This window comes from Chenopodium quinoa, unplaced genomic scaffold, assembly GCF_001683475.1.
Source record: "Chenopodium quinoa cultivar QQ74 unplaced genomic scaffold, ASM168347v1, whole genome shotgun sequence".
NCBI lineage: Eukaryota > Viridiplantae > Streptophyta > Magnoliopsida > Caryophyllales > Amaranthaceae > Chenopodium > Chenopodium quinoa.
Window position 1 is genome coordinate 12630919 of NW_018742204.1, and position 72089 is coordinate 12703007.

General features: G+C 35.6%; 5 protein-coding genes and 1 long non-coding RNA gene across 11 annotated transcripts in view; 3 read left to right on the forward strand and 3 right to left on the reverse strand.

The window, feature by feature from the left end:
• Positions 1–16121: 16121 nt before the first annotated feature.
• Positions 16122–18189, forward strand: LOC110693082. Its single transcript, XR_002505556.1, has 2 exons — positions 16122–16242; positions 17174–18189. It is a non-coding gene; the product is annotated as an uncharacterized LOC110693082 (long non-coding RNA).
• Positions 18190–21458: 3269 nt separating this feature from the next.
• On the forward strand, positions 21459–25611 carry LOC110718818 (protein ALP1-like). 5 transcript variants are annotated; one of them, XM_021897747.1, is made up of 6 exons: positions 21461–22092; positions 22124–22662; positions 22747–22972; positions 23765–23823; positions 23856–24111; positions 24798–25611. In XM_021897747.1, exons 1-5 carry the CDS (start codon positions 22086–22088, stop codon positions 23877–23879), a joined length of 855 nt encoding a protein of 284 aa, XP_021753439.1. In that variant the 5' UTR covers positions 21461–22085; the 3' UTR covers positions 23880–24111; positions 24798–25611. The 5 variants fall into 5 exon arrangements, 4 of the variants coding, with proteins under 4 accessions (XP_021753433.1, XP_021753425.1, XP_021753439.1 ...); XM_021897752.1 differs by having other exon boundaries at positions 21462–22092; positions 23768–23823; XM_021897733.1 differs by having other exon boundaries at positions 21460–22092; positions 23050–24111.
• Positions 25612–25756: 145 nt separating this feature from the next.
• LOC110718846 lies at positions 25757–30604 on the reverse strand. Of its 2 annotated transcripts, XR_002510984.1 has the most exons (3): positions 30284–30604; positions 27873–29780; positions 25757–27293 (listed from the first exon to the last, which is right to left on the reverse strand). XR_002510984.1 is itself a non-coding variant. In XM_021897768.1 (2 exons), the coding sequence occupies exon 2, from the start codon at positions 29776–29778 to the stop codon at positions 29158–29160; it is 621 nt and encodes a 206-aa protein (XP_021753460.1). In that variant the 5' UTR covers positions 29779–29780; positions 30284–30604; the 3' UTR covers positions 27329–29157. The 2 variants fall into 2 exon arrangements, 1 of the variants encoding a protein (XP_021753460.1); XM_021897768.1 differs by lacking the exon at positions 25757–27293 and having other exon boundaries at positions 27329–29780.
• Positions 30605–37764: 7160 nt separating this feature from the next.
• LOC110728537 lies at positions 37765–39366 on the reverse strand. The gene has a single exon (XM_021908204.1). The coding sequence runs from the start codon at positions 39364–39366 to the stop codon at positions 37765–37767; it is 1602 nt and encodes a 533-aa protein (XP_021763896.1).
• Positions 39367–53992: 14626 nt separating this feature from the next.
• Positions 53993–54427, reverse strand: LOC110728694. Its single transcript, XM_021908368.1, has one exon. The coding sequence runs from the start codon at positions 54425–54427 to the stop codon at positions 53993–53995; it is 435 nt and encodes a 144-aa protein (XP_021764060.1).
• Positions 54428–70006: 15579 nt separating this feature from the next.
• Positions 70007–72089, forward strand: part of LOC110718857 (zinc finger protein BRUTUS-like) — a 14149-nt gene continuing 12066 nt past the window's right edge. Inside the window, exon 1 of the mRNA XM_021897783.1 lies at positions 70007–70614. Coding sequence (XP_021753475.1) covers positions 70300–70614 — 315 coding nt within the window. The 5' untranslated portion in view covers positions 70007–70299. The remainder of the gene's footprint in view (positions 70615–72089) is intronic.

Below are 72089 nucleotides of genomic sequence, written 5' to 3' on the forward strand. Positions count from 1 at the left end.
AACATTGCATGCGAAAGATCTGGGATGGACTTTCAATAGCATTGGATTATGAATCCATTGATATATGTAAATATCATTCTAATTTGAAAGTATTGACAAATTCACCATTTAGAGAAATGATGATGAGAACTCAAGGTGGAATACATATCGATGTAAGAAAACCAAAGGTTCAAAGGCTAGAGACGGACAATGAAACTTCATTTGTGATATGATCACATGTGCTTAGTTGAAGCATAAGAGTGAAAATTTTGAAAAGTTCAAAATGTTCAATATGAAGTTCAATATCAACTTGACAAGATAATAATTGCATTACAATATGATTGTATTGTGAAAATTTGAGTCAAGACATTTACTTGGAAACACATTCAAAATATTGCGATATGATCGTAATAATGAAAATTTAAGTCAAGACCTTGATGAACATCCAAGAGTTGTGAAATCGTTTTACGACAAACTCCGAAAGAAAACCTTGTGAAGTGTTTACGAAGGGAGCTATCAATCTATATGAGATATATTTTGATAATGGATAAAATTACCTATATTCCAACCATTATTTAGGGGATATACTTTTAAGATAAGCTACAAAACTAAACAAACTACATAGGTCAAATCAAATTGTAGCGAAGGCTTCATATGTGATATGGATAGGAAAATTTCTTATTAAGTCTTTCTACAAAGCAAGGAATAAATATTGTATTAAATCGTTTAATGCACGATCAATTCCTACACAGAGCACGGGGTACTACTACACAAATCATACTTAGCACAAAATGTTTGTTGCTCAAGTAGGAGCCCTTATGGAAATTGTTCCAAAAGGTCAAGTGGGAGTAGTGTAAATCTTGACAGAGTTCGAGAAAAACAACAAACAAACATGTTTCAAACCATGGTTGGTTCGCCCTATGCTAAAAAGTGCCTCCTCAAAAAGGCAAGTGGGAGTATAAGAATCTTGAAAAGTTCGAGAGCCTTAAAAAGTTCAAGAAAAGTGAATTCGAAAATCTTGAAGAAATTTGAGAAGTAATCGAATCAAAGCAACAATATGAGCATGATTCACCTCATGATTTGAGTGGGACCCTTGGTTGCCACAAGATTGGATTGAGTCTACCTATTTAATTAGGAATGTGTCTTGCCCCCTTGAAGAGGGAGAATTCAGAAAATGCATGGCCGTGCTCAAATGCATTACATAGTAATCATTTGTTCAATGAATCTAACTCAGTTTTTCAAGAAAAGATTTGTAGACTAATATGATCACGACATGAGATGCAATCATATTATCAAATCGACACACATTGACTTAAGGAATTTGAATATTGTGCACTTGTCTCAGACAAGTGGGAGATTGAAGGAGTTCTGTCTCCGATAAGTGCAATTACTAGATATATCAAGGATCACTATTATGGAGATAATAAGTTCGTTCTTTTGGGTCATCATTATCTGTTGCTAGACTATGATCATTGATCTTTGGGCTAGTCAAATAGTCCAAAGTCCACTAGAATGGATCATATGAGGTCACATAACAAAGGTATTGGGTTAAGCAATTTAGAGGCCCGTTTATGGGCCTCATGAACAAGTAACCAATCATGAATTGGATTGGGCTAGTATAGCTAGATTAGAGTTATGATTTGGGCTTTGTCATGGACTCTTATTTAGAGATGAGATCTATAAATAAAGTACATGTCAGGTATTGGGTTAAGCAAGTTAGAGGCCCATTTATGGGCCTCATGAACAAGTAACCAACCATGAATTGGATTGGGATAGTATAGCTAGATTAGAGTTATGATTTGGGCTTTGTCATGGACTCTTATTTAGAGATGAGATCTATAAATAAAGTCCATGTCTAGGGTTGTATGCGACAACACAATTAACAGTTAATTGAACACCAAGCAACCAGTCATCCAAAACCTCTCTCTCTCTCTGTACCACACGCCTATCCCCTCCCTTCGTGGTGGTTCGTGATTTGTTCGTTGCTCGTTCTACACCATAGAAGGTCAATTGAAGTGTTCGATTGAAACTAACTAGCATTAGTGGAGGACTTAATCTGTGCCTGTGGACCAAGTAGAGGAATCACGCTTGAGGTTCTTTATCTCCCATTGTTCTTGCTTGATCGCACATGGAATCACGCTTCAAAGGTATGATTATATGTTCTTTATGTGTTATGCATTCACTAGTAGAATAAATGTGATGGGAAGCGGTTATAGGCAAGCGGTTTACAAAATCCGCTTCCCATTAGATTAATAAAAAAAAAAAAGAGGGAAGTGAAATGTCAAGAGGTTTTGGCGTGAACCGCTTGCCTTTTAACTAATGGCCAGCGGTTTGGCCTTGAACCGCTTACCATTAGTGAGATTAGACGTTCAAGGATGGGTTAGGTTGGAGTGATAAGGACCTTTTGGGAGCATTCATTTTTACGATATATGGATGATATATATGCTATGTACTTTGATTACATAATATATGTTACATTTATCATTGTTTGAAATGTGTTGGTATGTTTAAAGGCAATTTAAAGCGTCAATTGATCGCGGTTGGATGTATGGTAGACGTGATACATTGGAATTTTTTAATGGGGTTCAAGAGTTTTGCAAGAGTGCTTCACAGTATCAGCTTAGAACGGGTGTCAATTACCTTTACTGTCCTTGTGTCAATTGTAATAATGTCATAAGGGTCAATAGTGTGGATACCATCATGGCTCATGTACAATGTCATGGATTTAGGCCTCAATATCATGTTTAGGTGTGGCATGGTGAGAAGGGATCGTATAGGGAGAATGTTGTTGGCAATGAGACGCATGTTGAAAGTGTCGAGATTCATGTTGAAGAAGAAAATGGGAGTGATGATGGTGGTGAAGGGGATGACACCGAGGATGGTGGTGGTGATGATCACTTGGATGAGATGATGCGTGATGTTGAAGGTGAATTTGGTGACCGACCTGACGTATTTGAGTCATTATCAGAGGCTGCCAAAAAGCCTTTGTATCCCGGGTCCAAAAAATACACAAAACTCTCAGCCATGCTTACACTATTTAACATTAAGTCTAAGCATAACTGGAGTGACACTAGTTTCACTTCTTTGTTGACTGCGTTATGTGATATGTTGCCAGATGGGAATGAACTTCCTAATTCCTATTATTATGCAAAGAAACTAATGTGTCCATTTGGTTTGAAGTATAAAAAGATACATGCATGTCCTAATGAATGTCTTCTGTATCGAAATGAATATGAAGAGTTGGAGGAGTGTCCACGTTGCGGTAAGTCGCGTTACAAGCGATCAAGCTGCGATGCTGGTAGTAAAGGACCTCCTGCCAAGGTGTTGTGGTATCTTCCTATTATTCCAAGGTTAATGCGTCTATTTTCAATACCAAAAGACGCCAAGAACCTGAGATGGCATGCTGAGGGAAGAAAGAAAAATGGTTTGTTGAAGAATCCATCTGACTCTCCACAATGGAAGAACATCGATATGAAGTTTAGGGCAGTTGGTGGTGAAGTCAGAAATTTAAGGCTTGGGTTGTGCACGGACGGTGTGAATCCATTTGGCACTCTTAGTACTAGACACAACACATGGCCGGTACTTTTAGTGATTTACAACTTGCCTCCGTGGTTGTGTATGAAACGGAAATATATAATGCTTTCACTTTTGATAACGGGGCCAAGGCAACCTGGAAACGACATTGATGTTTACCTTGAGCCCCTTATTGATGATTTGAGAAAGATGTGGGACGAAGGTGTTACCGTTTATGATGCCCATAAGAACGAGATGTTTCTTTTGCGTTCTGCCCTTATTTGGACCGTCAATGATTTTCCTGCATATGGCAATCTGTCCGGGTACAAGAACAAAGGGCATAAAGCATGTCCCATTTGTATTGATGACACACCGAACGTGTACCTTGACCACTATGGCAAAGATGTGTACGTGAGGAACCGAAGATTTCTTAGGCGCGATCACTCGTATCGTAAGCAGAAAAAGGCCTTCGATGGGAAAGTTGAGGAGGGGGTTGCGCCTAGACCATTGAGTGGAAAGGAGGTTTATGAGAGAATGAAGGGTATTCCATGTGTTTTTGGTAAAACAACGAAACCAATTGACCCACACGCTCTCTTTAAAAAGGAATCAATCTTTTGGAAGCTTGAGTACTGGAAAGAACATGATGTTAGACATTGTCTCAATGTGATGCATATAGAGAAGAATGTTTGTGATGCAATTCTGGGGGCAACTATGAACATTCCTGGAAAAACGAAGGATGGCAAGAGTGCGCGGTTAGATTTGCAAGAGTGGGGTGTTCGTCCGGAGTTGTGGGTTCAAGCTAAGGTAGGGATGGCGAAGGTTAAGGAAAAGGGAAACGAAGATGGTGGTCAAAACCGTAAGGGGAAGCGCAAGGAAAAGGCCACGGGTATCGCAAAGAAGAAAGGTGATGGAAAAGGAAAGAACCAAAAGGTGTATTTACCTCCAGCTTGCTACACATTATCAAAGGAAGAAAAACGAAGGTTTTGTGCTTGTTTGTATGACATTAAGCTTCCATCTAGGTTCTCGTCAAATATGAAAAGGTTTGTTTCCTTAAATGGAGAATTGAAGTTGACAAGTATGAAATTCCATGATTGTCACATGATGATGCAAGTTTTCCTACCGATTGCACTTCGTGGTATTTTACCAAAGCACGTGAGAGAAGTTATAACAAGCCTCTGTGGGTTTTTCAATACTATCTGCAACAAAGTTCTTGATCCCTTTACACTTGATGCTCTCCAGGCGACTGTTATGGTAACTTTGTGCAAATTTGAGATGTTTTTCCCACCTTCACTTTTTGACATAATGGTGCATTTGATTCTGCATTTGGTTCGTGAGATTAAGTTGTGCGGTCCAGTATTTATGAGGTGGTGCTACCCTTTTGAACGACACATGGGTACACTGCAAGATAAAGTAAGAAATCCAGCCCATCCGGAAGGCAGTATGATACAAGGAACTGTGTCCGAGGAGATTGGGAATTTCGTGGCAGAGTATGTTGCCGTTGCCGAACCTATTGGGCTTCCCATTTCCCGAAATGAAGGGAGACTTGATGGTCATGGCACAATCGGGTCAAAAAGGATCTGGGCTGCTCGAGATCAAATCATGCAAGCTCACCTATTTGTGTTTCATCATATTGCGGAGGTTCACCCATATTTAGAAGACACATGGATAGTTTGCGTGTTGAATATCCATCAAAAGGGGAAAGAGCACTAATGCAGTTGCATAATAAGATGTTTGTGAAGTGGTTCCATGATCGTGTGATGCGTCAATTGGCTGAGATTGTGTCTGATACAATAAAGTGGCTAGCTTATGGTCCAAAGGAAGATGTTCATTCATTTGAGGGATATGATATAAATGGGTACACATTTTGGACTGAAAGTCGGGATCAGAAATCCTCATCGACTCAAAATAGTGGTGTCACTCTTGTGGCTTCATCAAGAGAGTTTGCAAGTGCGAAGGATACATCACCAGTTTACGCACTATTATCATACTATGGACGAATTCAGGAAATATGGGAACTAGATTACCGTGACTTCAAGGTTGGTCTATTCAAGTGTAAATGGGTCGATAATAATAGGCGCAACGTGAGAAATGATGACTTCACTCTTGTAGATCTTGGCTACTTGAGGGATAGTCTTGAACCATTCATCCTTGCATCTCAAGCTAAGCAAGTGTTCTATGTAACTGACCCGTCCGATCCAAGATGGTCCATCTTCTTGGCTGGCAAAAGGAGAATTTTAGGGGTTGGAGAGGTTGAGGACGAGGAAGAATATGATGCATTTGATGATTATCCCCCTTTCACTGCTCCTACACTTGATGTAGCAACTGATGTAGATGATGATAGATCTTATATTCGATCTGACCACAATGAGGGAATACACGAATGAGGTACTTTTATTAATGCATGTTTTATTTACTAAATATCTTATGCTCCAACAACTTTGTTTATTTCGGGAACTGTTTTATTTTTTTGTATTTTCAACGTATAAGCATGTAATATGAACTAAATATATGAATTGTTTAGAGTATTATATGTGAATTTGCTATGAAACCAAAGAAGGTGGGTAAGTGTTTGTCTTTCTTCGTGCCTCAGATTTGATTGCCATTACTGATGACTAACAACATGCTTTGCTTGTTTACTGTAGGTGTGCACATATCATGGATCCTGATGAGAACCTTCATTCTGATGAGGATATGGATGATGATGATGGTGACGAGTTGAGGAGGTACTTGTTTTTACTTTTTTTCGGTTCGATTTCGGGTAAAAGCCATCCTAAAACTAAGTATAATGCTAATTTGCTATGATTCCAAACATTAGACACCTAAGACTAGTTTTAATTGACCTGTTATGATAGATAAATAGCTCATTAGATAAGAAATGTAAAAAAACGGGCAAAGTAGTAGTGAAATAGGCGATTTTTGGTAAAAGTCGTCCTAAAACTTAGTAGAATGTTAATTTTCTATGATTTCAAACATTAGACACCTAATACTAGTTGTAATTGACATGTTATGATAGATAAATAGCTCATTAGATAAGAAATGTAGAAAACGGGCAAAGCGATTTCGGGTAAAAGCCGTCCTAAAACTTAGTAGAATGCTAGGTTGCTATGATTTCCAACATTAGACACCTAAGATTATTTTTAATTGACATGTTATGATAGATAAATAGCTCATTAGATAAGAAATGTAGAAAACGGGCAAAGTAGTAGTGAAATAGGCGATTTTTGGTAAAAGTCGTCCTAAAACTTAGTAGAATGCTAATTTGCTATGATTTCAAACATTAGACACCTAAGACTAGTTGTAATTGACATGGTATGATAGATAAATAGCTCATTAGATAAGAAATGTAGAAAACGGGCAAAGTAGTAGTGAAATAGGCGATTTCGGGTAAAAGTCGTCCTAAAACTTAGTAGAATGCTAAGTTGCTATGATTTCAAACATAACACACCTAAGACTAGTTGTAATTGACATGTTATGATAGATAAATAGTTCATTAGATAAGAAATGTAGAAATTGGGCAAAGTAGTAGTGAAATATGCGATTTTTGGTAAAAGCCGTCCTAAAACTTAGTAGAATGCTAAATCGGGCAAGTTAGAATGATGTTTGAAATATTTAACATATGTACATTATTATTTTTTAATTATTAGTTTGAATTTTATGTAATATATGAATGATTATGTTTAATGTTTGGTATTTTTTTCTTTTCAAAGGTTTGTAAGATTCAAAGGGAAGGCCCTTTGACAAAGGAAGAAGTTGATGAAATTCGCGACATGTGGGCTTTTTTTGTGACATTTGATGGCATCTAGGTAGAATATATAATATATATGTGTTAGTTAGATAATCAATGAGATTGAGTTTTTTTTTTGTATGTATAAACAATTAATATTTAGTTACTATATCTTTTTATTTTTATTAAATCCATATGTACATTATATTACTTATTTGTAATTAGTACTATACATTATTTATGATTTTTATATATGTTATTATTATTATGCATTTTATTGTTATTGAATTATTATTATTCCAAAATTTGTAATATTTTTAATTAATTATTATTAATTATTAATATTAATTAATAATAATATTAATAATAATAATAATTTTTAAAATTACAGATTAATGTGCATATCAAAACAGGTCACTAGTAATATTATTACTATTAATTATTATATATAAAAAAATAAAAAATAAATAAAAAATTAGAAATGGGAAGCGATTTTGGCGCCAAACCGCTTGCCATTCCCCCCAAATAGGAAGCGGTTTTGAACCGCTTGCCATTAACATGGCAATTGGGAAGCCCCCTAAACCCATGCGGTTCAGAACCGCTTCCCATTAGGGGGTTTGAACCGCTTCCCATAATGTTTTTTCTACTAGTGATTAGATCTTGGGATTAGGTACTGTATGAATATGATTCATGTTTTTTCGCTGCGTAGTACCTATAATCTCCTACACTATGCCCCACTCAGTCACCACGATTAGCTGCTGATCTTGTTCCTGCCTTGACTTGTGCTTCAAATTGTTCTAATTTTTATTGGTGTGAACTTGTGTTGGATAGATTGATGAAAAGTGTCGTGAGTTTTGCTAGGGGGTTTATGCATCTGGCTTTGCAAGGGGTTGTGTGGTTGTACCATGTTCTTAGTGGTAATTCTTGTTATATAGTGTTGTTGGTTTGAGTTATACATTTAATTACTCCGTTTCTTACATCTACTATAGATTTTCTACTTGGACAAGTTAAATAGGGATTCGGTGTCATGGGGAACCTTTCCCCGTATTAAGGTATAATGGAGACTTTGGACACCTTGGGTGAGGATCTTCTTATACGTGATGAATGATTTGTGAGTTTAATAACATCATCATCTATTATATGGTAAATGATGAAGATGTTAGACGCTGCGTATGGTGAGCAGCACCCTGTTATGGCTAGGGATAGTAATGGCCCAGTTGACTCTGCCGAGGTATATCACAATACTATGTATTTATGCAGTGGCAATGTCTTCATATATATGATCTAATTTTTATTTAATTTGATTTACAGGTTGTAGAGGGATTTGGCAGTAGCCGTACGACAACTTTGAAAAAGAGGAGGATAGCAATAAAGGATAAAAAAAAACCATTTGCTCGTAATGATAGGAGTGTAAGGGTGAAGCTTTCTGCAAATCCTTTGAGGTGAAATTATGGTGGAAACTCTCAAATTTTTACCCCATATGTTTCCCCATTGTTACCAGTGTGTGAGATTACTATTTTTTTAAACCACTCAAAACGCAATGGTCTTTTCCTTTGCAATTCACGACCTTCACTCGGAAAATGCCAAGCAGTCATTGTTCTGCCCTGTTTATTTCACTGCAACGGTTTCAGATTATTGTCCTTCATTTGGGGATGCCATGTTTAACTTGGAAGGCAATAAACAATTTGGTATTTTTACTTCTTCTTCAAGAATTTCGTCTATTTTGTGTTAATATTTTCAACTTTACATTTCATTATTGTCATTAACATAATTCTTGTCACAGCTAGGTGGATTGTGTGGGATGCTAAATGTTGGAGTATTACAATCCATTTCTACCACGCTGGGATGGAGTGTGAAGATACTCAATAACAACCTTGTCCTTAAACCACAGTAGATCAAACGCCAATAAATCAAGGAATTTCAAAGAGAGTGTCAGTCGATATGTAAGAACCTTACGAATTGTCAGTGTTCTTGATCTGTTGTAATTTTAATGCATTTCTATCTTAAATTTGAAGAGTTTCGTTTTATTTTAATCCAGAATTGTATGAACAATTTATGACGATATGTTTTTACCGTTCAAATAAGATGGATTGAGACCTTTGCAAGGCCCATGTGTTGAATTGGGCCAATAAAATCATTTGGGCCCTGGTTTTAATTTGGGCATTTTTCTTCAAGTTTTTGGGCTAATGAACCTAATCCATACAAAATTTACAACATTATTGAAATGGGCCTACGAATTCATTTGGGCCTTTGGTATTAATTTCACATTCTTACCTGAAGTTGTTGATATTACATAAATGGGCGGGTGGACAACTGGACCGGGCCTTACAAAAGGTACAACAACATTGTACCATAGTCCATGATTATTTTAATAGCCTAAAAGTTTAAAACACCCTAAAAAAACGCTACTTTATTAAAAAATTAAAAACAAAAGTTTGAATACATTGGTCAAACTGCTCAACGTTTCCTACAATGTTTGTTTAAGCTAAACTCTTAAACTCATACATTTAGTAGTGTAGGGAATATTTCGAGCATTACCCCAAACTTAAACCCCACTGTGATCATACACTTAAGCATGGTGGCGTCCAAAGGGGAAGAAGCTAGAGCAAAAGAGCTCCTTAACGATCCAAGAGATCGTTAACTCCAATAGGATTGGAACCAAAACTGGAAGTTCGGGGATGAAGGTACAAATCCAATCTAAAAGAGACCGAACCTGACCTAATAATAGACCTCTAATTTATTCTTCTCGTATTCATGTGCGCTTTCTGACTAGCATGCAATCATTAAGTTAACCCTAAACCTGTTTATCTATGTTGGTTGAATATTAATGCACAAATAAATCTATTATTGGCGATCACTTGAATTATAATCAAATTAACCCTAAACAAGATTATTAATTATCTTATTAAGTGTGATTACAAGTACCAATTCTCTTTAAACATGCATAAAAGGCGTGATCAAGCAATAACAATAACAATTATCAAGCAACATAATAATAATAATAATAATAATAATAATAATAATAATAATAATAATAATAATAATGATGATTATTATAACAATAATAATCATAATAATTATAAAAATAATTATGTTAAAGCATAACAATAGCAAGATACTAGGCATGATACTAACAAGATTAATAACAAACCCTAGCATGTCACTAAACATTAAAAATCTAAGCTTTAGCCCTAACATGATACTAACATGCTATTAGGAAAGAAAATAGGAAGCATTCTTAATAATTATAATTGACATTATATTCTTTACCCTAAACATCATACTAAGGAAAGCATCCTAACATGATTTCTGAGGAAAACATCCTAAACATGATATTAGGAATCAAAACAACAATCCTAACATGATTTCTATATCATAATATCAAAAAATCAGCTAAAGCACTTACTTGGATGCCTCGTACCTCTTTCTAATAACAAAATACACACGTTAGTAACTTCAAGGAAAATATAAAATCAAAGAATTAAATTAAATAATTGAAATAGAGATTAAGAAAGTTTAGAAGAGATTTGGGACCAAACCCTCAGAAATATCAAACCTTTCACGTTTAGGGAGAAGGAAAATTTGAACTTGGCTAGATGTGTCTAGTGTTAATGTATGAGGAATTGTGTTTGTAAAAGGCTAATCTTAGAAAAAGGGAGAGAGAGAATAAGCTTTAGCTTAGAGAGAGAAGAGAATTAAAGAGTTCTGGTTGAGAGTTGATTAAAAAAACGGAGGTCTAATAACGCTATTTATAATGAAAATATTTCGGATTTGATAAAAAAAGAATCGGAGTTTGAAGAGGAATAAAACACGACGCTGTCGCCGCAACTGCCTCTTTCGCTGCGCGACAGGCCTGTTGTCCGGCGCTGCAAGACAGTTTTTGCGGATTTTGTTTTTATCATATCTTTTGATCCAGAAGTCCAAATAAGGCATATAATATTTATATGGAAAACTCTTGAAGTCTACTTTCCAATCCAATTAGAATCAAATTAAAACATTTTGTAGATAAAAAGATATGGCCAAAATAGTAGATGGGTATCAATTTTGGTTAGAGTTTCATATTCCATTCATATCTTTTTCGTTATAGCTCAGATTTAATATTATAATATATCATTGGAAAGATAATTTCAAGATATATCCAGCCATATAAAATTTGGACAAATATTATGTAGCACAAAAATAATATATGAATATATTCCATTTTGTACAAAACAAGGATTCTCAAAAGGAGTAGTTTTTTTCAATTCCAACTCTTTGAAACATAATTATCAATCCTAACTCCATTAGGATTTAAGAGAACCTTCTAGAGTATTCTAGAAGACTATAATCAATCCTAATAGCTTTAGGAATGATAATTAATAATAGGCACTCCTTTAGATCATTGGGCCATATGTAAGAACCAAACCGGGCCTAGTTTAGTATTTTGGTCATAACTTCCTCATTATTCATCGGAATTGGGCTTATAATATATTGTTGGAAAACTCTTTTCGATCCCTATCCAACTAAACTATTATTGGACCCTTATCATGGACCAAACTAAACTAGAATGCACGTTTTTCATAAATAGGGTAAGAAAAGAAATATTTTCAAAAACAAAAAGAAGATATATTTTAATAAAAACATCCTCATCACTAGACTTTTCACACTTTCACCTTGTTCGATAATCAAATGACATGAAAGGTATTCATCACTGGGTTTGGTTTTGGGGAGACACAAATGGGTGTCTACAAGTAGGCTTATAGATATATTTCATTGGGATAATTGTGCGACCTTGCTCTTTTCGGTTTACTGGCCATTGTCTTCATGGACTACAAGCCAAGATATACGGTTCAGTCCACCGTCTTCTGAAATTTGGAACTTCAAAGACTTTGTAAAAGTTATTATCACGACACCTTTAATCAACCCTATAATGGATTTTTCGTAAATCCAGAATGCATTCAAATCTTGGCTAATCATCCTAGCCATTTCAACCGAGACTCGTGTTTCTGTTAGAAATATAGTATCAGGCATATTCATCTCAATAAGCTTGCATAAGTTTTGAAGAAAAGATTGGCGAGCCATGTGCCTACAATTCTATAAAACATATATTTCCCCTCTATCAGACTTGTACTCATTCTTGACGTCTATGGCCCCAGCAAACACCTACCCTTCTAGACTGCAACACGCCTGCCAGACTACGCCCCATTTGGCTAACACCAAACACTTGATTAGATGCTCTTTGCTCTAGTTGCTAACACCAAACAATTGGTACTGCAATGACCCGAAGCTTTTTGTTGGTGCATTGGCTATTAGATGTTTCGAGAAAATTTGACTTGCGTTTGATAGGCTTGATGGAAGATGGATTTATTTGTATGTGGGAGGTATTATCCATATTGAGAATTGATGAGTAGATACTGAAATTTAAGGGAGAATTTTTACTTAATGAAAGGGTTGTGTTTGATGGAGTATGTGCTGGGTTGCATGTTGCCTTTTATAACAACATTTATTATTGTTGTCTGTACATGGGCGGGAATAGTGAATTGGTTTGGCGCCAACTCCACTAATTAGTAAATAAATATGTTTGGCGCCAATTTAAAGTAAATGTATTTTTTCTTACTTTTTTTAAAAAATCATATTGTTATTTTTTTTTAATTTAAAAGATAAAACAATTATGCCATGAAAATTCATGTGACATTGATCAGTGAATGTAGGGAATATTTCAAGCATTACCCCAAAGTTGAACCCCACTGTGATCATACATTTAAGCATGGTGACGTCCAAAGAGAAAAAAGCTAGAGCAAAAGAGTTGCCAACAAGTTTTAGAAACTTGGAAACCGTTCACAGGGTGAAGGTTACACCCCTTAACGATCCAGGAGATCGTTAACTCCAATAGGTCTAGAACCAAAATTGGAAGTTCGGGAATGAAGGTACAAATCCATCCTAAATGAGATTAAACCTGCCCTAATAATAGGCCTCTATATTATTCTTCTCGTATTCATGTGCGCTTTCTGACTACCATGCAATCAATAAGTTAACCCTAAACCTGTTTATCTATGTTGGTTGAATTTAATGTACAAATAAACCAATTATTGGCGATCACTTGAATTATAATCAAATTAGCCTAAACAAGATTATTAATTATCTTATTAAGCGTGATTACAAGTACAAATTCCCTTTAAACATGCATAAAAGGCGTGATCAAGCAATAACAACAAATATATATCAAGCAACATAATAATCATAATAATAATCATAATTAAATAACAATCATAATTAAAATAATCATGTTAAAGCATAATATTGGCAAGATCCTAGGCATGATACTAACAGGATTAATAACAAACCCTAGCATGTTACTAAACAATAAAAATCAAAGCTTTAGCCCTAACATGATACTGACATGAAATTAGGAAAGAAAATAGGAAGCATCACAGAAATCATAATTGATATAAGAAACTTAATTATTACCCTAAACATGATACTAGGAAGCAACAAATTAAAACATCCTAACATGATACTAGGAATCAAAATAATAATCTAAATATGATTTTCTATATCTAAAGATCAATAAATCAATTAAAGTACTTACTTCGATGTCTCGTACCTCTTTCTAATAACAAAATACACACGTTAGTAACTTCAAGGAAAATAATAAATCAAACAATTAAATTAAATAATTTAAATAGGGATTTGGGACCAGACCCTCAGAAATATCAAAACCTTTCACGTCTAGGGCGAATGAACTTCGAACTTGGCTAGGTGCGTTTAGTGCTAATGAGTGCGGTATTGTGTTTGTAAAAGGGTTGGTTAGAAAGAGGGAGAGAATAAGCTTTAGCTTAGAGAGAGAGAAAAATTAGAGAATTCTGGTTGAGAATTGATGATTCAAAATGGAGGTCCAAGGACCCTATTTATAAGAAAATAGTCCGAAATTGATAGAAAAGAGTAAGAGTTCGAAAAGGAATAAAATTACATCCTGTCGCCGACGACAGAGCTCATCGCTAGGCGACAAACTTGTCACCAGCGCCAGGTGACGAACCTGTTGTTAGGGGGTGCAAGAGGTTTCAACGCGTTTTCAATGCGAAATCCACTTCTCGATAAAATTGAGTCGTAAAATCCGTACGAAGGCTAAAATCGTATTTTCACATAAAACACTTAATTTATTCCAAGTAAAACTCATATACATAATTATCAATCCTAATCCTAATAGGATAAAAAAAAAAAACCTTCTACACAATTCTAGAAGACTATAATCAATCCTAATAGTTTTAGGAATGATAATTAATAATAGGCCTTCCTCTAAATCATTGGGCCGTATATAAAAACCAAACTGGGCCCAGTTTAGTAATTTGGCCATAATTTCCTCATTATTCATCGGAATTAGGCTTATAATATATCGTTGGAAAGCTCTTTTCGAGCCCCATCCAACTACACCATTATTCGACCCTCGTCATGGACCAAACTGAACTGGACTGGCTATTTTCATAAAATAGAGTAGGTTTTTCGAAAACAGAAAGAAAGATTTTCTATAAAAACTAATAACTGCAACATTAGACTTTTCACACTTTCACTTCATTTGATTATGATTCGACGCAAAAGGTATTCATCACTGGGTTTGGTTTTGGGGAGACACAAATGGGTGTCTATAGTGAACAAGTCACAGATCATTATTTAGTTAATTATTGTTTGTTTTTAAAGTAAATCATTATTATTTTGGTATAAAACACAGTTATTTGAGGTTTTTCTGCTGTTAGTGATTTAAGTTAGACAACAATTTTTTATCAAACAAAGTAAGGGAGTGTTTAATAGAGCACGAGGCTCCTCTCTTGGATCTTGGGTTCGAGACCACCTGACCACATTTTTCATGCCTTGTGTTTTGTTTTTTTAATTTTTTTTGGTTATGATTTATTTTACTACTTTTGATTTCTTATGTTGTTTTTCGTGAGTATGTCCATTAGAGGGTGTAAGTAATTCGGATTAAAACTGAATCCAACCGAAAACCAAACCGAATTAGTAATGAGGTGTGAATATTTTTAGAATTCGGGTTGGATCGGTTTGGATAAATTAAAAAGTATGGACCACGGATTGGATTTTATTTGGGGTTTAAAAAACCGAAATCCGAATTACATACCAAATTTGACCCATTACTTTAAGCCAATTTTTTTTTTTTCAAAGTATCCAACCATTTTATCCTTTCAAATATATAAACTTAAAAAAAATAAAAAATAAAAAAACCTAATTTTCAGTTCTCCTTTCTCAATATCTTACTCTGTCACAAAGAATGTAGTTAACAAGAAAAGATTGTAGGAATTTTGTGGGTGAAATTTGGGTTTCGGGTTTGAATGTTGCAAAAGAAGGGAACAAATTTCGGTTTGGATTGGATCCTAATTTGAAAAACCAAATTAATTTGGTTTGGTTTGGATTGGATTGAATCTTAAATTGGTTTGGAATCGAATTAAGATTTCCGAAATTAAATTAAGTCGGGTTGGATTCGGTTTAGGCTATAATCCAAACCGCAAACCGAACTTTCACCCCTAATGTCCATAGTTGGTCCAGTAATTTTAGGAGTATTATGTTACATTATGTTACGTTAAGTCAAATGAATTTAGCAATTAACAGGTTTGTTACTGGGTTTTATCACGACATTTATTTAAATTTTTTTAGGCTTATTATTTGTTGTTTGGTAGCCTCTATATATGGCTTGTGTATTTGGTGAGTTAAGCATGAAGAAATTTTATTGAGTTCCTTAAAGAGTTAAAATATGTTTTAACATTTTGAAGGATTAAATATGCACTATATTAATATTTAAAGGTAATAATTTTTATCCTCAATATTAGTATTGTATATATTAAACAATTTATCAGTTACACTAGTAAGTTCCAATTTTAGTCTTTATTTATAAATTTGCAATTTTCTTTATTAATTTATTAGATTCACTTTAAAATAACCCTAACTCCACCAAATTTACCCCAAATATCTACTAAAAGCACTTTCTCCACTTCCCCTTTTGCCGGCCCAGCTCAAATTCGATTACTATCAGCTCTGATCAGGTATGTTTCCCTTACATTTCCTTTCACTTCCGTTATGGTTGTTCCTAGAATGTATTATTCTGCTATTTGATAACATAATTCAGTTGAAATTTGATAGTATTTTGGTTTTTATGTTCATAGTGAAAGAGGGTTGCTCTCTTGTTCGAAAATGCTTTAACTATACATGCAACTTGTTAGCAATTATATTTGTCAATTGATTGTCGAATTATCCAAAGTTAGTGCAATAATCAGTTGTTTCAAGTGCCCATTAACTTATGATGGTTGAGAATTACTGTTAATTGCAAATTGGGGGGCAGTATTTACTCTATTTTTAGCGGGTTTTGGGTTGCGGGGTTTGTTTGTGTTACTCAATTTTGTATAATCATCTCCTAGTTACCCTTAACTCCATTTAAACAAGTAAGAAAGGGGTGTTATTGTTTTAGATCTACCACAAAAGTAAAAAATCTAAATTCTGACAACCCTAGCTCAATAGGAAGTGTGTTGGCTAGCTATTCAAGAACCTTGAGTACATACTAATCTGAATATGGAAATGAATTGTATAAATTAATCATATGTCAGGAAAAAGAACAAGTCAGTCTTTTTGTTCGTGAGTATAAAAGTCCAGGGTGATTTTTGTCCTGGTTTAGGATTACTTTGGCTATATGCACTCCATATTAAGTATCTCTTTCATGATGTAATGTACCTATTGTTTGGCTATTTACAATTCATTATCGATTACAGTATAAGTTCAATAATATTTGACCTTGTCTTAATGTTCCTACACAATGCAAGTGCTATAGGAAAGGAATGTCAGCTTGGGCATTTGAATTCACTCACAATCGATACTCATCGATTGTTTAACATTGAAGTGAATTTGCCATACAATTATAAGATTATCGCGATGGCTATTTGATTGCTAATACTAAACCGGGGCAATTTTATATGTTACCAGCCTATTCCAAACCGAATGAATAAGGAACTACAAGATATATGGGCTAAGAAAGATGGTGCAAAAGGTGTGTTACACCTTCACCGCGGTACTGAGAACAAAGTGTACCCTTGCGGTTGAGACATGTCTTTAAGGGTCCTGGGAAGTTCAAGGGTTTTTTAGGTGAAGGCTGGAGTGAGTTTGTCACCTCTAACAAGTTACGCGTTCTCGACCACATTGAGTTACTGTTAGAGGACAAGGATGAAATGTTGTATCGGGTTAGGATTTGGGGTTCCGAAAAAGAAATTACAGTTGTTGATCCTCGTGTAATCATAGAGAATGACGATGCAATAAGTGATGCCGACTCAACAGAGTATGTGCCCACGGAGCTTTTTTTTAAGCCACCCTCCTTCAAATTCACATTCACCAAAGGTTACATTGACAAACCAAAGATCGTAATACTCATATCATCACTGTTTATAGGAAATTATTATTATCTGTTACAGATTATCAATGTTATCATATCTTGGTTAATAATGTTTATGCTATCTTATTATTTTTGTTTATCATATCTTATTTGTTGGTGTATAACTATTCTATCTTATTTTGATGTTGAATGTGGTACAGAACATTTCGGTACCCTTTGCCCGAGAACATTTCCAAGGTCTTAAAGACCCCACTGCTGTTGTACTGTATGTCCATCGGAAATGGCATGCAACAATGCGCTTTAAGTTCGGACAACAACAAGAAGATTGTAGAGTGCTCTATCCGAAAAGGAGTTTCAGAAATGTATGCGGGTGAAGAGATTGAACTCAGTGAAAAGGTTCTTGTTGAATTAGAAGTTATAGAACCACCGCTATTAAACATTACATTCACTTGATCCTTTCAAGTTAGCAAAGTGACGTGGTTGTGGTTTTAATCAATTGCTCGTCTAGTTTCAAATTTATGACTATATGGATCACTGACTTTTGTTTGTGTATTTTGAATACATGATCCTTGGACTTGTTATTATTAATAATCAGTAACTCTACGGATCATTGACTTTTGTTTGTGTATTTTTGAATACATGATCCTTGGACTTGTTTTTATTAATAATTAGTAACTCTATGGATCATTGACTTTTGTTTGTGTATTTTGAATACATGATCCTTGGACTTGTTATTATTAATAATTAGTAACTTTATGGATCATTGACTTTTGTTTGTGTATTTTGAATACATGATCCTTGGACTTGTTTTTATTAATAATTAGTAACTCTATGGATCATTGACTTTTGTTTGTGTATTTTGAATACACGATCCTTGGACTTGTTATTATTATTAATTAGTAACTCTATGGATCATTGACTTATGTTTGTGTATTTTGAATACACGATCCTTGGACTTGTTATTATTATTAATTAGTAACTCTATGGATCATTGACTTATGTTTGTGTATTTTGAATACATGATCCTTGGACTTGTTATTTTTATTAATTTGTAACTCTACTTATTGTATTAAAATTCTTGTTTGGATTGTTCTATTTTTATTAAGTTGTTATCGTTGCTATATGGATTGTTATAATCACATAAATAAAGAATTCAACACACAATAACACTTACATTATCACAAGGTCCATACTCAACATACCTAAATTGGCAGGCACGCCTTCAGTGCTACTATTTACTACTTAATACATTATATTTAGACGGTCACATTGCTTAGTTCTAGCCACATAAAATTGTTGATTTATCATAAAAATAATTACCTATTGTTAGGTTAATTTCTACTATTTTATGGTCGAGACGGATTATAGTTTAACATTAAAGGAAACATGAGGTCTTTTTGTCCACGGTTTTGCAAGATCAATGCTTAATTAATTGTATGATTTAAATTGACTAACTTACAAGTTTGGGAGATTGAATTTATGAATTTATAATTGCATAAAATTTAAAGTGGAATCGAATGAATTTTTTTTTTACTTTTCCCAATATTAGGCTACATTAAGCAATTGAAATTAATTTTCTATTTGTTCAAATGCATTTATTCAATTGATGTTTTCGGTTTTTTTTTAAGATGCAACGAAAAAATAATTGTAAGCTAAATAAAAAAAAAGGGAAATTCTCATTGGTACACCCGTGGTTTTGACTTTTCCCATTGATACACTTCAAAATTTTTTTCTTCCCATCGGTACACCCAAGGTTTAGTTTTTTTCCCAACGGTGACTAACACCGTTAAAAAAGTATTTCATTAAGTTAAAATAATTAAGGAAAAGACTATAATACCCCTTTTAAATATCTAATGTCTTGATTTGCGTGACGAAAATTATTCGGTTAAAGTTCCTACCTGGGTTATCATGAGTCCATGAAGTTCTCTTTGAAACAGGGAGGCCGCAGTTGCATTTTTTACCTCTATGTGCCATTGAATGAGAAACAATGGAAAAATGCAAATATGTTGAAAATAGCAAATCAAATTGATGATAAGTTCAAGCAAGAACTAGTCACATGCATAAGCCTTATAACAAGCAAAGGATAGTACAATGTCTGAGTTATGCACCGGCCTTATTACGGAAAAATAAAGAAAGTGTTCATGGGTAATCTAAAAAGTAGATTTTGTACTGTTCATATATTTTTTTAGAAGTAGGAGTAGGCTCTAGGGGAGGTAGCTTGTATTGCACTAAACCAACCCCTATTGGTGTGCAGAGTTGCTTTTTCTTTATTTATTGTAAAATTTATCTATTTGTAAAATCTCTAAAATGAGTTTAATAAATTGATATTGAATCTTTAATTTTTTTTTTAAAATAATTCGATAAATAAAGTAAAAATAATAATTAATCTATTTTATTAAAATTATTTAGTAATTTAAATAAAATTAGCATGTTAATACTAATTATCAATATTTTATTAAATGTATTAATCATTTTAATAATAATATTCTTTAGTAATCATGTTAATACCAAATCAGTGTATGACAAAACAACATCATAAGTTAGTTATTTTCATTAATAATTTTTTAAAAATATATTTTTTATAAACTCAATAAATAAATCAGTATATAAAATAATTAAACTATATGACATGTCCTGTGTTTTTGGACCCCACAAACAACTTGTAGTGTCTCGTATTGCTTATGAAAGTTCATTAGTGAAGACACCTTACTTACCCCTAAGCAACCATGTTTGGGAATCGAAATTCCATCACCTCTCAAAATGCACAACTATAACTCGCAAGTAGGTTGAAGGTGGTGCAATATCACCCTAAACATCCAAAAATGTACTTAAAACCTGTAAACTCTACAACCAAGTCTGAATTAGAATTCAATAAGGTTGAATATTTCTATAGCGGGGAATGAGCTATGTGATTACATGAAGATTCCAAGTGCAGTTCTCCACAAAGAGTTGTGCAATTCCCCTAAGCACCTCCTATGGTTCAGCCAGCCGTGGAGAATAATGAGGTTGGGTCAAAATGATGTTCGAGCCCAGCCCATTTCATTTACAATGAATGCATGTTGATCCCTTAATCTAATCTGTACTGTTGTAAAATTGAGGCCACAACCCATGGGTTCTTTTACCGGCCTTTTTAAAGACCCCATAATTGGTATGGGCCATGGGTCAAAGTCCAGCAAGTAATTCTATATGTTCGAAATGGGCTATACATGATATCTAACCCAAACGAACAATTTCAAGATTAAAAATGATTCAAAAGCAAAGGCACAAGCCAACAGATGAATCAAAAATCACAGGAAACAAACCCAACATGAGTAAGATATGATTTTACTCATTCCTAATACAGTATCGATAAGACAAAAACTAAACCCCCGTCATTGGACGCGCACAACAATAAGTTCAACGTTGTGACATACAAAAGGCATACAAACAATCCTCAAAAGTACATTGGTCACTCAATAGCTACTGTGGTTCATCCTGCCATGTCTGTCCAGATACCAATTTATAATTTCAGAATTCAAAAGAATCCTCACCGCTGTCTGTGCCACCATCATCCATTTGAGGATTACATTCACTGTCATCGTCGTTAGGCTCATCATTCTCCTCCATGTTCTCTTCCACATGATGTTCTTCCAGCCAACGTTTCCTCTTTTCCTGGGAAGGAGGAATGTATTTATGAATTACTAACAAAAATCTATAAAAATAGCAACTTATAATGTAGAATAATTACAACCATAACAAGAATAAGGGTTTACCATTAAATTCCCGTTAAAAGACGATGGGTAGTAGGTGTCGAGAATAAATTGAGCAGCAGGCTGCAAAATAACAAACAATAAGGGGCCGTTTAGTTGGGGGGTATAATCAAAAGGAAAGGGAATGAATAGGCCCCATTCCCTTTGTTGTTATTTATTTGTCATCATCTATCATTTCCTTTACCCTTTTTAATTTTTGTGTTTACCCAAATATCTTTTACACCCATTCCCCTCCCTCCCCCCTCCAACTTTACCATTCCCATTCCCCTCTCATTACCCATCACTCTCTCTCCTCTCTTACCCTAAAAAATTCCCAGCAGCCGTCACCCCTCACCGGAGCTCCGGCCACCACGACAACCAACTGAGATTGTACACCGGCGACCATATCCGGCCGATCCCCACAAGCTACGATCTTTGGCGACCGTAATATTCATGTTTTCGTTCTAGATCTACCTTAATCATGTTGTTTTTTTGTTTTATTCTTAAATTGTTGGGTAATTTATACATTATTCCTAATTCTTGAGGAATTGTTCACGTTATCAGCCACCTCCATAGTGATTGATGTTAATTTGTTGTTCAGTGTTGCGATTTGAAGGGTTTACCATACTGATTTTTTTTTGGTTGTGAATTACGAAACAATGTATATTTGTTGATTTTTTTTCCTCCTTGAATGAATGATAATTTGATGTTTATATATACTAATGTTCATGTATATGTATATATTTGTTTAGCTTGAGATTTTTATATATCTTGAGTATAAATGATATGTAAATTAGTCAATGATATGTTGTTGTTGATGTTCTTTTCTACAGAAAATGGCTAGAATTGATACTTCTTTGAAAAGGAAGAGAAATTGGGACTTTATTCGGTTCATAATTACTATGATTAATTGTGTTGTGTTGCTAAATTTGATGTGTTACTCAATGAGAAAAACTATATACAATTCCCATTATCTTAAGCTAGATAAAAAAAATAGAAGGAAAATGAGATTGCACAACTTGAATAGAATGATTAGAGAAAGTGACACTTTGTGTAGGAACTATTTTCGTATAAATCGATACACATTTGGTGTACTTTTAGAAATGGTTAGAGATATTGGTGGATTCAATGAAACAAGAAACACATGTTTGGAAGAGATGGTTGCGGGCTTCTTATACACATTAGCTCACGATAAGAAAAATAGAATGATTGGTGCACATTTTTATAGAAGTGGTGAAACTATTAGTAGACAATTTCATTCTTTTTTGTTAGCAATGTTAAAGTTACATAGTATTCTTCTTAAGAAACCAACTCCAATACAAGAGGATTGCGACGATGAAAGGTGGAAATATTTCAAGGTAAATTAAAAAACCAACACTTTAATTTGAGATAAAATAGAGAGAATATTACATAATTTAAAGTGATATTGTTTGTTTTTGTAGAACTCATTAGGTGCCCTTGATGGTACAATGATTCTAGTTAATGTTCCTTGTGAAGATCGATCCAAATATCGCACTAGAAAAGGTACCCTTGCTATGAATGTACTAGGAGTATGCTCACCCGAAATGGAATTTATATATGTCTTACCTGGTTGGGAGGGATCGGCACATGATGGTCAGATTCTTCAAGATGCTATTTCTAGGCCTAATGGGTTGAAAGTTCCAAAAGGTAATTTGATTGACGTAGTAGACTTTATTTGAAATTGACTTAATAAGAGAGTAATTTTTAAAAAAAAAATTGTCAAGGTTGTTATTATCTATGTGACGGAGGATATACTAATGGAGAGGGATTCCTTGCACCATATATAGGGCATCTTTATCATCTTAGAGAATGGAATAATGGCCCCCGTCAACCTTAAACCGTCGAATAATATTTCAACTTAAGGCATGCAAAAGCTAGAAATGTGATTGAGAGATGCTTTGGGATACTCAAGGGAAGATGGGGAATTCTTAGAAGTCCTTCTTGGTTTAGGTTACAAACTCATGGTCGAATTGTGCTTGCTTGTGTCTTATTACATAACTTGGTAAAAAGATACATGCTTGAAGAATTTGATGATGATGACTTGTTTGAGGAAAGTGATAGTGATGATGATGATGGTAATGCTAGTGATGAAGATGATGTGGAGTACATAACCTCCATTGCTGTAACCGATCCATGGACTAATTTTCAAAATACAATGGCCCAAAATATGTTCAATGATTGGAGGACTAGACACCGCAGAGTTACTTTGTGATATTTTTATTGTTTATTAAACAACATTGTATTTGTTATTTGAACTTGAGACTTGTATCTTTATTTCAATTTCGTGTTTTTTTTTTATTGTTGTACTAAGTCATGGATGTTGTGTTGGACTTATAATAATTTCCTTTATGTACTTGTATTGAATATTTTGTTTGTTAATTTCATTTTTATATATATGCAATGTTATTTTGACATGTTAATATGGTTCAAATGTTTTAGTAGGATGGATGAAAGTAGTGGAGGTGGAAAGGGAAAAAATAAACGATTTTGGACCGCTCAAGAAGATAAAGTTCTTGTAGAAGTATTGTCAGAGCTAGCTATTGATCCTCATTGAAAGTGTGAAAATGGGTTCAGAAGTGGCTACATGGTTTGCTTAGAGGAGATCATAGGTAAGGCTCTTTCTGGTTGTGGGTTGAAGGCTATGCCACACATCGATTCTCGACTAAAGACACTTGGAGCAAAGTTTAGGGCTATTTCTACTACGTTAAATACAAGTGGATTTGTTTGGGATGATTCCAAAAAAAATGGTTTCTGTGGACCGGGCTGTTTATGATGAGTTTTGCAAGGTATGATAACTTTTTTAAGGTCATGAACTCTTATTTTGAATACTTGGTATTTTTGTTTATATTCCAATGGTTGTGGATGCTTAGCATTTTTGCTATTTTTATAAAGATTTGAAGGACTATTTATACAAGCAAGCATAGGAACTATAGTTAGCAGGAACTATTTATACAAGCGCATCAGTTTTTTTTAAAAAAAAATCTGATTTCATGATTTTGTTTGTAGTGCTAGCAGGAACTATGTTTTGAATAGGAACTATAGTTTAGAGCTTTAGACTAACCTGCCACTATGAGAAACATTATGAAACAGAAACTAAGGGTAAGGCTTCATGGTGTTCAGGCTGTGATGTTACTTATAATTGAGAAATTATTATAATAGTGTAGAGTAAGAATCTCCCTGTACACAAGGATTTGGCTATTAAGCGATGTCCCTGTAAACATTATGATCATTTATGTTATGGAAGGGAAATAAGGTATAATATGCAGGATTATGCTCATTTATCTATCCTCTGTTGTATTATATTTGATTATATTGTTATGTCCTTTATATATTGTGCTCCCATAAGCTTAGCCCCTGTCATTATCACATTTATTTGCATGAGAACTCCTATGTGGAATGTCATTTAAATTATGTTTGAGGTACCTCATGATGTTGTATATTTGAGCATTTTGGGAATTTTTGTGTTTTTCAGAAACATCCAAGCTGCAAAAACTTGTATGGAGTTTCATTTCCCCACTTCCATGAACTCATGAATGTTTATGGCAAGAATTATGCAACTGGAAAACCAGCCCCCCACAGGTTTTACTCTATTCAAGTGATGATAAGGGAGTTGCTGCTAGTGGTAATGTCACTCATACCGTTACCTTTCCTCCTTCAAAAAAGATGAAGACTGAAAAAACTTCCAAAAAAAAAAAAGAAAGAAAAAGGTGGAGCTGGAAGTAATGAGTTGGCTAGCTTACAAGCATTCATGAAAGACATGAATGTTCATCTTTCCACTATGGCAAATGTGATGGCACGCACTGATGATCGTGAACAACATGCGGATGAAAGAGAGCAAAAATTAGTTGAAAAGAGTGAGCAAGTGCTAGAGGAACTACTCTCTTTCAATTTAGAAGGTGTCACGGAATCCCAAGTTTTTGAAGTGGCTAACATTCTAACCGCACAACCAAACAAGCTCATGGTATTTTCAAAGTGTCCCGACGTTTTGAAAAGTGCTTATGTTAAGAGTCTTCTACGAGGAAGTGGAAATGGTGATGCTTAAATCTTATGTGGTGGTTTCATGTATGGTTTTTAATTAGGTTTTATTCACAAGCTACTACTTTTGGCATGAACTTTATCTAGAAAGGATTATTAGCAAATACTTAGGTTGAATGTTAATCTTATTAGAACACTTTTGGTATGAACATTTATTTAGGAACACGTACTTTGCATTGGTATTATTTTCGCCAAGAGGTGATTACTTGGATTTGTAATCAATAGAGCTAGAAAGATATTATTTGGAGATATATTATGTTTTTTTTACATATTACAGGAAAAGATGATACAGGTTGATGGCATATTTTTTACAAAAATAAAAATAAAAACAGGTTCTTCAAGTTTCATGAAGAAACAGGTTTTATCAAATAATAACAAGTTATTTTTGAACAAAAATTAAAAGAATTTAATAACTCAAAATTTGATTCCCTGGCTTGAACCAAACAGTCACAAAGGGAATCAATGAGTAGTTCATTCCGTTTCCTGGACACAACCAAAAAACTAGAAAAAATCAAGGGAATCCATTCCTTTCTCCTTCATTCCCTTTCTTCATTCCATTGTGATTCCCCTCTGCAAACCAAACGGCCCCTTAAGTTATTCAAGTGCACTTATCTGGTAAAAGAGATAGGATTCAAATTATTATAAAGCATACGTCAGGTTGTTTCTCCTTCGGCTTTGCCTTTTTTGTAGCTAGTTTCTACGTGAGTTTTGTTCCTGCTACCTTTTGGTTGCCGTCTACGCTTCTTCTTCAGAATTGGATCAAGAACAACCGAGTTCTTTGGGGCACTAGGTGGTGCATGTTGTTCAGACCACTGGATGTTATCAACATCAACAGACAGGTCAGTTACAGGTTCTTGGGCAGCTGTTGGAGTGTCGTTAGAGTTAGGGGGGTTATATGGTTTTTGAACTGAAGCAGCTGTTGACCCCACACCACATGACTGTTGCTCTACTTAAGAGCCATCAGCAGGGAAGTGAGAAACTTCTTCAGCTTTTTTGAGAAGATCTTTCTTCTACTTCAACGCGGCTACTTCACCCTGTAGCTTTTTTAGAGAATTCAGGACATGGTGAACAGTTTCATCATCAACGGATGCAGCAAGATCAAATATAGTTTCAAAAGTGATTAACATTTTATAGAATTTCTTCACTTGTGCCCAGTGAGACGGATCATGGTAAGGGACTTTAATCCTTGTATGCCTCCGATTTACATCCTTCCGCCACAACGTGAGTATATATTTCTCAGGTATATCAAAAACCAAGTTCTGATCAAATATCCGGAACATATGTTTGCACAAGATCCCAAACGTTTCAAATTTCCGGCAATCGCATGACACTTCTTTGGTCACACTGTCAAACGTGACACGATAGAACCTTCGGCGATCAGTTATTATCTCCTCCCTGTATCCTTGAGGAACAATCCATACTCTATCTTCAACTAGATTCTAAACAACTATCTTGGACAACATTTTCTCATCACGGCAATAAACATACAGAAGTCTTGAAAGCTCAGTCTGTATTTCTTGAAATTTTGTGTCAGTGTATACCTGTTGAAACAACTTCTCCAGCTTGAAACCACTCACTAGCCTACGAACATACTTGGAGCAGTTGTTATCAACATCAGTTTCATCTTGGACGCGTTTTGTCATTGCTCTGTTATATTGTCTAGGAAATTCATGCAACTTGGTTTTCCGATTCACATAGCCGTCAAAAAAAACTGTTGATGCTCTCTACTCTTTGAGTAGTTTTCATACCGGCCCAAAAGAACTCTTTCACGAAGGCCAGAACCCACATATGTCTCTCTTTGAACATATAAGTCAACCACTCATTGTTTTCCAGCTTGTACTACTTAATCAATGCACACTTGTTCTCTTCAAACTCATCCACAGTGAAGCTTTCATATATCACAGTTTTTAGCTTATTCTTAAACTCATTGTACCTAATAAATGTCAAAATTCATAACCTCAACCACAAAACAAAGAATATATATATATATATATATATAACATAAACCACAATTGTAATTAAACGTGCAATATTACAGGAGGGGTATGTTTAATTACACAGTAACCATAGTTCACTTACCTGCTTCTTATATATCTACTTTTTTTTCCTTTAAGTCATACAATGTTCACCACTTATGTATAAGTTGGTTATCATTGAAAACATTAACCTGATTTAGAGGCCACTATAGACAATATAGAGGCTTAAATATGGCAGTTGATGATTTATTTACTTTGAGTAAAGAAACTTAGCTAATGAAACTAATGAACAATTAGTGACCCCCTTTAGTACCACTAGCTTTAGTCGCATAACACCATAATTTACAAGTACTTACTTGACAGAATAAAACTAAATTTATACACTTTATACAAGGTAATACATTGATTTGATACCCTTACTAGTGTATATATATCCACCATAAACCACATACTCTACTATATATCAGCTAATCTCAAACAAGATTAAAAAGTCAACATGACATATAACAGTTAAAGACATGAATAAGATCACTTACATCGAGCATTTTCCAAGCTTGTAAGGGAATTTCGACATGATATGCCAGATGCACCACCTGTGTATAGTGTTTGGCATAATTTCTTCTAGCGGCTTACGCATCGTAGCAACTTGATCTGTAAGGATACCGGCCGGGATTTATTCCCCATGCAACACAGCCACTGCCGAAAAATCCATCTAAACGTATCTGTGCCTTCATGAGACACCAATGCACACCCCAATAGAATAGACTGTCCATGGTGATTGACCCCATCAATATTCACAAACGGCAATTCATGCTCATTGGTCAAATATGTAGCATCAAAACACACTACATCCCCGAAGTATTCATAAGCAGCTCGACTACGAGCATCAACCCACAACGCATCTTTTAACCGACCTTCTTCATCTAAACGATTAGCATGAAAAAAATTCTGACTATCGGCCATCATATACTCAAATTATGACATCATAGCAGTCGCATCCCCACCTTCCATCCTAAGGCGGCGCTTCTTGTAAACCTCATGTTGGAAATCCTTAACCGTCATCGACATGTTCTCAACCCCTCCCATTTCAATAGCAGTCCAGCCATGTATACGAGATACGGGTACCCCCTCATTATAATAATTCACCAACCTCTTCCTAACAGTGGATGTAGGAATGGCAACGGATCGGATTCGGGTCGGATGTGGCTAAATCCAAATCCGATCCGTTTAGTAAACGGACCCTGGACTTGGATCCGAATTCGAGTTCGAATCCGAAAAATCCAAGTCCGAATCTGATCCGACTCGTAATTGTCGGAGCCGAATACGGTCCGTTTATTCGGACCTCCGAAATGGTCTGAATATTTTTTTATTTTTATTTTTTGTAATGTCATATATATACCTATAATTGCTTGTATTGTCATACCAATTAAAGTATAAACATAACATATTTAAATTATAAACTAAGTTACACAACAAAATTTTGCTACAAAACAAGCAAATAATTGTCCCAAGTTATAGAGCATATGCTTATACTCTCGGATTCGGACTCGGATCGGACTCCATCGAAATTTGCGTAGGGTCCAAGTCCGATCCACCTCCTATTCGGATTCGGATCTATTTTATCGGATTCAGATTCGGACTAATTTTAAATGGATTTGAATCGGATTTTTTCCTTCGGATCGGATCGGATTCGAATCGAAATCGGATTTAATTGTCATCCCTAAGTGGATGTCATTTGCTTCATTCTATCTTTTTCACCAACTTCGCTCCGTTTGGGAGTAAATCATGGTTATTGTGCTTCAAAATAACATTTATCAACTCTCACTCACCATCGTCATTAACACTAGCATAAATCTTAGCACCACACTCACACTTTTTGGACTTTCTTTTGCAACAATTCAACTCAGGCTCCGCAATAACCCCTCCAACTAAATTACTACAGCCAGCAACTTCCATTGATTTAGCCCTCTTCTTTGCCGCTTTCACTGCTCTCATGTTCGGTCTCCCCCAACATTCACACTTCCATGTAGTCCCCCTCCTTTCCTTATCCTTCTTAGAGAATGAACCTTGAACGCTGATGACACCAAACCCAAGTTGTTCAGCATATTTCTTATAATAGGCTTCAACATCCTGCCAAGTTTTAAAAATCATGCCCTCCTTAGGTTCCTCGACTACACTAACAACACTGATTTTGTTACTAGATACAACCGTGTGCATAGTCTGTATTGTACGGGTAGGGATCCTATAACATGTTTCACCTTGAACACAACCATCAAGTCCATCTTCAATTGTTGGAGGTAGAGATGCATGTGCAATTAGGTCCATACATTGCATGTCAGGAGAGTTCCCATCTTCAAAGTCAACTACTTCTCTATGTGGCATTACTTCGACACCTAGACCACAAACATCCACTCCACTTCCCCTATCAAGGTTCTCCATCATATCTGAATATTAAAGGAGGTCTCATTAATAATCACCCTTCAATTGGGGAATTTAAAGGTTTCATTAATAATCACAAAATATGACACCACAAAATAGGACACCAGAACTTTGTATTGGGAATGCAATAGTACATTTATTCATCTCTAATAGAACACACCATTAGCGCTATTGTATATTTAATTATACACTAATTCAACACTCGGAAGTCAGAATGCAACACTAATATAGAATACTGACACATACAGAAGGACATAATTTGTTTAATTGCACACTAAAAAGAAAAAAAAACATTCAATTGGGAAATTTAAAGGTCGAACTCCATCACTAATATGAAAATCTGAACATATACATAAGCAGCTTCTAACTCCCCAACACAACCAAATACATTTAACAATACCCTTCAATTCCTAAAATGTGGAATACACGAAGTTCTATATCGCATAAGACCCAACAACAAGATCCGAATAATTCAAATACGATTACATTGTATATTCTAATTACATACCTTTTGTGATTAGGCGAACCAGTTCAAGCTTCAGTAAATTGACATCTTCGAGCTTCAATCGACTATCGAGCAGCTCCAATTTAGTATGAAGATAGCACAAATTTGGGGGAAAAAAATTTAGGGTTTCGACTTCCCTTGCTTCTACAGTTCAATCTCTGAATTTTGGGGAAAAAAGAACGAGGACTGCAGCTAACCATGGTTAGAATTTAGAAAACGTTCGTCAAAAGGGAACAAGCGGTCGTTTGTTATCAAGAATAGCATGTGTTTCTGAAAACTTTATTTACTTTTACACATGTAGATAATCTAGCAAATTTGAAATGATCTAGCCCATTTTGATTTCGAAATATTTACTGCCATCCGATTTACAACTTATGTCTATCGTTGAGATAAACTGGGCACTCCTCCTTATCTAGTGGGAGATATTGCACCTTTTAACCTTAAAGTTGGAGGTTTAATCTCCGTTAGAGGCACTTTTAGGGTGAGAATCTCTTACCCTTCCCCCCTCACACTCAAAGTGTCTAACCCGCAAATATCGTATAAAAAACTATGAGGGTCCTTATTCTTATATATATATAGCATAAATTTTAATCACATCAATGTTGTTATTATTATGAGTTTTGTAACACCTTCCATTTACAAACTAATACTACCTCCATTTCTTTTTAGTTGACACGTATTCCTTTTTAGGAATTTTTTTTAGTTGACATGTTTCCTTTTTGGGTAAAATTTTTACCTTACATTTACAAGCAACCCCACTTGCTTTTTCATTCTCTCTCACTCTCTCTCCTCTCCTTAATATATGTGCCTAAATCAAAAGCATCAACTAAATAGAAACGGAGGAAGTAATAAACAAGAATTAAAGAAAAACAAACAAACTTTAAATAAAAGTGCGGAAGCATACACCTATGTCGAAGGTATTTGCCACTCTCGACAACTTGTCAACTGGTAAAGCTTACAAAATCCCAATAATTATAACTCAATAAAACTAAGTGAGCTATTTATACAACTATAATTTACAAAGTCGTTATAGCATACTAATCGAAACACTTGAGCTCCTTTAGCTATGATCACTTTATCAACCTCTTTAGACAAACTTGATTGCTCACCACCGAGGGCAAATTCCAAAATAGATCATCGCGGGGCCACCACAAGAAAAAAAACATTGCCACAAACACAAGCAGCACAACAAAAACAACATACAACACGTCAGCAAAAAACATGAGTTAACCACATATCACAATACAAAGAATAATGAATTAATTAACATTACTAGCTCATCAATCAATCAATATAATTCGAAAGTACATTACACATTGTACGCTTAAAATAATATTTATCAACTAAACCTAGAATAACAATACAATCCTTTACACAATAAACTCGTCTAAACAATAAGTGTGTCGTGCTCTTTGTTCTATACCTAGCCTACTTGGACATGGGTAATTCGAAAATAAACCAGCAAGTATAAAAACTTAAATACTCTCAATATCCAGAAAACACCTCAAACCATGACCAAAATCGGTCGAATCCCACTATAGGGACCATAATAAAATAAAGGGTTTTTCTTAGCTATACCCCTAAGGTATTCGAGTTTCTAAGGTGTACCCATGCTTTTTCAAGTTTATAATCTGTGCCCTTCAACTCCTTATCAATACTAAAATGTACCCTTATTAGTTGTTTAAAAATTATTTGAGAGTGTGATTTCGTGGCTTCAGTTTTCATTATTAGGGTTACGGTGGCTAAGATTTCTTTCTCCTACCATTTCCTTACCTTTAATCATCTTTCTATTAAATTTATAGTTAACTTTAGGTGACGTGGAAGTCCCAAACAGGGTACCATTCATTAATGGTAGTGAGTTGAGGGGCACAACTTAGAAACTTGAAAAAGCATGGGTACACCTTAGAAACTCAAATACCTTAGGGGTATAGTTTAGAAAAACCCTAAAATAAATATAAAGAATGTACCTCATTCTTAACTCGTGATTATCGTCTCCTTACTAAGATGCCAAGGACTAAGGTTTATATATAACGTCGAACCTCAGACCAAGAGCAAAATAATAATTCTCAACTTTTAATTTTGATCTCATACTTGATCAAATAACCATTCACAAGCTATTAATAAATAATATCTCAATAAAGGCACATAATGTTCTCAAAAATATAACAATTCAAACTCCATTCAATCATATATATATAGTATATCTCAACTCTTATAGGGCAATAAAACTATTACCCAAATATAATTAGCTCACAACCCAAAAATAATGCTCTGCATTAATAACCCTAAAACCTCGATAAAACAAACTCCCTATAGCAACAATATTAAACCCTAGAAATTATTATACAATCAATTATATACAACAAAAATAATACGATATTCAAATCAAATCGAATCATATAACGGAGGTAGAAATATCATAATAATAAATCATATATACACATACACACACAAGATTACAATTAATAAATCGTACCACACATAATAATGCAAAATATTATACAAACATCTCCAAAGTTTCGTGTGAATACCGGATAAAATAGATCTAACAGAAGGGTGCAATGTCGTAATTACACATGATTACTCCAAACTTGTTACTGCTTGATCATAACTTATGTGCATGACTTGGAATAAGAAGTAAACATTGATAGCTCATATGGCTGCTATGAACCCACGAACATAATGGAGTAAAGAAAAAGCTAAGGATTTTATATTAAAATGATTGCACAATATTATGTATAAAAAAAACTTAATAGGGTTAAAATAGTTTATATACGCTTAAAATATTGTCATATTTAAATTAAAATAGGGTTTTAAACCTTCTATTACATAATAGAATATAATATAAAATATACGAAATAAAATATTATTTTTACTACGTATATATTATGTGATTTCAAAATATGCAAGTATTACAATCTATCTTCCTTAAAAGAAGTTTCATCTTAAAACTAGGAAAAATTTGGATATTATAATCTGCCCTCCTTAAAATAAGTTTCATCCCAAAACTTAAAGTTTATGAAAATTATTTGACATTAATAAATACTGGAAATTAGATTTGTACAAACCTTTCCTTCATAAAATATGTGTAAATTAAAATACTATAATATTAGAGAACTAGATTATCCACGTGCAATGCACGGTTAAAATTAACCTTTCTTATAATTTGTATTAAGTTGCTTTTCATTGTACATGAAGATTAGAATTAAATATAAAAATAATTTACTTACATTTAAGGAAAGTAAATAAAATTGAAACCACAACCAAACATCAAACAAATTAGGTATGTGAAACTATAATTTAGGAGAGAAACTTGGTTAATTGAGTTATATATAGACATTTATGAATTAAAGTCAAAAGTGTAGATTAAAAATATATATATTATTAATAATTGATGACATCATAAAATTGGAGGGAAAAAATTTAATGTGAGAATGACACGAAATATTGTTTCAAAACTGATGATGTTGTTAGCAATTTTTTGTTTTAGAATAGTTAATAGATTACACTAAACCAAATCAATAAAAATGACACGTTAGCGTAAGCAAGGTGACCAGTTGGGGTTGATATGGGAAGATGGGAGTAAAAGGTTGGATTAATTTGAAATAATCAAAATGTGGGATTATTTTGAGAGAACAGTGCAAAGGTTGGATTATTTAAAGTATTTTTTTCCTATTTTATACTTCGTATATATTATGGATAATAATGTTATCCTAATATACTACTTATTTATTTATGCTCATATTTTATAATATATTACTTTGTACTTAATATAAAATATATGTAAACATATTATTTTTGAGTATATGTGGAAAATTATAAATCCAATGTGAAAAGAGATTATATAGTATAAGCTTTAAATACTTTCATGAAGGTTTGACAAAAAAAATTAAAAAAATAATAATTAAAAAAACAAAATGGAGGGAAAATTTTTGACGATGACATCTCGGTTTCGCTTTTTGTATAAAGTTATTGGGTTATTAATATAGATAGATGGTATTAAAATGTCACCCTCAAGACATCACCAAAAGAAAAATATTGCCTTATGTATGGCACGGATAAGTTATTTATAATTTAAATAACAACAACAAGCACTGTTATCATTGGAGCAACGACAATTGCCTTTACAATAATCAGGACTACACGGGTCTTCTGGTTGGACGTTTTTTCAAAGTGAGCCAATTTTGGCAAATATTAACCAAAATGGTTGCGTGGCAAAAGTATTTACCAAACTAAGCTTCCAGGCTAAAACGCTGTCTCGGTTAGCGTTTTATGCCTGGGTTTTTTTTTTTTAAAAAAATCAACCTAAAAACGATGTCTGGGACAGCGTCTTTGTTGTTGACCTTTTTTTTTTAAAATTTTTGTAATTGCCTTTTATTTATAAAAATGTTTTTAAAAAACAAAAACAGTTGGTACCAAAGACGCTGTCCCAGACAGCGCTTTATGTACAAACTTCCTTGTACCTAAAACGTTGTCTCAGACAGCGTCTTATTTTCAACCTAAAACGCTGTCTGGGACAGCGTTTCTCTGCTGGTGTGCAAAACAGCAGCAGAATCAGCCTTTTGCCACTGATCTGCCACCCCCTGCCATGATTCTTGCCACCACAATCCACCAACAACCCCCACCATCGACCACCATCTGCCACCACTTTTGACCTCCAACAACACTTCAACCAGCTCCACCACCAACCCCAACCATTCAACAACCGTCGATAACCACCCACCACAACCAACAACACTAAAACCACCATGAACAACCACATTAACCACCACGGGCCATCCTTTCTTCCCCATTTTCGACTATGGATTCCAAATGTCAGTTGTTTAATGTACATTAGCCCTGAAGGATCTATTTTGACTAACATAAATCCGATTTGGATAAATAAGCAAACAAAACTTCAAAACACAAACAAATTCATTCAACCAGCATGTCTTATATTGATAATGCAATCGTTATATACAACATTCCAGGAAAAAGGACAAAACAATGATACAATACGTTCACTACTCATCAATTTGGTGTAACCCTTCCCTAGCCTCACTGTCGTCCCTTCGTCTTGGACGACGCCGAGTGTAATGGTGAATGGTGGTGAATGGGTTCCGGCGCGGGGGGGGGGGGGGGAGTGAGCTGGCTGGACGATGCGTCCTCCTGGGTTCTGAAGGGTGCAGAACTGTGGAAGATGTACTCCTCTGCCTCTGTGTGCGACGTAGGATCACCTCCACTGCTACTCTGGCCGGGGTCGAACCGCGAATGGATGGAGTGACCATCATCACCGTCCCGCTGTTGGATGAGATGATCGTGACCATGTCTGCGTAAGGAAGTCGCGGACATATCTCGCATCCGCTGGACCTGGGCTCTGGTGGGTCCGTTTGTAAGGGCGAGGGACAGTGCATCATACATCGCCACCATATCCGCCGCCTGTAGTAATCATCGATCAGTCAAGTACATGATATTTAAAAAAGTTAAAAAATGAGGATGATAAGTATAGTAAAAGAAACTCACATATCCGCTAATGACGTCATGTGCCGGGTGGTAATGGGTGGACGGTGGTGTGTAGCTGGGGTTGATGAAACGGCGTGTGATAAGCCTGTACCACACCATGTACGGATCGTCATGATCCATAACGCCTTGCATGGGATAACCCTGAACGACATGACCCAACCGCTGCTCCCATAGCTGAAGATACTGTCAATGCTCCAGTGCCCAGTTTGTCTCCGTCTTTCCCCGACGGTCAATGTCGTGAAGGCGCACGACAGTGTCACAATTCTGGGGAATAGGCTGCTGCAGTCCGAACTGTCGCATGACGCGGTCAGGTAGGTGACTCTCCACAACCTCGAAACAGATCAGGGGGACCCGGGCACGCCACTCTCCCTGATGCTCCAGTAGATGTGCAGGCATGACATCTACCAACTCCGGTATATACGGATCCCATGTGATCTGCAATAACACATCCTAAATAAGTTAGTCCACAATCAGTATACACAGTACCTAAATGATTACAAATGTCTTCAGAGTTTGTACCTGATCCTCAGTGAGTCGATCAAGGGCGTCTCGGTAGTATGGGAGACCCGTCGCCGCATGTGCCTGTGTGAGTCTGGGGACCATCCACCTGGGGCAACAAATTTGGTAAGTATGTTTACAAAATGAAATCGTATATGGGAAAAAAATGACAATTGTTACAAACCTGCAACCGTAAGCCTCATCAGCTGCAGGGCGAGGCGGAGCGATGTACGGCTCATACTGGTCATCCTGGTCCTGCTGCCCCGGACGATGTACAACAGGCCTACCTGGTCTTCCTACGTGGATGTGCTCCCAAGCCCATAGCTTCAATAGCAAAACACAAAACTATGTTAAATATGACATTACTCATTGCATAATTCGTTTGTGATAATATACGTAGTATACCTGAAGCACAAACAGAGGTCCTCCAATCTCGAGCGCACCACTCCGTGAGGCTCTGCAAAGTTGGTGATACAACACCGCCAAAGAGGCACTACCCCAGCTTTATCCACGGATATGCTCCCAGTCGTGGTCTAACAGCTGTAGGTAAATAAGCTGCAAGTGGCTCCCGCTCTTGTTGCCGAACAACACGTCGGATATGAGGAAGAACAAGTACGCTCAAGCGTATCTCTGTACTGTGGCGTCATCGGCGTCCGCAGGCAAGCCCTGGAAAGTATCTCGTAACCAGACCGTCCTCAAGGCAGAGCCCCTAACATCGTTGGGACCCGGCTGCACCCCGAGAACCCGCACAACCAATCCAACGGGATCGACTAGAAATGATCCCGTCACCGCAGTCCCCTGTACTGGAAGGCGCGTCAGTATTGCCACGTCCCACAATGTCACAGTCGCCTCCCCAACTGGTAGGTGGAAGGAGTGCGTCTCCTGCCTCCATCTCTCCACTAACGCCGTGACAAGGTGTCGGTCGATCTCCCTGAATCCCAAGCGATGTACACCGCCAAAGCCAGCGTACGTCACGTACTCAAGGCAGCGATCATGGACAACCCAGGGGGTCCTTTAGTGCCTGCATTGTAGTGGCTTCGCTACGTCACCCTGAAAACACAGGAGCATTTATAAGTAACAAAAGATAGTACATCAAAGAATCCAAAAACGTTAAAGATGAATCATTACCGTCAGGTTCCATACGTCGACGCTCCGATGGGTGTCCTGTAGTGTCAGGACAGAAGGGTCAACAGGTCCGGGTGTCCTATTCTGTACGTCCATGATATTTGTTCATTGAAAACGTTACACACCAAACACTAACACAATATATTGAATACTAATTTCGATTGAAAGGCATAAACAGGAAGTCTCGAACATCCAACGTACAAAATAAAATTCATCGAATTGAACACAATAACACATAATGTAGAAAATTATAACTGTTTCATCAAAATAACACCACTACATACTACTATATCAAATAACACATATACACTTAGGTCCTATGTTGGTCTAGATGGACAAGTAGTGCGGTTGTGACCTTGCTAGTGACAACGACTGCATTTGGTTGGGGGCCGGTTGCTGTCATCCATCTCATTGCGTATGCGCTTCGACTTTGGACGACCTTTTCCACGTATCATTGTGCCGTCCGGAATGAGTTTAGGGCCTACGTACTGTGCCCACTGTGCCCAGGTTGTCTCGCAGGGGATCGGCCAGAACTGTGGTGCATAGGTGTTCATGTAGGCGGCCGACTGCAACAGAGGGTCCACCCAAGGCCGTTCTGATAGTGAGTATGTAGCACAGACTGCTAGCACATGAGAACATGGGAGGTGGAATATCTTCGGTTTGTTGCACGTACACGTTCTCAACTGCCAGTTTACCGTATGCTTGTGGCCTCCTTTATTACCAACTCTCTCTCCCCTCTCTGTTGTCACTTGGTAAATATGCAATCGCCGGTTATAGGCATCCACTCTATGATATCTGGCTTTAGCGGTGTTCTTCTCGAGGATGGCAGTGACCTTTGGGGGGTATGGAAGTCCCTGATCAGACCTAGCCTCAGAAGACTCCCTTCTCAAAGTGAAATACTTGTTAACTCTGTGGAAGGTTAACTCGACAAGGGACATAATCGGTAGAAACCGAGCTCCTTTCAGCACATTGTTGAATGTCTCCGAGAAGTTAGTAGTACATATACCATACCCGCGACCACTGTCGTGAAACAGAGACCACATAGGGAACGGGACTTGATCAATGTACGCAATGGCCTTGGGACAGGCCTCACCAATGAAACACAGATCAGCTTGAAGTTTTCTTTCTTGCCTTTGGTACGCAGCGGCCTTGAACATGTCTCTCATGTCGTTACTTCGCACGTGAGTCTTCAAGTTAGAGGCTATGTGGCGGACACAAAACCTGTGATACGCTCGGGGCTGGGTGAATCCAACATTGGGATCATTCATTGCTGCAATGATCCCAGGATGCCGATCAGAAATAACACAAAGGCCATCCCGTTGCGTGACACGATCTCGAATACAACCTAGGAACCAAGACCAGCTGGAAGTGTTTTCCCCTTCAACCACCGCAAATGCAATAGGAAATACTTGGAAGCTTGCATCAACACTCGTAGCAACCAACAGTGTTCCTTTATACTTCCCGTACAAGTGCGTCCCATCGATACAGAGAACAGGCATACAATGTTTAAAGCCATTGATACAAGGACCGAAGGCCCAAAACACTCGTTCAAACACTTCCATGTTGCTATAGTATACACCATCCACTAAAGCTTTGTGTTTCCATACGACACATGTTCCCGGGTTCGACCGTAGGAGTGCTTGCATGAAGTGGGGAAGTCTGCCATATGAACTCTCCAAATCCCCAAATATCTCAGCTATAGCTTTCTCCTTGGCATACCACGCTCGTCGATACGGGACATCAAAATGAAATTGCTTCGAGATCAGTTCCTGTATGAATTCCACTTTCAACGAAGGATCTTTCTGCACAAAGGACTTCACATACTCGGCTATTACGGACGAATCCAAGTGTGGGTGATCATTAGATAGTACTTCACTGACACATGTCTCCCGATGCGGGCCTTTGTACGTGACTATGGTAAAACCACGTGAGTGCTCACTCGATTTGGTACCCCGTAGCATCCAACCACATTTCTTCTTGCATCGCAGATGTAGGACACCATCATTCGAGGTCACTGTGGTGTAGAATTGATTCCTCTAAATAGAATACATCTTCACCATTTCTTGAAGCAGTTTCTTGCTCTCAAAATACATTCCCTTCTCAAATTCTCCCCCGGGAACAAAAGAGGTGTGGCTACCCGATTCGGCCCAATACTGATCAACTTCATAGTTCTCGGGTACCTCACTGAACCAAGGTATGGGAGTTCTAACCAACAGCTGACCATCTTCCACCTGTGTAGGTTCATCATCCCCCTCTCCGTTCTCGTCCTCATCATCCATTTCCGCATACACATCATACACCGACAATTCATTATTCACAACATCATCAAAATGATTTGGCTCTTCTCGAAACGGTGAACCATCATCACCTTGCATAGGAGAGTAGCTATGCAATTGCATCGGCGAAGATGCCACGGTGTTCGATGACGACGGATCAGGCTGGCCGAACACTGTCACGCGTCCCCCCGCATGTACTGGTGAAGCTATATGAGAACTAAAAGGCAAGTGAAATTGGTCGTCCTGCATCATTCGAGTGAAAGAACCCATCCCATATGCATTCGATGGAATGTGGTTTGCGGGCTCTTGGAAGGACGCGGTGTTGTAATCAGAGACATATGTAGCTTGCTGTTCTGCCCGAGTACTTTGTTGGGTACATATAGGCACTGTTTCTACATATATCTCATTGGGAAAACCCTTCATTCCTACCATGCTCCTCAAACCTTTCAAATGTCTGTTCGTAGAGACAGGTAACACTTGCACCCCATGACCAGTATCACACCTCATTTTAAGGTTCAGTTCAACAGTCATAGGGTTTAAACTAATACAACTGTGAACCTCATTCATCAGATCAGTCACAGTCATGTTCGGTTCAAGTGTTATAAGGTCCATATTCCCTCCACTGTACTCCACATTTGATCCATTACACAAAATTTCACCTCCCCATCGACATAACAACGCTACATTTTGTCCAGCCATATTCTACATAACAACCAAAACACATTTTACGTAAAGCCGTTAAATTATCCCTAAATCACCACAATCAAACAAAATTTTTTTACATACTATACAAATTAACTACTAACAACCCCTAAATCACCATTATTACACAACAATGTAGGTAATTACAATTGTTCAAAACCTAATAATTATCAACCATTGTCAACAATTTTCAACAAAACCAACAACAACAATTCAACATTATCCAAACTATTATCAACACTAACAATATCAACACTACCATTATCAACACTAACAATTCAACAATTACCAACACTAAACAATACCAACACTAACAATTCAACATTTTTAACACTAACAACTCAACCTCATCAACATTTTAACCCAATTCCAAAAAAATTAGAAATCACCAACATAAACCCTAGAATTTAAAACACAAAGAAAGTTGAATGAATACCTATTTCAGGGTGAGGGGAGTGTATAGTGGGCTACACGGCGGGCGACGGTGGAGGTGACGGCGGGCGACGGTGAAGGTGGCGGCGCCGGCGGCGGTCTATACGGAGGAGCACAAGTATGAGAGAGAGGGGGATTAAGTTAGAGTTTGGGAAAGAAGGGGTTTGAGAATGAAGGAGGAGGAAATGAAAGGATGAAATACGCTGTTGGAGGGAAAAAAAAAACGACAGAAACGCTGTCTCAGACAGCGTCTCATTAATAACCTTAAACGCTGTCTGAGACAGCGTTTATAGTTCCAGAGTTAAACGCTATCTGGGACAGCGTCTTTGGTACCAACTGTTTTTGTTTTTTAAAATCATTTTTATAAATAAAAGGCAATTACAATTTTTTTTAAAAAAAAGGTCAACAACAAAGACGCTGCCCCAGACAGCGTTTTTAGGTTGATTTTTTTAAAAAAAAAAAAAACCCAGGCATAAAACGCTGACCGAGACAGCGTTTTAGCCTGGAAGCTTAGTTTGGTAAATACTTTTGCCACGCAACCATTTTGGTTAATATTTGCCAAAATTGGCTCACTTTGGAAAAAGTTCCCTTCTGGTTAGCAATTTAACCCCAATGGAGAAACTCTAAAATTATCAATACCTTTCTTTTCAAGTAGGGTAGCTCCAATTTAACTGCTATTAGCATTTTCTATAAACAATTAAACACAAAAAAATGCAAGGGGTTAAAGATTGTTAATTATAATGAAAAGTACAAACATTAATTTGTCAAAATCTTTTGAAAACTAGCTAGATTTGTCATTTTACTCTTACCAATTAAAATAAATAAATTTTTAATATTAAACTTTTTTGTTTAGACAAAATATATAATTAAAAAAATTAATAAATATGAGAATAATTTGTCTAATGTGCAAAAACATTTAGTACAGTTTTTGGTTGTCGTACCATTATTTTTCTTGAATTTGTAATTCCTAAAGCTAAAGATTAATTGTATTGTTTTATGAGCACATAACACACACTCTTATACACTATACACTCAAAAAAATTATATTAAGTATTAGTAAAAAAAAATTGTTGCACTCACCAGGAGACACCCAAAATAACACTAGTACGAGAAGCAAAGAGAAAATCATAGTCTTTCCCATGTTAAAAATTGTAAGCTTGTTTGTTTAAGAGAAAATAAACGAGACTTAAGAGTTTAAGATGTAGAAGAAATACATTAGTTCATTGGCTACTTATACTAAAACTTTGTTCTAGTTCATTGGCTACTTATACTAAAACCTTTGTTCTTTAATGGAAGATAATATCGAAAATCCTCCTTGATGTCTAAAATCCTCCTCGATATAAAAAATCTTCCTCAATATGAATAATTACCTTGATATCTTTAGTCAATTTTCATTAAATATTAGGAAAAATTGACACCATTAATCCCAACTTTGCACCATCTGCCAATAATAATCCCAACTTCAATTTATTCTCTATCACTCCCAACTGTGCACCCTATTAATTTTTATCACCCCCAAGACCCCCAACTGGTCATCCAACCTGATGTAGGAGGTTACCAAACACGTGTCAACATGTGGTAGGCCTAAAAAATTTTAAAAAAATTTAAAAAAATTTAAAAACAATCTAACCCCAACTCAGCAGGTGGCAACCCCTGCCACCTTCGGCCCCCTTCCCTTCCCCCTCCCCTATACATTTCTGACCACCTCCACTGCTGTCTTTAGCCCCCTTCCCTTCCCCAACTGCTATTGCCGCCTCTGGTATAACAGCGGTATTGCTGCAACAACTGCTATTGATGATGATGCCGACAGATCCACACACCTTCTTCCCTGTCAATTTCCTCCATCCACCACCATCGATCTCCCTTCCCCCTCCAACTCTATCAACAACGATCTCCCTTCCCCATCACTCCAATCTCCGATCCCTTCCACCCTCACTCACTTTTCCCCGTCGAATTCCGACCATAACCTTTCCTTTTTCCTTTTAATTCCGACATCCCCCACCATTCCCCCACTGTTTCCGCCCTTTCCATTCACTTCCCCACTCAATTTTGACCACCCTAATGCTTTCTCCGTCGAAGTCTAGCCTCCCCTCCTTTTCCCTCCCCGATTTCGACTGCCTTAATGGTGGCTGCCGTTAAGGTTGGATTTTTTTTTTATTTTTTTTTATTTGACCAATCATGTAGTGACGTGTGCAAAAAAAAAAATCTAACTCACAAATGTTAACCTGATAAACCGGTTGTAGGTCAGTTGGAGGTGATAAAAATTGATAGGGTGTAAAGTTGGGAGTGATAGGGATTAAACTGAAGTTGGGATTAATATTGGAAGATGGAGCAAAGTTAGGATTAATGGGGACAATTTTTCCATTTTATTGATTTGAGACATTTTAGACTATAAACTATCTCATAAATTATTATTATTATTATTATTATTATTATTATTATTATTATTATTATTATATACAACGAGAGAAGAAAATTATTCGACATAGCATCAAAATATATTACATATATTCTTTTTATCCTAACAATTTTTTTTAATGATTGATCAATTAATTCATTTTTAAAACTAATTTTGTAGCAACCAAAAAGGCGTAGGTGATGTGACTCATGTCCATATATAAGTATAAAACTTATTTTAAAAAAAATCATAATTTTTCAATATGTTTTAATGATGAAATGTTAGAGTGGTTTATTCATGTTTAATTAGGGTACTTTTAATAGTATTTGTTTTCTTTCTTTAGAAAAATAGTATTTGTTTTCTATTTTTTTTTACATATCATACTTTAATATGATATTATTGATAAATTTCTTAACGTTGCCTTACAAGTGTTACAAAAAAAAAATAGGCAAAATTGGCCGCAACACTCTGAAGTATGGCTTAGGTGTACTGAGCACCCTGAACTTTGCGTAGTAGCCAAACACTCCCAACTAGCCAAACACTGCCAACTATGGTGTTAGGCGCAACGCGTGCCATAAATGAAAATTTCCGACAACTTATTTCTGTGGGAGGAAGTGAATCTTCACTCTCTAGAACAATTATGTAGTCTTACATCCACTTAGCACGCGTGGATTCACCTCCTCTGATGTAATAAGTGGCCGAAAATTTTCATTTAAGGCACATGTCGCACCTAACACTATAGTTGGTAGTGTGTTGGCTACTACGCAAAGTTCAGGGTACTCGGTGCACCTAAGCTATACTCCAGGATGTTGCGGCCAATTTTTCCAAAAAAAATATGTATGTAATATAATCTCTTCATGTCGGAAAAATAAAAAAATCAAATCCTTTGATTAGAAACTTGGGAAATGCTAGCATACACACACACATATTTTGATTGTCTATCTATAGGTAAAGATATTTTTACACCTCTTCATAAAATATTAGTTATATCCTTTGTTAGGATATGATTTATCCAAATCTTAGCCAAGTCCTAAATCATGATTATTTACTAGGATATGATTTTTTTTTTTCATTCTTAATTAGTTGATTTTGCAATTAACTTTTGTAATAATGATTAACTAGTCATACATGCACTCAATGCGTGCTTTGATTTATGAAGCTCAAACAACTTTTATAAGGTCTAATTGCCTATAGTGTTTGATTCTTGCTAATTTTTGCTTCGTTTATCTAAATACTTAATTATTTGCATCTTTTGATTGAAACTATTAAAAAATGAACATATTACTGTATATATCGTTTGAAGTTGATTACTATGAAATATCAAAGGAAATCATGTCTGACAATTGTTGTACATCTAATTATATAACGACTATATCAAGCTAAATTTTTAGCCAAGTCACGAGGCAGTGATACTTGGCGTTCTAACTTTTCGCCAAGTGTCGCGCCACGTTGGATAGATTTAAATAGATTTCCTATGATAAAAAAAATTGGTTTAGAATTCTATTTGGATAGAATTTTAGGATAAAATAGTTAGTTTAGAGTTCTATTTTCGATAAAATACCAATATATCAGATGTACAAATTGAATTATAATTTCTTTCAAAAAAATTATTAGATTATAATTCTCAAAATTTATCATGTAAATTTATTTTTTTATATCATAATATTTTTTGGAGCGAAGGTTGTAATTCAAAGCGTAAAACATACATTTATAATATATACTACTCGGTTAAAATAATATACTTCACAATTTAATAGAATTTTATTACTATGTATACCTGTCAATTAGGGTCGGGTCATGACTTCACGAGTCATCTCGGATTGGGTCACTTCATATTACGAGTAAAAAATTGTTCAACCCTAACCCAGAGTTTTGAGTTCGGGTCAACCCAACGGGCTTTGAACATTTATTTTATTCAATTTATTTTTTGCTAATTTTTTTAATTTTTTTAATGTATTGAGTCGAACATTTCCACTAACATTATTATTAGTCATTACATGCCTACTAGATAACAAATCATCACAAAAGCAGATCAATTTCTGAATAATTTTGTATTAATGATATATTTTAAAATTTGATGTATAGATTAAAATTTTATCTTAAAATTCAATAAACAACCCGGGAATCGCAGGGGCCCGCACAAAACTAGTTATTATATATTTTAATAAAAGGTGAGAAAAACATAACAGATTATAATATAATTGAACAAAGTAACTTATCAATATAATGGTTATTTACAATTAAGATTGATTGTTATACTGAATATTCATGTTTGACATATTTTTGAGGGGGAATTATCCTTTTTATTAATATTGAATTGATTGTATTTGTCGATTATCTCTTGTTTTGTTTTTAACAAAATCATTTCGTTAATAATAAGTCATACGACATCTACAAATAAAATAAACTCTAAATTAAAAAAATACATAAAACATAATCAAATAAAGGTTTCTTCATCAAAGCTATGATCGTTGAATAGATCACTGTGCTACATCCTTCAAATATGCAACCTTTTCGGAGAGACGGTCTAAAGGTTTGTTGTAGCTGTAAGGATGATTATTATATGCTTCGCTTAAATGTATTTGAGAATTCGACAGTCGTTGTGACCCTGAACAAATCTTTACCAACGAACTGACAATTGGGAACAATGTGATTATTTTTTTTTAAGTCTTAGCACACATAAAAACCCTATCGAAAACCAAACAGCTAAGGGCTTGTTTGGCATCGTTTTTTATTTGCAGTTTTTTTTTTAAAACAAAAAACCAAAAAATGAAAAATAAGAAAAAGATGTTTTAACTGATCTGTTGTCAGTTTTTAAAATTATCATAATTTTAATAAGTTTGAAACTTTTTTTAATATATTATATGACATATATCATATATTTTTGAAAAACAAAAAAAAAAACCCAAAAAACTGAAAACCACAATGACGCCAAACAAACCCTAAACTAACAAAAACTAATGACTCCATCCACCTTAGGGAGACAGACGAACATCTACATTACTTGCGTAGATTTATTGAAACCTATAAAAAGTAAAGTTGTAGATAAAGAAGTGAAAGGGTCAGAATTAGTCTAATTTCTTCGGAAATTAGACTGCTTTAGCCTAAACATCCAAAATTTTATAAAATCCTAGAAGGAAAGAGAGTACGATGGAGAGAGAACAATATGTGGTTGCTTCTCTAAATGCTCTTTTATTTAAACCTTGATTAAACTGTTAATTGGAAATGATATTATTTCCTTGCATCTATACATTTTATTGTTATTTTATTTTATATATTAAAAGGTGTGCTAAAAATGTTGATATACCATGTAGATCTGAACTAGTATTGTGTCACGTCATAATTTAACAAGCACTACGTCATGTCACCACTAGCATTGCAACACTTACATCCTACAATATTCGAACATTGAACTCATGAATATATGATCACATTTCTTATTATCATCTATGTCATATAGTAATTTAATATTTTTATATATTTTAAAAAGTGTGCCTAAAAATGTTTATATATACCACGTAGATGTGCAATACCAATGTGCCACATCATCATTTAACAAGCATTGTTCCATGTCACTAGACTTACCACTAGCATTGCAACACTTAAATCCTACAATATTCGGACATTAAACCTCATGAATATATGATCACATTTCTTATCATCTAAGCCAATTCAATAGTAATTTATATGTCCTCTATACAAATAAATATATCTTTAAGTAAGCACAAAAATGAATTAAAAAAAATACGAGTAATTATGTAGCCTAGAAATAATGAATAAAGAAAATAGCTTGATCAACAATTCTAATACAAATGGAGAATTATTCTATCTAAATCCTCTTTTTATTACTAACATTATGTTTAAAAGTAGCAACCCGATGTAATACAAGCTCAGGCCACACACTAGTTAAATAATATACCAATTACCTTAAATATTTTTTTTTTCTTTTTATATTAAAGAGAATGATGAATAAGGGGCATTATGAGTATGTACTTTAAAATGTGGACACTAATGTTTTACTCTCCTCCCCCCTTAACTTATATTAACCTCCGTTTTTTATTAGTTGCAATTATTCCTTGTTAAGAAGTTTTTTTTTTAGTTGACACGTTTTCTTATTTGGTAAGTTTTATACCTTTCTTTTTAAGTGTACCCCACTTGATTTATCATTCTCTCTCACTCTCTCTCCTCTCCTTAATATGTGTGCCTAAATTGAACGTGTCAACTAAATAGAAACGGATGAAGTATAATATACTAGCTTTTATATGTTTATATGCACGCGTTGTGTTCGCTAAACAATATATATATTAACACGTGCACATACATACACAGAGAGATAGAGAGAGACATATGTGTATTATCTTTCCTCTTCTCGATCTCGTAGTGTGAATTTATTGGTCAAACATTAAAAATAAATTAATTGCATAAATTTATAAGGCAATTTGTACCAAATTACGAAAAATGAAATACGAAGTACTTTGTAATTATTTTTCAAAAGAGGAAAAGATGCAAAAATAATACTCCGTATTATAAGACAAAAAAAATTTAGAAAATTGAATTTATTGACGAGAAATAGAATTGTAATAGGATTTAGGATGGTAAATTCTTGACGAAGGCAACAAGTTTTGTAAGAGAATAAGATTGTGTAATTCTCCTTGAGGAGCTTTCTCATTCAATCGTATATAAATAGGTGTGGTACAAACCTAATATGAGAAATCCAATTAATGCTAATTACACATCATAAAGAATATTAACAAAATAAAAAGAGATTATTAACATAATCTCTAACACACCCCTGCAGTCGAAACGGGAGGAGGCCGAACGCTGAGACTGGACCGAAAGTCTTGAAACAATTGTCGCGGCAAACCCTTGGTGAAAATATCAGCAAACTGGTAAGGAGACGGAACATGGAGCACCTTAACGTGGCCTAGAGCCACCTTATCTCGAACAAAGTGAATGTCCATCTCGATGTGTTTGGTACGTTGATATTGTACAAGATTGCAAGACAAGTAGACTGCAAAAATATTATCACAATAAACCAAGGATGCCTTACGCAAAGGACAATATAGCTCGAGTAGAAGATTTCGGAGCCAACATACTTCGGCAACAACATTCGCGACACCTCTGTATTCTGCCTCGGCACTAGAACGGGACAATGTAGGCTGACGTTTCGCAGACCAAGAGACTAAATTATCACCCAAATAAATACAATACCCGGAAGTAGAACGCCGAGTATCGGGGCAGCCCCCCAATCGGCATCCGTGTATGAAACTAGTCTCGAAGGAGTAGATTGATACAAATGTATGCCATGATCCGTAGTGCCACGGAGATAACGGATAATACGCTTTAGAGCGTTAAAATGTGGTTCCCTCGGGTCATGCATGAATAAGCAGATTTGTTGGACCGCATAAGCGATGTCCGGTCTCGTAAAGGTGAGGTACTGAAGGGCACCTGCAAGACTCCTGTAAAGAGACGGGTCACTAATAGGCTGGCCATCAAGAGCACCAAGTTTTGACTTAGTGTCGACAGGAGTAGCAACGGCTTTGCAATTTACCATCTTAGCTCTGTGAATGATCTCCTCTGCGTACTTACTTTGACTCAAAAACATACTGTCCTTAGTACGTTGTACCGAAATCCCCAAAAAGAAGCTAAGCTTACCCAAATCAGTCATAGAGAATTCGGATTGAAGAAGAGCAATGATGTCGGACTTGAGTTTCTCAGAGGAGGCAGTGAGGACGATGTCATCAATATATAATAGTAAGTAAGCAATATTCGAGCCATGACGGAATATGAATAGGGAATTATCACTCTTGCTACACACAAAACCAATCTGAAGAAGATAATTAGCAAAACGTTGGTACCATGCCCTAGGCGCCTGTTTAAGACCATACAAAGATTTACGGAGCCGACACACAAAATGAGGAAACCGAGGGTCCACAAAACCTGGTGGCTGATGCATAAATACAGTTTCTTTCAGATCCCCATGAAGAAAAACATTTTTGACATCAAGATGATGAATGGGCCAATCCTGTAATACCCCGTATTTTCATACGTATTTTCTAATTAATTATTATTTTCTAAAAAGGGTATTTTAGTAATTCAATTTACTATTTAAATCTTGGAGCCAAAATGATATTTGAATTTTGGCGCCAAAAGTATTTTGAAAACTAATCATTATTTTGGATAAGATTTATCATCCATTTATCCTATTTTAAAAACCGGATTATTTATATATTTCGGATATTTTAATTAAGGCAAAAGCTATATTTTATTATTATTTTAATAAGTCCGAAAATCCCATTTATTTAGCTAATAATTTCAGATTTTCTTATGTATAAAATCTGATTTTATTAGTTAAATTATTTGGTGAATATTTAGTATTTTATTATTTAATGATTTATTACAATAAATATTATTTACATAATTATTTTTAATTCCTTTAAACTAGCAAAATATATTCCTAAATACTAAATAGGAAGGCCGAAAATATGAGCTTAGGAAAGTTCAATAATTTCGGCCATCCCATAAAGATTTTGGGAAAATATTTTGGTAATTTGTATTTTTAATTATCTCCCTTAAATATCCTATTTTCCATAATTCTAATTCTCCATCTTTTTGATATCCAATTATTATATTTTCTTGCCATTCATTCTTCTTAATTATTCCCCAAGCAATGCCAATTTCCTTAACATTTTTTATGACATACATACCTTCCATATTCAATTATACACAATCCCTTCAAATATCAAAACTTTCCTTAAATCTTTGCTCACTTCTCCAAGTAATCTCTTAAACCATAATTACCATAATTCTTCCTATATTTTCCTACCATAATTCATGCTCATACTAGCCTATAAATACCCCTTCACACCTCTCACATTCTTCACACCAATTCTCTTCTTTTTCTTCTCCTTAATTTTACACAAATCATCCCATTCATCTTTGAAGCCAATGTTCGGGCACTTATGGTCAGTTTTTGTGGTAGTGACGTTTCATAGAAAGTTGTTCCTATCGAAAAATACTTGAGGTTAGACTCAAGAATCACCCAATTTGAAGCTATATCAACGGAGTTATAGCCTCTGAAAGTTCTGCCTTTTATTTCCTACGCAAATCCAAATCTTTTCTTCTCCTTTTCTTTTATTCAATTATTATTATTATGGGAGATTAATATAAAATTATTATGATTAGTTTTAATTATATAAAATCAGATTTTAATAATGTTCATGTTGAATTAATTTAAGAGGTTCATGTACATTTAGTTGGGAGAGTTTAATTTAATTATTTGTGATTATTTGTTAACCTTATATTGATTAAGGTTATATTTATTTGTAGGGTGTTTTTGATCAAGCTACTTGAGAGTTCTTTTGAAGTGTTGTTGGCTAAGTGAAGATCAAGGTACGTTAGGTGGTTAGATACCTTGAAAGTGATCGATTTGAATAACATGATTTTATGATGAATTGAATTAAATTGAATTGAATTATGGTTTATGAATTAAAAGTATGTTTAAAGGATTGGTTTTAATAATTAAATTGGAGTATTGAATTTTATAACATGTTTTGATTAATTAATTTATTATTCATGTTTAAAAAGGATTGATTTTGAAAGCAAGTTGGATTTATGGAAAAGGAGTTTGGATTGTTTTCATTAAATGTTGAATTATTGGATTTAAAAGAGGATTTATTGAATCATGGATTTATTATTATTTATGCTTTATAAGCATGTTAGTAATCCCACTATGGGATTTGGTTTATTGATAAGGCCTTGGACTTTGCATGACCGGGTCTTTCCTCAAGAATAGCCTTGTAACATAAGGAGACTAGCTTGGGGGGTGTGCACACTTGGGAGAGGAATTGCTTTTAATATGAGGAATTGGTTTTTAAATAATTTGAATTGGTTTTATTGATTATTGATATTGGAATTATTGAGAATTTGTTTTAAACCATGAGTTTGGAATTATTTATTGGAAATTGGTTTTAAAGCATGTTTGCGAATAAATTGAGTTTAATTATCTTGCACTTATCGTACTTAGCATATTTTGCTAACTCGTACTTCTTATTTGTTTTGGTTCGCCCTGTTTACCATAATGGTAAGCAGTGTTGCTTATTTTCAGGTTGGAGTCAATAAATGATGCATTGGAGTCCCGGGATTGGTTTTCACTAAATTAGGAATTTGGTCTTGTATCTATTTGGAGTACTCATAACATTGGTTACTATTATGGTTATTATTAATAAGGAAGATTATTGAAGTTTCCGCTGCTAAGTATTGGTTTATTTTTAGTAAGTTGAGTAGCCTTGCGTATTCACGCTGCGGTAATACGCCTAAGTCTATCTCTACGGTATAATTATACGTATTATACTAGTATTTTCGTAGAGGGAGATTTGGGGGTGTTACAAATCCCTCCCCATAGCAATGCTTAAAACTGTACGAATAGTCGCCGACTTCACTACCGGACTAAACGTCTCATCACAGTCAACTCCAACCTGTTGAGACTTGCCATTCACAACAAGTCTCGCCTTGTGTCTCTCCAAGTCACCATTTTCCCTGTATGTGTGCTTAAATAACCACATGCACCGAATAATATTCACCCCTTCCGGTCTTGGAACAAGTTCCCAAGTATCCTGTTTCTCAAGAGCATTATATTCCTCATTCATGGCGGCATTCCAATTTGGATCAAGCATGGCTACTTTGGGATTTTTTGGAATAGAAGAAATTGCTTGAGCCGAGCAATTATACTTAGGATTCGGTTTGAAAATCCCACTTTGAGCACGAGTAGTCATGTTGTGTGAGGGAATAAAGGGAGGGCGTGTATGAGGATTGGTGATAGGAGTTGCGGGAAATGATCCAAATTGGATCAAGGGTGATGTGGGAGATGTGGGAGTAGTTGGCAGTGTGGGCCGCTGAAGAGGAGTGGCCTGCTGGCTGATGCGCGACCCACTTGCGAAAAGGGCTGGGAAGGAGTATGAGGGGAATTAGGCGGGTTGGGTGGAGGGGAAACTGGGCCGACAAGATTGGGTTGAGGTGCTGGGCCGGTCTGTGGTTGGACTAGAAATGGTGCCACAAGGGGGAGATGGGTTTGTCCAGAAACCCATAATCAGATTCACGAAAATTGGAGAGGTTGGAGAATGGGAAATTATCCTCAACAAAAGTGACATGTCGTGAAATTGTGATTTTATTTGTCGATAAGTCATAGCATAGATAACCGCGATGGTTGGAAGGGAACCCCAAAAGACACAAGGTTTAGAACAGGGAGCAAGTTTGTGAGGGGCGGTGGCACTCAAATTGGGGTGGCAAAGACATCTAAAAGTACGTAGGTGATCGTATGTGGGCAACCTACGATAAAACTTCTTGGAGTTTTGTTTTGGATTGTTTTGGATGGTAGAATATTGAGAAGATATGTTTCCATGTGAGTTGCATAAACCCAAAAAGAAGGTGGAAGAGAAGCATGGAAAAGAATTGTGCGAGACATATTGTTGATAGTACGGATCATTCTTTCGGCTTTGCCATTTTGGGAAGAAGTGTTTGGGAAAGAGAATCTAAAGACCATGCCATATTTTGCACAAAAATCATGAAATAGAGAATTATCGAATTCACGGTCGTTGTCAGTTTGGAAAGTTTTAATGTTCCTTTCAAACTGTGTTTTCACAAAAGCACGGAAATTCAAAAAAATATCATAGACTTGGGATTTGAATTTTAGAGGGAAAATCCATAGAAAATGGGAGAAATCATCAAGCAACACCTAATAATATTTATGTCCCAATTTGCTAGTAATAGGAGAAGTCCATAAATCCGCATGAATTATATCGAAAGGGGAAAAGGTTACAGAAGTAGACGACTTAAAAGGGAGTCGTACATGTTTCCCTAATGGACAAGAGTAGCAAAAGGAGACTAAGACTTTTATTACAATTGATATGATTTTTTTTCCTAAGAAAATCAAAAACTGGTGTGTCGGGATGTCCAAGTCTATGATGCCAAGTTGAAGGAGATATCGCAGCTAGAGAGGTGTGAGTTTTTGAAGAGGAATTGGTGGAGAAAGGATAGAGGTCCCCCACACTATTGCATCTCGCTAGAATTGTCCCCGAATGAAGGTCCTTCACACAAAAACCGAGAGGGTCAAATTCAACAAAAACAGAATTATCACAAGTGAATTTTCTAATAGAAATTAGGTTTTTAATAATGCTAGGAACATATAGGACATTCTTGAGTTGGAAAGAAGAGTTAGGTGGGAGAGTATTGGTGGATCCGTAGCCATGTATTGGAATGTGTTTGCCATCACCAACTAGAATATATTGAGGAATGCTCAAATCAAACAGTTTAGAGAGATTACCCGAATCACGAGTCATATGAGAAGTCGCCCCCGTGTACATGTACCAACCATTGTCGGGAGTGTGGAAACCCATGGAACTATAAGCATGGCCGAAATTCGTCGGGGTCATAAGAGGGCCATAACCAGACTGGGCCGGTGAAGCGTAGTATGCCTGGTTTTGAGTTGGGCGTGGGCCCAACAAGGATGGTTGGGGCTGCTGTCCTCTAAACTGAGGATATGGGCTAGTTGGAAATGGGCAGGGGGGAAGCCCAGGTGCCAGAATGTTGTTGCTTCCAAGTGGGTTGGGTACCCCACTGTGGGCCCTGCTGCTGATGGGCTTGAACAAGTGGGCCGTTTGACTGTTGATGGTAAGTGGGGTTTGAATTACGCCCCCTGCCTCGACCTTTTGCATTCGAGTTTCGCCCTCTTCCACGACCTCGTCCACCGCGGCCGGCACCACTACGCTGGTTGTCGGATTGCTATGGGGGCTGCTGTGTGGGCGGCGTAGAGGTGGCGGTGGCCGGAGATTGCTGTTGCGCCATGAGGGCATGATGTCCATGTTCATCTTGCTTGGATTTTCTTGTTTCCTCAAGAAAAAACATAGACCCGGCCTTGCTGAAACTCGGGGTGGGGTCGGTTTGGGAGATCAAAGTAGCAACCGTGTCGTATTCCCCCTTAGTAAGGCCAGAAATCATCTGAAGAACCATCTTCCTGTCAGAGACCGGATTATCAACGTTGCTCAATTGATCGGCAAGAAGCTTGATCTCCTTGCAATAGGCAGCCATATTAGCAAAATTTTCAAGTCTAGTATTGTTGAATTTCTCCTCTAAATACACAGCCCTAGTATGCTTATTGTCATGAAAAACTTCTTCAAGTCGGCTCCATAATTCAAGAGCGAATGCACCTTGTTTCATGATCGTGTGAACGAGGTCTTTGGAGATAGTACCTGTAGACACCTAAAAATTTCTCCCCAAACCCAAACCCGTTGATGAACACCTTTCACCGCCATTATTGGTCGAGTTGAGTATTTAAACTTTGGAGTGCTTAAATCCATTGTAACACCCCAATAATTCTCCCTTTTCCAAACCACTTACTTTAAATAAAAATGGAGGAGAACCATTGGCATGTTACCGCCACGTGTTAAAACGTTAAGGTTTTATCAAAGTATCGCAGCGGAAATCCAACTTAAATATTAAAATAATATAGTTTAGAAACCAATAAGTCAAAGCTTACAAATTGGAACCATAAAGGCCCTTATTAAAACCAAACCAATATTCAAAATCCCAAAACATAATTAAAATAGTAAAACATAAATAAGTTCAACACAAAGAACGAATACTCTCAATCACACCAATCCCTTGACAATGCGTATGTCAAATCCCCGAACTTCACATCATCAAACTAACTTGTGCAATACTGCTCCCCAATAATACAAGTGTAATAATTGGATCATCACAGGGTCATTGAAAGGCGAAGGCCATGACCAAAAGAAAACACACAAAAGCACGCAATCAGCAAAGCTGAGTACATACAAGCTACAACGCACAAAACCTAGCATGCTCAACTAATTTAAGTAAATAAACATACAACACGAATTCATTAATCAAGACTCCACACTTAAACAATTCAATCGACTCAACATATTTGCTAATCAAATCCAAACACTTGACTCTTTATATTTAATTTAATTAATTTAATTTGGAGTAAGCAATAGACGAGGTTGTCCAATCCACCAAATCATTTTGGTCCCAAATGACCATTTAAAATAAAAGTTTAGCGCGATGCAAGAATGGGCGAGACTCCATTCTCACAAAGTTAGTCTAGGATCCCATCTAACTTTCATTATAAAAATAAAATGTAAATACCAAAAGAAAATAGGACATGTTGATCAAACAAGCCTCGGAAAGCCACGGGATACCACCGTGTACCCCAACCCATAATTGTCAATACTCTAGAAGTGCATGCTTTCCAGAGTTTTAATGCTCATCCATGTTTCACTTTACGTGATTACAAATTTAATTAATAGCCGACTCAATCAAGTAGAACATACATAAAAATCATACATCAATTCACTTTTAATCTTATTTAGGACAATGGTGATCACATCACAAGTTGACCTTTAATTCCATTAAACTTCCAAATTATTCAAAATTATTGAACATAGTCAACCCACCTAGCCATTTCGGCTTAATCCACCTTTACTCAACATACTAACAAGTCATGATTGAGTAATAAATAAATAAATAATAACCTTGTGGAATAATTAATAAATTCATTCCACTTAAACCATGCATTCAAATCCAATCCTTTAATAATCCAAATGTGGTTAACAAACCAATCCAATAAAATATGTTTGTATCAACATTCAATACAAACAATTAATCCAATATAATTCAACATGTTTGCATCCATAATTCCATACAAACATAATCAAATCACCAAAACATATCTCATAAACATAAGCACATGAATTAATTAAATTTATAACCAAACAATTTTCATCCAAGTGTTCTCTAATCATGGAACTAAGTTCTTTTCTTTGGTACCTAAACATGATACTACTTACAACGAAGTAGACATGTACGTACCTCGTATAAACAATCTTTTGTGCCACTTTTAATCACTTAAAAGTCTCCTAAGGAATAATCAATTCCTAGAAAACAACCAACAACAATAAATTAATACTTAACCAAATTTCCAGCAATATAATTTAGATTAAAAGTTCTTAAAACTCCATTAAAAACATGTTTTTATGGTTAATAATGAATTATAAATACAATAGGAACAAAAGCCCCAATTTAATTAGTCATTAGAACCCTAAAATCCCAATTTGATTAAATTAAAACCCTAGGTTTATAAATTATAAAATCTGAAAATTAAATCAACATTATAATCTGAAAATTATAAGTTTAAGCTATCAAAAACATGAATTTGATACTAAAAATATGAACTTTATACCATAAAATCAAAACATAAACAAAATTAATACTTTCAAGCAAAATAGGAAAACAAAAGAGGGGAGAGAAAGGGGGAAAAAAAAGAAAGGAAAAAAAAGAAAAAGGAAAGAAAAAGAAATAAAAAATAAAAGAAAAGAAAAATAAAATAAAGGAGTAAGTAAATAATACTAACCTTTTGTGTGGGAAAATTTTTGGGGATGTATGGGGTATTTATAGGAGAGAGAGTGGTGTAGGGTAAATAGTAAGATTGGGCCTCATAAAATTAATGGGCCAATTAGGAAAGTAAAGTGGGTTAGGCTTTGATTGTTTGGACATGAATCATAGAATGAATGTATGTATAAGAAATTTGTACCAAAATAATTTTCGACCCAAAATTAAAAATTGAAACTTTTGAAATTAAATTCCGGAAAAATACAAATAAATATTATAAATAAAATATAATTTCATTTATAATATATTTAAAAATACGGGGGATTACATCCATTTTCTATCCAACATATTTCATGAACCAACCAATTTCTAGCTCATTTCCCTAAACCATAACCTATTTTCAACTTTTCGTGTCCACATCGCAAAACTGAGAGAAACTGATTTTATGGCTATACAATTTTGATCCAATTATTATTTTGTTGGATAGGCCTTTAAATAAGCTTTCCAACCATATATCACCAACCATATTATGGCACGGGAATCTTTGTCGTGTCACGGCAGTCCTAAAATCAATCTGGTGGCTTATTTTCTCTTCTCACAGTTAACTTCCTTTGATTTTTCTGAAAAAACATATGTGTTCTACATACGTCTTAGCCCCGGGGGATTTAAGCTCTATCAACCCAAAAACGCTCATGGCAATAAGGGTTCATCCGAGTTATTAAATCCAACCAAACCATGGAGTCGAGTTCGATTTCATCACGAACTCGCGGAGCCGCCCGTTGGCATACACCCTCAAGGGAGGCTGCCTTGCTAACGCGTCCAAACTCTTAACCATGGTACCCTATTGACACCAAATAAACTTGACCATAGTCGAACATAGAACTTGACCGTAGGTTGCGAACTATTCTTTGCATCATTGTGCCTACATGTTTTATGTTTGGTCGTTTTGATCCTATCCTTAACGATCTTTCTTTGTCTATGGTGGATTATTTTATGACTAACGATTGCCAACGGACCGTACTCACTTAGTAACTAGCAAAAAAAAAAAAAAAAAAATCTGCCGCGCCACGGGAAACTCTACCGTGTCACGGTGGAAATTTGCCGTGACACGGTGGATTTTCAAAAAAAAAAAGAAAAAAAAAGGGGGAAGGGTTGCCGCGACACGGGACTGTCCACCGTGGCGCGGTGGACCTGCAACAACAAAAAAAAAAAAAAGTCTGCCGCGCCACGGGAAACTCTACCGTGTCACGGCAAATTTCCACCGTGACACGGTGGATTTCCAAAAAAAAAAAAAAAAAATCCCGTGCCACGTCAGCATCCACCGTGGCACGGGAAACTCTATCGTGTCACGGAAAATTTCCACCGTGACACGGTGGATTTTCCAAAAAAAAAAAAAACGCGTCAGTCAAGTCTTCCGTGTTAATTCGGTCCTCGCGTCAGTCATTTTGGTTATTGTTCACATGTCTAGCCATACGATCATACCACGAGTCTTATAACATCACTTAGTCACTCACGAGTCAAGTATAGTCCACACACTTTCTTTATGTTCCGACTCGAGTCGTGCACCAGGTCGTTTATGATCGTATATTAGGTTCATGCACCCTTTTTTCGTCATAATAAAAAAAAAGTGAGTGGAGTTTTCTCACCTGTTTTCAAATGTCTATTTTTTTTTCCTTCCTTTCCTATCTTGAGCAATGAGTCAAACAATTAAGTGAATTATTTTATTTCACAGTACTTGGTCAAGGAACAGGGATAGATTGATACTGTTCGAGTCATTACCGCAACAATCTCTCAGATCTAATAGGCGTTCAAAGAGAACTTTGCCATCTGCATTACTCATCACCTTACAATGGCCACTAAAGAAGATATTGAGAACATCAACAAATCCATCGAGGCACTGTCTTCCATGATGCAAACCCTTACCACTAGGGTCACTACCATGGAACAAAACAAGGTCACTGTTTCCACCCTTGACAAACTAAAGGAACAAATGAGTAAGATTTCTGAGGATTTCACTTATGTGGAACGACCTCCCACTCCTTTGGATGTGAAGGACAGACTCCCTGAAAAGTTCTCCACTGCTGATATTCCAAAGTTCAAGCCTACTGACAATCCAATATTCCATTTGAAGGCGTTCTCTGCAACTATGGCTCTTAAGGGATTGGACGTAACACTTTTCCCTACGGTGTTCCCTCTCTCCTTAGAACATGCTTTCCAACAATGGTTTTATTCCTTATACGCGAAGCATATTGCGACTTGGCAAGATGTCACCGACAGTTTCATGAATCGTTACAAGTGTAACATTTAAAATAAAACTTCTGAACGTGAACTCTCCATTCTCAAACAGAAAGAGAATGAAGGCTTCACTGCTTACCTGAACAGGTGGAGGGAAACAGCTTCACTCTTGGTAGATCCTCCCAAAGAAAGAGAGATGGTTCGCCTCTTTATTCAAAATCTGACTCATAAATATAGGGAACATCTCAAATTTCTTCCACTGAACACTTTCGAAGCTGTATACAACATCGGCATCAATATCAAGGATGAGCTAATAAAGACTACTGGTAGTAACAATAATAACACTTGGAAAAACAAGAAGAACGACCATCCTTCTTCTTCTTCTTCTTCTAAGCACGAAAATACTACCAACAATATAAGCCAAGTTGATATCAATGAAGTGTTAGCTCTTGATGCTCCATTGCCCAAGAAGAAAAAATCTTACACTCATATAGGAATGACTTATGATGCGGCCTTTGATCGCCTTTACGGTCAAGGCGTGATCACACCTATTGGACCATTTCCAGATCCAAAACCTGAATAAAGGAGTGCCAAATGGAATCCCAATGCCTATTGCAAGTACCATGAAGGAAGGGGCCACACTACGGAGCAATGTTGGAATTTGAAGGACGTCATTCAAGACTTGATGGATGCAAACAAACTTTTTGTCCCTCCAGGCGGCAAGAAGTAATGAATACAAGGTACACAAATCCTTCGTGCAAGATTTCATGATTTCTTTCTTTATCATTCTTCTCCATTCCCCATTTCATGTCTCGCATAGGTTTTCCACTTTGAATTTTTTTCATGTGTTTTGTTCACCTTTTCCATTAATAAAATGAGCAATTTTCCTTTAGATCTCGATCATAGAATTTTTCATTCATTCATTCATTCTCAATAAAAAAAAATCAATTACCGAACTAAACCCAAGGTACACCAATGACTTGAGGCACCTTTGCAACCATGTCATTCCCTGTTAACCGTTCAATCACATTCCATTTCTTCATCAACCATTTTGAGCCTCGTCTAACGTTTGGCCTTCAAATTTCAACCCACAGTCACTTAACCCTGGGATTGGAAGATGTGTAATTCTATAACATTCAAAAAGCAAGTAAAAAAAAAGCAGCAAAGCAACAATAAAACAATGTCTAAAGGCAAGTGTTCCAATGTCTTTGATATGAACACGTCTCAAATTGCGTCTCTCATCGAGTGCTTGGTACCGTTCCTGAGAAACATGAATGCTAAGTGAGTGATGGACCGCATGATCTGAGATTGTCTACATTGATTCAAAAGAATAAAAAAAAAAAGAGAGAGAAAAGAAGAAATTAAAAAAAAATTGAAAATAAACTTGCAAAATTCAAAATTTTCAAATTCAAAATTACACATCTTGGGGATTCTCTCGGATCTTGAGCCTTTTACTCCTTTCTTCCTTAAACCATCAACTTAACCACATTAAAACCCTTGAAAGACCTCTTTAAGGTGTACATACACTTGTGCAAAGTTCGGTTAGAGCTATGTTCGGCCTGATAACCTCACATCGAGGTGCGACCACATTCATATTCATATCCATGCATGATCGAGTCAAAGAATATCCAATTCTTATCCCTACCCATTTAGAGCTAGACTTGGGGGCTCGAACCCAAATCACATTAGCTTACCCAGCCTGAAGAGTCATCATCTTTAACTCTTCTCACACCGCTTTCCATCGCCATAACCCTTGCAGCCAGCCTTAGTATCACATTCACACACTTCACTCACACATCCATATCCATATTAGTCATCCTTCCCTTTAAGAGCCCTTTATCATGAAATCTTGTTTCAACACTGTGCATGTTTCATCATATTTAAAGACAACATTCAGTAGATGAAACATTGTATACTTGCTTAGCTTCCTGACCTGAGCAATGTTCATTGTTTCGCATAATGTGCTAAGAAACATTTATATATCAATGATTTTTAATCATACAAAGCATATCGTGCTTAGCTCCTTGACCTAAGCAACGTTCATTATGCTATAATCACTATACGTGCTTAACTTCCAGGCCTAAGTGACGTTCAAAATCGCTTCTTTACACCATATATGATGCTTAGCTCCATGACTTAAGTTCATTCATCTATCATGTCACATGATGTAATTGTCCTTAGCCTCCTGGCCTAAGAACATGCATCATGCATACATTATTTTGAGGACAAGCAATTCAATCCATACGATTCATTTTGTCTTGCTCAAGGAGGAAGCTCAAAACTTCTTTCCTTTTTTCGCGTCTTTTCTTTTGGAAGGAAGTTCGAAAATAAAAGTTCAGTTTTCACATCTTTCTTTTTCGGGAGAAAGTCGGTACCCTCCACTCATGACAAAAATTGACGGAATTTTTTTGCTTTTGCATCTTCGTTTGCTTGTGTCTACACACACACATACACACACACACACACACACACTCACAAGTCATACACATGTCATGTCACATCAAGTCAAACTTGGTCAAGTTAGTGGTCAAGTCAATCACAGTATATACGAGTCCATTGGCAAATTTATTTTTGCAGGTTTTATCTACAGCCCATGTCCGGGGACAAACGGACCATTTACAGCCCACGTCCGGGGACAAGCGGACCATCTACAGCCCACGTCCGGGGACAAGCGGACCATCTACATCCCACGTCCGGGGACAAGCGGACCATCTACAACCCACGTCCGGGGACAAGCGGACCACCATCATTTCATGACGCAAGGTTCTCGATACACAGAGACTTGCAATCTCATCATCTTTTGACTTTCCTCAAGCATGGAAAGTATTATCCAGTGGATTTTTCTTCAAGTATAGAAAACCGCCAAATCGGCTTTCCTCAAGCATGGAAGGCATTATCGGTGGAATTCTTCAAGCATAGAATGACACCATATTCATCAGTCTGCTTTCCTCAGGCTTGGAAAGTATTATCGGTGGATTTTTCTTCAAGTATAGAAAACCGTAAAGTCGGCTTTCCTCAAGCTTGGAAAGCGTTATCGGTGGATTTTTCTTCAAGTATAGAAAACCGCCAAGTCGGCTTTCCTCAAGCATGGAAAGCATCATCGGTGGATTTCTTCAAGCATAGAATGACACCAAATTCATACGTCGATTTTCCTCAAGCATTGAAAGTATTATCCGGTAGGTTTCTTCAGGCTTAGAAAACTACCAAACTCCTCAGTCGGCTTTCCTCAGGCATGGAAAGCGTTTCAACAGACGTCATCCGGTGGATTCCTTCAAGCATAGGAAGCTACCAAGCTCATTTGCCACCAATACACTGGTGTTAGATAAGCATTCTATCCCTTTACTCTTTTATCTGTAGAACTAACATTTTTCTGCAGGTATCGGTGTATACAGAATGATTTAGTATCGCAGAATATCTTAAATCATTCTCCGTCCCTATCGGCTACTTTGACTATTGTTTTCGAAACTGACGTTTCTACAAACTCAGTCAAAGTGGGGGCTTCTGTAGATACCTAAAAATGTCTCCCCAAAACCAAACCCGTTGATGAACACCTTTCATCGCCATTATTGGTCAATTTGAGTATTTAAACTTTGGAGTGCTTAAATCCATGTTCTATCCAACATATTTCATGAACCAACCAATTTCTAGCTCATTTCCCTAAACCATAACCTATTTTCAACTTTTCGTGTCCACATCGCAAAACTGAGAGAAACTGATTTTATTGATATACAATTTTGATCCAATTATTATTTTGTTGGATAGGCCTTTAAATAAGCTTTCCAACCATATACCATAAGTCCAATTCCGAGCTATAACGAAAAAGATATGAGCAAAACACTAAACTCGGCCTAAAACCGACACCCTTCCACTAAAATGACCATATCTTAAAATCTACATATCATTTTGACTTTATTTTAATTGGGTTGGAAGTTAGACTTGATAATATTTCCAATGATATATTATATGCCTTATTCCGAGTTACGGATAAAAAGTTATGATTATTTTAAAAACGGGTAAAAAACTGAAATTACCGCGCAGCAGCAAAAATGCCGCGACGCGGCAAAAGCTGACGTGTCACGGGACTTATTCCCGTGACACGGTGCCCATTTTTGTAATTTTGCTCAATTTTCCCCCGTGTCACCGGATTTTGCACCGTGTCACGGTGCAATTTCCCGTGTCATGGTGCCCATTCCGTGACACGGGAATATTCCGTGTAATTTCCGCGTACTTTTTTACACCGTGACACGGCATACTGCACTGTGCCACGGTGGACAATGCCGTTTCACGACATTTATTCCCGTGTCACGGTGCACATTCCGTGCCACGGGATTGCTCCATGTTTTCTCTGCGTAATCCCTAAACGCGTTTTCACTTCCCGTAACCTAAATATTTCCCGTGTCACGCAAATTTGTACCGTGTCACGGGAAATTTTCCCGTCTGACGGTGGGATTTCCCGTGTCACAGTACACTTTTCCGTGTCGCGGGATACTTTTTTAGGGTTTTTATCATTTTAGGGTTCCGTGTGCTCCCTCAGCACATTTTCCTTATAAATAAGACCCCCCTTTCTGCATTTCGGGGCACCAATAATCATTCTCTTTCACCTGGCCTTACACCAAAAATCATTCTCTTCTCCCTCTTTAACCTAATTTCTAGCTTTCTTATTCTTCCATAACAATTCCCCTAAGCACACCAAGGAGTCTATATTCAACCCGAGGTTCTATACTTAAACCAAGGCGTGAAAGGTACAAATAACTGAGGATTTGGACCAAATCAACTCTACTTTTTATTTAATTTAATTTTCATTTATTTTATTTTTTTATTGAAGTTACTAACAATTTATTCATGATGTAGCAATTAAAAGGAACGCACGGAATGTGAGTAATTAATTAATTTAATTACTTATTATTTTTATATTGCAAGTATCATGATTAGGGTTATTTTATATTTGATTTGACTAACACTATTATTGTTAAATTGCTTCCAATATTAATGATTATTCTATTATTATTTTTATTGATCACCCCATTGCATGTTTAAAGGGAATATGTAATTGAAAATCACGCCTAATAAGATAATTTGGACAACCGGTTTAGGTTCCTTTTTAATCTTATTGTTTAATCAAGTGATCAAAAATATTTTAGAATTATGTGGTGCATTAATATTCAACCAATTTAGCTTAATAATAGTTTGGAACAAATTGAATCTTTGTTTGTATGCCTTTGAGATCGCAGGAATCACTTTTCCCTATAAGAATCGAGTAGAGGCCAATACGGGCGAATGTGACTCCATGACTCACTTCGTACCATCATCTCCGATCCTCCTTTAGTGGTTCCGAACCATATGGAGTTAATAATCTCATGGATTATGAATGGGGTGTAACCTTCACGGGTCAATCGTTGCTGCCTTCGTTGTCCCTTTATCGTGGTTGCCTTTTATAATCCGTGAACGGTTTACGAGTTCCTTAAAAACTTGTTGGCGGCTCCCTACTTTATTTGTCCCTAATCGTATTATGTCAATTCCCACTTCCTATGAGTGCCAAGCATATTCACCACATGCTTTTAACGTAGGCGCAATTCAAACGACGCCTACAGTACCATAAATCCAACCTTTCACAATAGCATCTAACCTCTTCCATGTCGCATCATCAATATTTGTGGGTCGAGAAACGGAGGCATCGATATGGTCAAGAACATTAAATGCACAAGCTTGAATATGGAAAAGTTCCACCCATGTAGCGTATTGTCCTTCCTCTTGATCAAGGGTGATGTTAATCAGATTTTTGATGTTATTGATGGCGTAAGCGGGGTGGAAGGTGTTAGAGGGAGGAGGAGGAGTTGCATCGTCGCCGGCCATGGAAGGTGGAAGGAGAATGGACGACTGCTAGGAGCTACGGGAGGCCAAGGGTCTTTGAGGGTGAGGGAAGAAGATAGAAAGACACCCTTAGGCAACTGATACCATGTAAGAGAATAAGATTGTGTAATTCTCCTTGAGGAGCTTTCTCATTAAATCGTCTATAAATAGGTGTGGTACAAACCTAATATGAGAAATCCAATTAATGCTAATTACACATCATAAAGAATATTAATAGAATACAAAGAGATTATTAACATAATCTCTAACAAGTTTTTATAACAATTGAATTTGAACTAGTTAGTGATCCGGGCAATGCCCCGGGCTTGTTTATCTTCTTCATATTCAATTACGTACATGACAAATAATTACATGGATTATATCCTTTTTTAAAAAATGTACTCCATAGTATTGTTTTCAAATTGGATGCACGAATGGATCATCAAACCAATATTCAACCACCGAGCATAGGTAGTGAATAATGAAAAATTTACACGCACTAACTTTTAGAGCTTTGAGTGAACTATAAAGAAAATCAACCAATGAAATCTCATATTAAAATATAGCAATTCTTACATATTACACAATCATCGAACCAAAATGCTACTTATTGCTTAAAACATATATAGCCCATAATTAATTTGGGGTGATTTATTAGAAGTGTAAAAATACGAGTTAAGTATGCAAAATATATCCATTGCATTCCAAGGTAGGTAGAGTAAACAAATACTTACCTAGCTCAATATTGGCCTAGTAAAATGTTTCACCAAGAGGTTTAGACCATTTAGTATATCATTTCCTTAGATAGTTAATTTATAGGGATAAATATATTGAATACATATCGGTTACATATTTTACAAATTAAATGGGTCAAAGCAATTTTAAAACATTTTAATTATTCATCTTATCAATTGTGACCAAACTAAATACTAATAATGGCTAGCCTATTGGTTTGCAAGTAACATCTTCTCTTTCTTTAAATTTAGAATCAATATTTGATTGATCATATTATAAGGTGACGTGGCAAAAAATTTAAAGTGATCATTATTATCAAACACATTATTTAGATACAATACTACAATTGCAAAAGTGACGAGGCAAAAAATTTAAAGTAATGTGGTGAAATGACAAAAAAGAATTGACAAATGGCAAAATTGTCTTGGAATTTTAATAATAATATAGATTTGAATTTATATGTGTAAACAATCAAGGGATTTCAAATTAAAGGAGTAGTTTTTTCTTGAACCTAATCCAACTATGAACTATCCAAGTACACTATACTACAATAATGTGCATCCAAGTCAACTTATCAAGATAAGCTAATTGATATGACATGTTGCTAGTCATCAAATCAGACAAGTGGACGCATATAAGCAGGTGTATAAGCAAATCTAGGAGACATTAAAAAGGCAAATAATATGACTAGGAATTAACTGAAGAAAATTAGTGGTACCTCCACTAATTTAGCTTGGTGGGATTTATATAGTTATAACTCTTTAATTATTTTATCAAGTTTAAGTGTGCGAAGCATGAGCTTAACACGCTCTTCTTCTTTGTTTATTGCTAATTAAGTATGATTATGGAACTTTATTTTGCCCATTTTAAGGTTAGTGGAAAATAAAGTTAAGGAGTTGAATATGGATATTTCTTCATCTCACTTTATTTGGGTGATGGAGAGTAAACATAGAAAAAAAAAATTGATCTGATGAATTTTAAAATTTATATTCCGTACCATATTACTGTTAAGATAAAGTTAGGTTAAATACCTCAACATTTTTCTAATTTATGCCATTATTGTAATATTTGTTGTATATATATTTGTCACTTTATTTAATTTTGAGAATACATACTTGTGTCTGTTTTTTTTTCTTCATTATTGTGCCTAAATGTTAAGGTTTTGACCAAAAATATGAACATACACAATGCAACTTACCCATTCACAAAATGTAATATGCACAAAATACTTGCACACACTTCCAATAATAATGAATTATTGAATTATAAAGTCATAAAAATCATCTCTTAGGACAAACTTTCTCATTTGGAATTAGGTGAATAAAATGATAAACTACTTACAACATTAGAGTAGTATTTTATCATTTTATTCGCCTAATAATATAATCCGTATACCAAGCTAAATTTAATCTAGTGGAAAAGATATCAAAGATTGCATCTTTCTACCTTTAGGTTGGGATTCAATCCCTACTAGAGGTACATTTGGATCCCTTACTCTTCCACTTTCACTCTCAATGTTTCTGGCCCGCAAATACTGAATATAAAAAAACCATGAAATTGAAGTTTGATCAGGGTTACTTTAAAAAACATACTCCCCTGTCCCTTAATTAGATTCCTACTTCTCTTTATTATGTGAGAAATAAATGCTAGAACTAGAAATTTAATTAAGGGACGGAGGGAGTAACATATTTAAAATAAACATACACCGTATCATCAATATGCCTATACTAAAGGCGAAACCAGAAATGACACTTGTCATAACCTGGTTAAAAATTTTCCCTCCAAAAGGCTTTTTTTTTTTTTTTTTTTTTTTTTTTTTCTTTTTTTTTTTGCCAAAGCTTCTTAGAGAAGTATTTAATTTAATACTTACTTTACAATAATATTTCTTTTCTATTTGGCAAGTATATTCATTTGTATACATTCAACAAAGATTTATATATTTTATGACGGGAACAAAGTCATGTATTACAATAATGTAATATTATCTATAACTTTGTAATGTAATCCATAGTTATTTTTATTAGTCTTGCATGCATTTCTTCCTCTGTTTTCTGTAAAGATTCAAAAAAAATTGTAATTAAACTTTCATCCTATTTTTGCAATTAAATTTTATTTTTTATAGTAAAATAATTGTATTAAACTAATGATAAATATTAAAATTACCGTGCATGGCACGGGATCTAACCTAGTAAACCACACAAAGCAGATCACGTCAAACAAACAAAGTTACAAACGATGATCATAATTAAGATTCCTCAAAATAAACCTAGAAACTTAAATAACTAAGCCTAATTGAGTAATTGCTTTTATCAAGGGCCAGTTAACATAATGTCTATAAAAATATCGTATCCGCAAAAGAATCCCACTACAGTTTGTATCTTTGAGCAACGAGCTTCATGCTTTAGGTCTATGAGACTATGAGCACCCAACGTTCAGGCAAAGTCTGACTTTTCCTTTTTATTAGGATCAAATCTTTACCATTAATCAATTTATAATCAACAATAATTGAGCACCGTTAGCACCAATTAAGCTGCAAAATCACAAAAAGATATACAACGTAATTTAAATTTTTCAAAGAACAAATTGTAACATTGCACGTCTATACTCAGCAGTATGTTACAGAACTACATTGGCACATTGAATAAATTTCCATATTTACCATAATTTAATTTCATGCAATGACTTGTGTAGGAGTATCATACTCATACTTCACAAGTTCACAGAGTATGCATTGTATTAGGATTAGCGCGATCAAGTATATTTAATTTTTTTTATATGGTAAAGAGGACCCTAATCAGACCTTAATCCTCACGATACGGTTTTTTTTTTAGTCTAGCGCAATCTAATATTAGTGTATTACCCTACTTATTATGACATGCATTCCCACTGTATATATCGTGCACGCAATACGCTTTCAATACTATCCCAAGTTAAAGTATCACCCTGTTTGTCGGAGTGATACTGATAAGTATGCATGCTCAATTGCTCATTTTATAGTACAAGCAAGCTCTCAGTACGTAGAGTCCCATTCTCAACTAATCCGTACTAAACAAGTGCCCCATCTCGTTTTCAGTAGTCTTTACCATACTATCCTTTCTTTAATTATTGTCTTATTGATCTTTATGATTCTAAGCTAGCTTAGCCATATTTTGTCCAATCCTTAATTTATTGAATAAGATAATAAAGTTAGTAAATTACGTATCCCTTAGCTAGCTTATAATTAGAGCAGCTCGTCTAAGTTCTTGATAAGGTTTTATTACCCAATTTGTTGTATAATTTCCTAATGGGGGAGGAAACTATGGGAGCTACGTGTGTATAGTTGAAAGTTGATATTTTCATATTACCACTTTTTTCATTTAGTATAACAAAAGCATTAGTCTATTTTTCCTATAAATACAATTTCTTTTCGTTAGTTTAGGTAAGCAGGTCAAACTTCCTTCTTACACGGCAATTAAAGATTAAATATTGTAAATTTAGTTCTCATCTTATCTAATTTAAAGGAAAAAGAAAAGGAGAAAATGGATTTAACCTCCATTTTTATGCACCATATATGTCTTTATCCAATGTACCTCTCAATGAAAAATTAATTTGAGTATTTTTTTGGTCCACATTTATTTTGTCTTTATTGGCAATGTATATCTTAATCCTTAGCCAAAAACCCCTGCCTTCCATTGCCAACAAGAATAGAACCAACCAGCCCGGCATCATCCTCAATCTTTCCGATTTGGTGGATTCATACAAAGACTACTTTTAATATTTTTAAGTAGGTGAAGAGAAATTGCCTTATTTTATCAGATTTTCGCCCACGTTAATATGATATGTGTTATTAAATAAGGGTACATTAACTCTTCTTAGTTTGGTGGATACAAATAGATATTATTTTTTCCTCATTTTTGACAGATTTGAGGAAAATCCCTATCTAATTAGAATCTCGCACAAGTTAACTTGACCTTTTTAGTAGGCGAGGGTGCAATGTCCCTTCAAAGACTATAATTAGTCTCCTTATCCTTATTTTAATAAACTAAAACCTTCCCAAAATGCTCCCAAATTATTAAAAAAGAAGCAGATTATTCATTATTGCTACTACATACCTCCCCCAAAAAATCTCGAGCATTAAACAAAGAAAAAGCAACAACAAAGGCCAAAGGAAATACAATTAACAAGTTGAGGTGCACACTTATTTAACTATTTAAGCAACGTGTCACGGTAATTTAAACCTTAATAAAATACATATAACACATAATTGAACTAAATCACCAACAATTTTAGAAGTCGAGTTTTAATAACGTGACACTTAAATTGAATAATCATCCGAATTGAATAAAAACCCGATACTCAACCCGACTCGAGAACTTCTAATTAAAGTGTAACAACAACCTCACGTGCCAAAACAACGTTTGTTAGTGCTAGCTAGTTTTAGCAATGAATAAGGTGGGTTGAGTAATGGTGGTTGGGGTATAAGTTCTCAAGTGGAAGAGGCAAGAAAACTTGAGAAAGGACCGTGGTGGATACACACTCACACGTGCCTAACATACGTGTCTCGCAATACCTCCTTACGTCCAACATCTCTTCATCACACCTTGGCAAACTCCTTCCACGTGGACCCACTTTATACTGTCTTCTTCTTATTACCCTTTTCACCCCTCTCTTTTATTTTTCTCTCTCCTCTCTATCAGTCAATCTTACCACCAACATCAAAAGATAATTCATTCATTTTTTTCCCAAATTATTAAAAAAAAAAAAAAAAAAAAAACACAAAATCCTCTTTTCAGAAGAGAGAAAATTCATGAATTTTAGGGTTTTTGAATTTGTAATAAATTGTTGAAAATTGATTCAGGAATTCTGGAGGATTTTCAAAAATGGCGACGCCATTAACGGGAATTGGACATAGAGATGGAGGTGGAGTTGCGATAATGGCAGGTCCTGTTAACGCTGTAGATCCTTCACCTCCGAATTCGTCGTCTTCATCTAAAGCTTCGTTGAAGAATTCAGCTCAGAAATCGCCGATTTTGATTTTTTTGTTCTTTCATAAAGCCATTAAAGCCGAGCTTGAAGGTCTTCATCGAGCTGCGATTGATTTTGCTACTAATCAGGGGAGCGATATTGAGCCGTTGCTCGAGCGATATCATTTTCTTCGTTGTATTTACAAGCATCACTGTAATGCTGAGGATGAGGTAGGTTGCTGCTGTCTTGTTTCTTTAATTTTGTTTATAATTTTGTCGATTACTCGAGTTTTCGGGTTTTTTCTGCAATTTAGGTGATTTGAGGTAGAGTTTTGATGATTCTGAGATGCTGTATTCGTTTTTTCTTTATTAATTGCTGTTTTTTTTTGGTGTGTTATTCGGAATTTAGGTTAGTGGAAATGGAATTATGGAATATACCCAGAACGCTAAGTATCTTGTTTATGGTTGATTAGCTTGTTGCAAATTAGTGGATTACGAATCATTGTTGCAAATGTTGTATCCGGAATGATAGGAGAAGAGGGGATAGAAACAAGAGCGTGGTTTAGAAATGCTGATTGGCGTTGTAGCTTGAGAGTATAACTACGTAGTAGCACATACTCACTAGGCAAGGTTTCATGTTTTTGGTTAACATACTCGTGTAATGTCGTTGCAAATCATTTACGCTTTGTTTGGATAGCAAAGAAGGAAGGAAAAGAAGGGGAGGGAAAATGGAGGAAGGGAAGGGAAAAGAAAGGGAGGAGGAGGTGAGCTCCATTTTCCCTCCAAATCTCTCCAATTTTAGAGAGATTATGGTTATTATGGAGAAAGAGAAAATGGATCCCTCCCTCTCCTTCCTCTTCCTTCCCCCAATCTTTTACCCAAACAAGAGATTTTGTCCCCCTCCATTTCTCTTCTCTTCTTTTCCTTCCATTTCTTTCTATCCAAACAAAGTGTTAGTTTGATTTGTGAATAAGGATTTCAGCAATGAGATAGCTCGGTTGTAAGAGAAAATAAGTGAAGGGAAGAGAGGAGAGGAGAAAGGAAACAAAAAGAAATAAAGAGTGGTATAGATATACTAATTGGCTTTGTATGTCCAATGTGAAATTATGCACCGGCACACTCACTACTCACTAGGCAAGGTTTTAACGTTAATTGTCGATGCAATTGTTTATTCAGAATACAAGATTAAATGAGATAGTTGAGTTTAAGAGAAAAGAAGGGAAGGGAGAGATATGAAGAGAAAATTGTAATAAAAACATGGTTTTGATATACTAATAGGCCTTTTAGCTTGATTGCAAGTGTTTATAGTCTATGTATCTGATGATGCTGTTGATGTACAAAGCTGTAATATATTTCTAATTTTGTCAAAGAATGTGCGATTTGAGGACGAAATTCTCGTGGTATAGAATGGAGCAGGACTAGTGTTTGCAGCTGGAAAACCTTTTATCATAATTATGTGATTTAATCTCTTTTGAGTGTTTACTAGTCTATCTTAAGACTTCCTCAATTCCTTTTTGTTTTGTTTTATTTTATTTCTTTCTTTTTTTTTTTTTACAATTTTGGCAATTGATTTTCACACTTTCACCCCCATAACCCCACAAAAGTACTTATTATTTTGCCCACATGCTTACATGTTCCACGTGCATCCCACATTTCATTCTCTTTCTTTTCTTAATTCTTGTGCAATTAGTAAAGGTCAAGAACAG

Bases quoted from the DNA above. Each gene is read 5' to 3' on its own strand.
- LOC110718818 (XM_021897733.1), top strand. The intron at 22,663-22,746 runs GTAAATTAAAAA...TTGTTTTTGTAG, and splicing joins AAAGGTGGAAATATTTCAAG to AACTCATTAGGTGCCCTTGA. The intron at 22,973-23,049 runs GTAATTTGATTG...AAAATTGTCAAG, and splicing joins TGGGTTGAAAGTTCCAAAAG to GTTGTTATTATCTATGTGAC.
- LOC110718846 (XM_021897768.1), bottom strand. From the start codon at position 29,778: ATGATGGAGAACCTTGATAGGGGAAGTGGAGTGGATGTTTGTGGTCTA.
- LOC110728537 (XM_021908204.1), bottom strand. From the start codon at position 39,366: ATGCTACGGGGTACCAAATCGAGTGAGCACTCACGTGGTTTTACCATA.
- LOC110728694 (XM_021908368.1), bottom strand. From the start codon at position 54,427: ATGAAACAAGGTGCATTCGCTCTTGAATTATGGAGCCGACTTGAAGAA.